This window comes from Coregonus clupeaformis, chromosome 31, assembly GCF_020615455.1.
Source record: "Coregonus clupeaformis isolate EN_2021a chromosome 31, ASM2061545v1, whole genome shotgun sequence".
NCBI lineage: Eukaryota > Metazoa > Chordata > Actinopteri > Salmoniformes > Salmonidae > Coregonus > Coregonus clupeaformis.
Genome location: NC_059222.1, coordinates 35,982,770 through 36,054,858, shown reverse-complemented (window position 1 = coordinate 36,054,858; position 72,089 = coordinate 35,982,770). Strand labels below are relative to the sequence as shown.

Genomic DNA, 72,089 nt, shown 5'->3' with positions numbered 1-72,089 from the left:
ACAGCTCTGTGAGAGAGCGGAGGGAGCAGAGAGAGGGACAGAGAGAGACTCCCTCATTACTCCCTAAACACCACCCTCTACCTTGTAATCAGGACCCCACTAACACTTTTTCTGGGCCAGATGGAGCTCTCTCTCTCTCTACAATGTGTAGTGTCTGGCTGGCTAGGCCTGGGAAGGATGGTTCCATCACAGCGCAGGCAGGAAGAGATGAAGTGGAGGGTTAGACACAGTGAGCTGTGCAGAGCCAGGCCAAGCTGAGCCAGGCCAAGCCAAGACAGTGGTGTATTTAAATCAGAAGTGTTTATTTCATTGAGTGGAGAGAGGTTGGAAACTAACCTCCTCCTTGCCACCGCTAAGGACTTCAACAGTCCACTAATGTCCAAGTCCTTGTTAGGTGATGTCATCAATGTAAATGCTGTTTGTATATGTATATATATTGTGATGTCACGAGAGGCTGTGTCCTGGAGGGACGTTACATCCCCCTGAGATGGCTGCAAACCCAGACAGCTATGGCTCCATCTGCTGGTATGGTCGGGAACTCCACCCCTCTATGGCCAATCTTCCCACGCAGCTGAAACAAATGAGGGGCTGATGAGCTGGAGGTTTGTTGAAGGGAAGAGACACAGTCTCCAACCTGGGCTCTCTGGAGGACAAGAGTGCTGCACGTCCACTTCCATGAGGAATATAAGGATTTGGAGATACTTACCTTTGGGAAATACTCACCTTTGGATATATGCTCCTGTGGAAATACGTGTGGGACATTTGGAAGGACGTTTTGCTGGGTTGGCCACTAGCTGCAACGTGGAAGACAGTAAGGCTGGGGAAAAGTTATCTGAGCGAGTGAGAATTATGACTTTGGATGTGGAAGAGACATCCCTGAACTGTTAACCCTTAAAGAGCCACAAGAGAACAGAATTTTGTTATATTTTCGTTAATTTCCCAAGACCTATAATAAAATCCTTGTTTTGTTTGAACCTTGTCTCCTTGCACTACTTGAGCAATCCCGCTGAAAGCTGTGTAGCCTCTCGTGACGTCACAGATGGTGGAGAATACAGGCACGCTCAAGCGTTAATAGTGCATGTCAGAGGAGGATACCGAAGGTTTGATCACCCAGTTTTCCAAGTTGGCCGTAGGCTCCCCGCCCGACTGAAATGGAGGACATATTGAAAGCCCTTGTTGCTGGCCAGCAAGCCCAGATGCAAGCAAACGTGGCTCTCTTGGAGGAGCAAAAGAAAGCCAACCTTCTGAAGGCAGAGGAATTGCAGTTGCAGAGACAGAGGGTGGTCCAAAATACCCGCCCAATAAAGGCAAGTGACTTTATATCTAAGATGGGAGCTACCGATGACATTGAGGCATACCTGCATGCATTTGAGGCCACGGCCACTAGGGAAGCCTGGCCCAAGCAACAGTGGGTTGGTCTGTTAGCCCCCTTTCTAACCGGGGAATCGCTGAATGCTGTCCGGGACCTGGGCCCTGACCAGGTTACTGACTATGATGCCCTGAAGTCTGAGATCCTCAGCAGATATGGACTCACAAAGTTTGGTATGGCCCAGCGCTTTCACAGCTGGACCTTCCAACCAGACCAACCTCCTCGGGCGCAGATGCATGAACTTGTCCGAATCGCAAGGAAATGGCTGGATCCGCAGAGGAATACAGCAGCGGCGGTGGTGGAGGCCGTTGTGGTGGATCGTTACCTACGCGCCCCTGCCTTATGAGGCAAAACGGTTCATCAGTCAACAGGCCTTGACCACGGCTGATCTGACCGTGGAAGCTGTGGAAAAGTACCAGGCCACAGCGGAGATGCTGAATGCTTCCCGAAAAGACCCCAGGAGTGCGGCCCCACCACAAATGGGAAGAACCCGTCCAAAGGACCCCAAGGTCTCGAACCCAGCCACGTCAGGACTTATCCCGGCTCCAGGGGGAGCCAGAAACCAGGCGGGTCCAAGAAGAGTACACCAGGAGGGGGGAAACTTGACAGTGTTACCGGTGTGGGGAGATGGGACATATCTCCTGGCAGTGTGGGAAACCAGCCGATGAACCTATGCCCACTGTGGAGTCCTCCAGCTCAGCACCCACACACCGTTTTGCCTCGCTCTTGGGAGTCGTAGATGGCGGCCCAGATCGACCCCCCACCTGCCCGGTAACTGTGAATCACCATGATGTGGAGGCCTTACTGGATTCTGGTAGCCGGGCCACCCTGGTGCGTAAGGATTTGGTGGGCCCAACGTGTCTGACCCCGGGGAAAGTCCTCCCAGTTTCCTGTGTCCATGGGGACACCAGAGAATACCCCATTACTGAACTTACAATGACCAGCACACGGGGAACCATACACACGACGGCGGGGGTGGTTGATTCCCTCCCCGTCCCTGTCCTAATTGGACGAGACTGCCCAGCCTTTTACCCACTCTGGAGAGAGTCTCAGGAGAGGATAACCCGAGTACCTCGGAAACGGAGAGGCAAGACTCATCCTGGGAAGGCTCCGGTGCAATCCTCCGAGTTACTCACTCCCGCCCGGGCTCTGATAGGGATGGCAAGTGCCCAGACCGACACAGAGACGGAGCTACAGAATCTGGACAAAGAACTGTCTGGTCTGAAAGGGGACCGCTGAGAGGTATCGTTTGTTAAAGCAACAGGTAGACATGAAGACAGAAGAGTTAGATATCCTCCAGGCTAAACTCCAACAGAGCTCCTTCCATAAGCAACAGGAGGAGCTGGAGAGGCTGCGCAGGACCATCGAGGAGTGTGAGGAGACCCTGCGCAGTAGTAAGGAGGTCCAGAAGAAGGCAGAGGAGAAGTACAAGGTGTTGGAGAACAAGATGAAGAATGCGGAGGCAGAGAGAGAGAAGGAACTGAAAGCTGCTCAACAGAAGCTAAACTCTGCTAAAACCAAGGCTGATGCGTTCAGTAAGAAACTCAAGGAGAGACAACAGGAGGCTGAGTCCCTGGTCCTAGAGGTGGAGGAGTTGAAGAGAGAGCAGGCTGGCAAGCACCACGGCAATGCGGACGCCCTCTCCCGGCGTGATGCCTTCTTCGCTGCCTTTACCCCGACGAGGACGTCGGTCCCGAGGAGGGGGATGTGTGATGTCACGAGAGGCTGTGTCCTGGAGGGACGTTACATCCCCCTGAGATGGCTGCAAACCCAGACAGCTATGGCTCCATCTGCTGGTATGGTCGGGAACTCCACCCCTCTATGGCCAATCTTCCCACGCAGCTGAAACAAATGAGGGGCTGATGAGCTGGAGGTTTGTTGAAGGGAAGAGACACAGTCTCCAACCTGGGCTCTCTGGAGGACAAGAGTGCTGCACGTCCACTTCCATGAGGAATATAAGGATTTGGAGATACTTACCTTTGGGAAATACTCACCTTTGGATATATGCACCTGTGGAAATACGTGTGGGACATTTGGAAGGACGTTTTGCTGGGTTGGCCACTAGCTGCAACGTGGAAGACAGTAAGGCTGGGGAAAAGTTATCTGAGCGAGTGAGAATTATGACTTTGGATGTGGAAGAGACATCCCTGAACTGTTAACCCTTAAAGAGCCACAAGAGAACAGAATTTTGTTATATTTTCGTTAATTTCCCAAGACCTATAATAAAATCCTTGTTTTGTTTGAACCTTGTCTCCTTGCACTACTTGAGCAATCCCGCTGAAAGCTGTGTAGCCTCTCGTGACGTCACAATATATATACACACACACACACACACAGTTCTTTGTGATGCTGGGGACACACTGGGGACAGAAATTGAACAGTGTCACACAGGTTACTGCTCTCTGCTCTATAGGGGCTGCCTGGAGGCAAGCCTGGGAGAGAGAGAATAGACAGGAGGGAGAGAATGAAACAGAATAAAGGATGGAGAGAGAGTTGTGAGAATAAGAGAGAAAATGAGGGACTAGAAGACAGAATGAGAGAGATTGAGAGATAGTGTGAGAGAGATTGAATGAGAGAGTTCAGGCAGGGTTCTGAAGGGAGGTGTTGTGTGAGGAGGGAGGGAGGAGAGGAGGGGGAGGGGTGGAGTCAGGGGTCTGCTATTAGTAGATCCTAGTGATGGATGACTGCTGTGTGTGTAGGAGAGAGAGAGAGAGAGAGAGAGAGAGAGAGACTTGTTTTCATTCTGCTATTTCCCCATTCCCCCTCATCAGACAAGCAGAGTAGAGCGGGACGGAGAGAGACGTGAGCCAACGAGTGCAGAACAGAACAACTCCACAAAGAGAAGAGAGAAGTGGATAGTTCACTTTGCAACGAAAGGAGGAGAGAAAAAGAGAAGAAAATCAAGCCTTTCAGAAAACACCAACAGGAGAAGAAGAATGAGACTGCAGCACATTTAAAACATCTCATCTGCTTTGTTACCAACTGAGGACTTATTTCTAGCCCAATGTTTTGTTGGAACAGATTTCTTTCTCATTCTACAAGAGCCTACACACTGACTGTAGAAAAGTTGCACTGTGTAGTAGGACTTTGGGGTTTTGAAGAGAGAAGGAGAAAGAGGGAGAAAGAAAGAAGGAGAAAACAAGGTTTTTTTGGAGCCAGGTTTAGAGAAGCAGGAGGCTGCTGTGGTGGAGATCATGCCCGGGAGAGGAGCTTGTTCTGGGGCAGGCGTGGGGAGGTTGCCTGGATACTGGGTGTGTGTGCTGGTTCTCTGTGCCCTGGTGACAGGCTATGCCAGCGCATGCCCTGCCCTGTGTACCTGCAGTGGCACCACGGTTGACTGCCATGGGCTGGGCATCAAAACCATGCCCCGGAATATACCCCGCAAAACAGAGAGAATGTGAGTATCTACTTCTGTGCTATACCATACCTCTCTCTCTCTGTGTGTGTGAGTGTGTGTGTGTGTGTGTGTGTGTTTGTGTGTGCGTGTGTGTGTGTGTGTGTGTGTGTGTGTGTGTGTGTGTGTGCGTGTGCGCAATGACATTCCAGTCATGTATAAATAGGCATGAGGGACTGGAAAGAGCAGGAGCAGATGCATGCCGTTCACATGTCCATCATTTCTACAGCTGGTATTGTGTGTGTGTGTGTGTGTGTGTGTTTGTGTGTGTGTGTCTATACATGCTCACAGTAAAATGTGGCTAGACAATGAATGAAATGTATGAAAGTGATTAAGTTTAGGTTAATACAGCTAACAGTTGACGTTATGACTGTATGTTCTGTCTAATATGACTAAATGTTACTGTGAGATGATTCAATCAGTAAATGTCTAATTGATGTGGTGGTATTGCCTTTGTATATTCAAGCTGAATTTAACTGCATACTTGCATCTTCTGGATCGCAAAATAATCTATTGTTAATTCAACTCCCTCTATACGAGATGTAAAGAAATGTTAGCCTACATTCTGTTGGTCTGGGTTTTCTGCAGACTGGATCATCTCTCTCTCTCTCTCTCTCTCTCTCTCTCTCTCTCTCTCTCTCTCTCTCTCTCTCTCTCTCTCTCTCTCTCTCTCTCTCTCGCTCTCTCTCTCTCTCTCTCTCTCTCTCTCTCTCTCTCTCTCTCTCTCTCTCTCTCTCTCTCTCTCTCTCTCTCTCTCTCTCTCTCTCTCTCTCTCTCTCTCTCTCTCTCTCTCTCTCTCTCTCTCTCTCTCTCTCTCTCTCTCTCTGTCCTGCACTGGCCCTCCCTCACTCCTGCAGAGCCTCAATCACCTAATTATTAAATCAAGTAGAAAATCAAGAAAATCTGCTCCTTAAGTGTGTCCTGCCTGCTAGAAGATCTGCTAGACATCTTGTAAGAGGAAGGAGAGCTTGGAGGGATTGAGAGAGAGAGAGAGAGAGAGAGAGAGAAATAGTTTTCTCCCTTTTTGAACGTCCTTTTAAAATATTAATCTGTATATCAGTGGTGAGGAGAGGAGTAGAGGAGTGGAAAATACGCAATAGGTTGTTCTATCAGCTTCTAGAATAGCTCAGATGAATAAAATATGTTGTGGGAATAGAGGAGAGAGAAGAGGAGAGAAACCCTTGTGTCAGAACTGACTGCATATTTCATGCATTCCGTATTTCATTTCTAAGAACTCCTTTTTGTACCAGAAGTGTATGTCAGGGCTGCTTGTATGTTCACACACGTGGTGATTGTATGGTTGTCTTTTACATGAGCGGCCGTTCACGCTGTGAGTAGAGTTAAACTGAAGTGGGTTTTATGTGTTTCACTTAGTTTATTCATGTGTAGGTCAGGTATACTAGCTGATCTACCTGGGATTTGTAATGTGATTTCATGCCCCAAACCTTCTTGCTAAATCAGAAAGGATTTCTGTGCATCTCTAAATGTGTGATGTACAGTACTTTGTAGACGTTCACTCTTTGGCGGTTAGACGTGTAAATTGTCTGTCTGTGCCTATGTCATGTAGATTATATTATTTGATAGTCAAGCGTTTAAAGTTGTGTGTGTGTGTGCTGCAGCCCGTCTGGTGTTCAACCTTCCCAAGTTCTCTCACGTCACCCCGCTCCTCCGCACACTCCACTGGCGTCCAGTTAAGGTTCGCATCTACTACAAGACAATGGTGCTTGCCTACGGAGCTGTGAGGGGAACGGCACCTCCTTACCTTCAGGCTCTGATCAGACCCTACACCCAAACGAGGGCACTACGTTCATCCACCTCTGGCCTGCTAGCTCCCCTACCTCTACGGAAGCACAGTTCCCGCTCAGCCCAGTCAAAGCTATTTAATGCTCTGGCACCCCAATGGTGGAACAAGCTCCCCCATGACGCCAGGACAGCGGCGTCACTGACCACCTTCCGGAGACACTTGAAACCCTACCACCTATAAAAGTAATCCTTCTTCCCCCACCCCCCATACAGTGGGGAAAAAAGTATTTAGTCAGCCACCAATTGTGCAAGTTCTCCCACTTAAAAAGATGAGAGAGGCCTGTAATTTTCATCATAGGTACACGTCAACTATGACAGACAAACTGAGGAAAAAAATTCCAGAAAATCACATAGTAGGATTTTTAATGAATGTATTTGCAAATTATGGTGGAAAATAAGTATTTGGTCACCTACAAACAAGCAAGATTTCTGGCTCTCACAGACCTGTAACTTATTCTTTAAGAGGCTCCTCTGTCCTCCACTCGTTACCTGTATTAATGGCACCTGTTTGAACTTGTTATCAGTATAAAAGACACCTGCCCACAAGCTCAAACAGTCACACTCCAAGCTCCACTATGGCCAAGACCAAAGAGCTGTCAAAGGACACCAGAAACAATATTGTAGACCTGCACCAGGCTGGGAAGACTGAATCTGCAATAGGTAAGCAGCTTGGTTTGAAGAAATCAACTGTGGGAGCCATTATTAGGAAATGGAAGGCATACAAGACCACTGATAATCTCCCTCGATCTGGGGCTCCACGAAAGATCTCACCCCGTGGGGTCAAAATGATCACAAGACCGGTGAGCAAAAATCCCAGAACCACACGGGGGGACCTAGTGAATGACCTGCAGAGAGCTGGGACCAAAGTAACAAAGCCTACCATCAGTAACACACTACGCCGCCAGGGACTTGCAGTGCCAGACGTGTCCCCCTGCTTAAGCCAGTACATGTCCAGGCCCGTGCTAGAGTGCATTTGGATGATCCAGAAGAGGATTGGGAGAATGTCATATGGTCAGATGAAACCAAAATAGAACTTTTTGGTAAAAACTCAACTCGTCGTGTTTGGAGGACAAAGAATGCTGAGTTGCATTCAAAGAACACCATACCTACTGTGAAGCATGGGGGTGGAAACATCATGCTTTGGGGCTGTTTTTCTGCAAAGGGACCAGGACGACTGATTCGTGTAAAGGAAAGAATGAATGGGGCCATGTATCGTGAGATTTTGAGTGAAAACCTCCTTCCATCAGCAAGGGCATTGAAGATGAAACGTGGCTGGGTCTTTCAGTATGACAATGATCCCAAACACACCGCCCGGGCAACGAAGGAGTGGCTTCGTAAGAAGCATTTCAAGGTCCTGGAATAGCCTAGCCAGTCTCCAGATCTCAACCCCATAGAAAATCTTTGGAGGGAGTTGAAAGTCCGTGTTGGCCAGCGACAGCCCCAAAACATCACTGCTCTAGAGGAGATCTGCATGGAGGAATGGGCCAAAATACCAGCAACAGTGTGTGAAAACCTTGTGAAGACTTACAGAAAACGTTTGACCTGTGTCATAGCCAACAAAGGGTATATAACAAAGTATTGAGAAACTTTTGTTATTGACCAAATACTTATTTTCCACCATAATTTGCAAATAAATTCATTAAAAATCCTACAATGTGATTTTCTGGATTTTTTTCCTCATTTTGTCTGTCATAGTTGACGTGTACCTATGATGAAAATTACAGGCCTCTCTCATCTTTTTAAGTGGGAGAACTTGCACAATTGGTGGCTGACTAAATACTTTTTTTCCCCACTGTACATATTTTTTTTTTAAGTGGTTGTCCCACTGGCTATCATAAGTTGAATGCACCAATTTGTAAGTCGCTCTAGATAAGAGCATCTGCTAAATGATGTAAATGTGTGTGTTTGTGTGTGCAGATCATGTAGAAGGTTATTGGTCTCTATGGAGAGGTTAGTTAACAATAAAAACTCTCCATACTCCAGGACCGTTATATAGTCATCAAGGTGATTGAACAAGTACCGTTAAGGCTGATGTTAGTGTAGTATTGGGGTAGACAGCTACTGGGGCAGAGTACAGGCCTTTACATTGACTTGAAGAGGAGGAGGAGGAGAGGGGGATAAGAGAAGCTGAAGAGAAGGGAGGAAAGGGGGGAAGGTGTAAAAGAGGACACAGCCTGTCTGGACAAGGTTTATTGGACATTCTTGGACTGCTGGAGCGATTTGGGGGAAGTGTGTGTGTGTGTCGGTGGATGGAAGGTGTGTGTGTGTGTGTGTGTGTGTGTGATTTGGGGGAGGTGTTGACACTGACTGCAGTGTCCAATTTGCACTTGTCACTGTGGCTTTGGATCCGCCCTGACCTCTGAACTCCTCAGACCGTATCTGTAATGAGCCTCAACTCAGCTCAGCTCCAAGTGTTAAAATCACACCGTGCTACACACACACCTTCTCCTGCCGTGGCTAGGAGGTCTTCAGCCTGCCGTCCATTCTTAGGCCCACTCACAGACACCACTCACACTTAAACTATACCATTGGTGTGTATAGGCCTGAGGCAAGTCAACAAGTTTTGACACTTTACATATTTTGTATTGTTATACACACACACACACTCACACTCACACACTACACACACACCACATGTTCAGAAATGTCCTTCCCTAGCTCTGCTTCTCTAATACCGTCTCTCTGTAATGTGTGTTATCTCTAATGAATCATTAGATCCAGCCCCGGCTGCTGGACATCTCTGATAACACTATAGACTATCTAGTGGCAAGGAGTGTCACGATCGTCTTGAAATGAAGCAGGCCAAGGCGCAGCGTTGAATGCGTACATATTATTTATTAAACAGATCACACGATCAAAACAACGAACGAAACGTGAAGTCCTTCGATACACACAAACCAAAAGGAACAAGAAACCACAACACAAAGTGAAAAGACCGATAGTTAAATATGGCTCCCAATCAGAGACAACCAGCTGTCACTCGTTGCCTCTGATTGGGAGTCACTCAGCCCAACATAGAAAATCAAACATAGAATACACACCCTGGCTCAACATAACATTGTCCCCAGAACCAGGGCGTGACAGTACCCCCCCCTAAAGGCGCGGACTCCGACCGCGCCAACTAAATCCCACAGGGGAGGGACCGGGTGGGCACTCCGCCTTGGTGGCGGATCCGGCTCCGGGCCTGATCCCCACTCCCTCTCCAACCCCCCAAAGTACCCCTGGTCCGGTCTGGCCCCGCTGGCCGGAGCCGGACTGACGATACGCACCCCTGGCTTGGTGCGTGGAGCAGGAATGGACCGGACTGGGCTGGCGACGCGCACCACAGACTTGGTGCGGAGAGCAGGAACGGGCCGGACAGGGCTGACGAAACGCACCACAGACTTGGTGCGGAGAGCAGGCACGGGCCGTGCCGGACTGATGACGCACACCACTGGCTTGGTGCGGGGAGCTTTGATGGGCCGGACTGGGCTGGCGACGCACCCCGTAGGCTTGGTGCGTGGAGCAGGGACTGGCCGGGCTGGGCTGGCGACGCACACCGTAGGCTTGGTGCGGAGAGCAGGAACGGGCCGGACAGGGCTGACGAAACGCACCACAGACTTGGTGCGGAGAGCAGGCACGGGCCGTGCCGGACTGATGACGCACACCACTGGCTTGGTGCGGGGAGCTTGGATGGGCCGGACTGGGCTGGCGACGCACCCCGTAGGCTTGGTGCGTGGAGCAGGGACTGGCCGGGCTGGGCTGGCGACGCACACCGTAGGCTTGGTGCGTGGAGCAGGGACAGGCCGGGCTGGGCTGGCGACGCGCACCGTACACTTGGTGCGAGGGGCTGGAACAGGCCGGACCGTACTGGGGACACACACCACTGGCTCTACCTCGGGATCTGGAACGGGCCGGACCGGACTGGTAACACACCCCAGTACCTCTCGCCGTGCCTCTACATCCTCCATCCCCTCTTCGACCAGTGGCCCCCGTAACCTGGCGGCCTCCTCTGGCAACCCGCTGGGCCGCTCTATCGCGGCCTCCTGCTGGTCCGACGTCGTGAGCCCCCCCCTAAAAAAATTTCTGGGGGTCTCTCCTCCCCGTGGGCCAGGCCTCCATCGTTCTCGCCAGACTCTCACCCCACTGCTCCAAAGTCCAACCTCTCTCCTCTTCTCTTGGCTTGGCCCAGTCGAGACTCCTACTCAACTGCTCCCAAGTCCATCCTCTCTCTTCTTCATGCTGCTTGGTCCTGTTATGGTGGTTTCTTCTGTCACGATCATCTTGAAATTAAGCGGGCCAAGGCGCAGCGTTGAATGCGTACATATTATTTATTAAACAGATCACACGATCAAAACAACGAACGAAACGTGAAGTCCTTCGATACACACAAACCAAAAGGAACAAGAAACCACAACACAAAGTGAAAAGACCGATAGTTAAATATGGCTCCCAATCAGAGACAACCAGCTGTCACTCGTTGCCTCTGATTGGGAGTCACTCAGCCCAACATAGAAAATCAAACATAGAATACACACCCTGGCTCAACATAACATTGTCCCCAGAACCAGGGCGTGACAAGGAGCTGATGTTGGGATAGTAATGACTGGGCTGGCCTCTTTCAGCCTCTATACAGCACAATACAACTCTCCAGACAACACACACGTCAGGTCTGACTCATCACTAAACTAAGTGGGGTTTTGGCTGGTGTGTGTGTATGTGTGTGTGTGTCTGTGTGTGTGTGTGTGTGTGTGTGTGTGTGTGTGTGTGTGTGTGTGTATCAGAAGGGTAGTGTTAGTAGAGAATTATCAGTAGAGGAGTATCTTTATACCAGAAAATGTCCTGCTCTGAGAAACGAGGACGATACAGGAATCACTCCAGACAATCCTGGGCTCCCATATGTATGGGTAGTCTGTCTGTATTTGATGGTGTGTGTATATGTGAATTTGTGTACACGTATGTCTGTATATGGGTATGTGTGTTCTTGTGTGAGTTAATAAATAATGGATAGATAGAGGGGGGTTGGCTTTGATGGCCAGGTTTTTGCCAGGCCTGTGGAAGGGTGTGCATGCACATTCATGCATGTTTGTGTGTGAGCCAAGGGATGCCTGCACTGTTTTTGGTACCACACCAAATCAAATCAAATCAAATTGTATTGGTCACATGCGCCGAATACAACAGGTGCAGACATTACAGTGAAATGCTTACTTACAGCCCTTAACCAACAGTGCATTTATTTTTAACAAAAAAATAAAAGTAAAAATAAAACAACAACAAAAAAAGTGTTGAGAAAAAAAAGAGCAGAAGTCAAATTAAATAACAGTAGGGAGGCTATATATACAGTAGGGAGGCTATACAGCCACCAATTGTGCAAGTTCTCCCACTTAAAAAGATGAGAGAGGCCTGTAATTTTCATCATAGGTACACGTCAACTATGACAGACAAATTGAGAAAAACAATTCCAGAAAATCACATTGTAGGATTTTTTATGAATTTTTTTTCAAATTATGGTGGAAAATAAGTATTTGGTCACCTACAAACAAGCAAGATTTCTGGCTCTCACAGACCTGTAACGTCTTCTTTAAGAGGCTCCTCTGTCCTCCACTCGTTACCTGTATTAATGGCACCTGTTTGAACTTGTTATCAGTATAAAAGACACCTGTCCACAACCTCAAACAGTCACACTCCAAACTCAACTATGGCCAAGACCAAAGAGCTGTCAAAGGACACCAGAAACAAAATTGTAGACCTTCACCAGGCTGGGAAGACTGAATCTGCAATAGGTAAGCAGCTTGGTTTGAAGAAATCAACTGTGGGAGCAATTATTAAGAAATGAAAGACATACAAGACCACTGATAATCTCCCTCGATCTGGGGCTCCACGCAAGATCTCACCCTGTGGGGTCAAAATGATCACAAGAACGGTGAGCAAAAATCCCAGGACCACACGGGGGGACCTAGTGAATGACCTGCAGAGAGCTGGAACCAAAGTAACGAAGCCTACCATCAGTAACACACTACGCCGCCAGGGACTCAAATCCTGCAGTGCCAGACGTGTCCCCCTGCTTAAGCCAGTACATGTCCAGGCCCGTCTGAAGTTTGCTAGAGTGCATTTGGATGATCCAGAAGAGGATTGGGAGAATGTCATATGGTCAGATGAAACCAAAATATAACTTTTTGGTAAAAACTCAACTCGTCGTGTTTGGAGGACAAAGAATGCTGAGCTGCATCCAAAGAACACCATACCTACTGTGAAGCATAGGGGTGGAAACATCATGCTTTGGGGCTGTTTTTCTGCAAAGGGACCAGGACGACTGATCCGTGTAAAGGAAAGAATGAATGGGGCCATGTATCGTGAGATTTTGAGTGAAAACCTCCTTCCATCAGCAAGGGCATTGAAGATGAAACGTGGCTGGGTCTTTCAGCATGACAATGATCCCAAACACACCGCCCGGGCAACGAAGGAGTGGCTTCGTAAGAAGCATTTCAAGGTCCTGGAGTGGCCTAGCCAGTCTCCAGATCTCAACCCCATAGAAAATCTTTGCAGGGAGTTGAAAGTCCGTGTTGCCCAGCGACAGCCCCAAAACATCACTGCTCTAGAGGAGATCTGCATGGAGGAATGGGCCAAAATACCAGCAACAGTGTGTGTAAACCTTGTGAAGACTTACAGAAAACGTTTGACCTGTGTCATTGCCAACAAAGGGTATATTACAAAGTATTGAGAAACTTTTGTTATTGACCAAATACTTATTTTCCACCATAATTTGCTAATAAATTCATTAAAAATCCTACAATGTGATTTTCTGGATTTTTTTTCTCATTTTGTCTGTCATAGTTGACGTGTACCTATGATGAAAATTACAGGCCTCTCTCATCTTTTTAAGTGGGAGAACTTGCACAATTGGTGGCTGACTAAATACTTTTTTTCCCCACTGTATATACATGTTGAAACAGCCGGTATAAGTGACAGTCCTCTGCTCATCAGATCCATAATTCTCACACACACACACACACACACACACACACACACACACACACACACACACACACAGATCAGTCAGTGCTCATCAAAGCCCAACGCATTGGTTGACATCTGTAACACAGAACCAGATCTGTGTGTTCAAAAGCTCTTCATAGGTTAAGTCAATGTCGATAGTGTTAACCCCTCTGTTTGGATAAGGAAATAACACAGTACCACATTTCCAGTATTTTCGTTACATGTGGAAACCAAAATCACAACTCTGGTGTTGATAGCACCCTGCTCCATATGAACTGTGTGTAAAACCTTAACTCCTGTCACCATGCGTGTGCCTGCGTGTATCTCCTGTCACGCAGCAGTAAACCATGAAAGACCCTCTAACCGTGAACCAGTAGCGGTGCATGGGTAAAATCACTGCGGAAGCCAAGCCCCCCCCATTCCAGCACCATTTCAACTTCAACATTTCAACATCATCAAATCACCTCTGCTTAGTCTAATACAGTGACAACTAAAACCTAGGACTTGACATAGATTAAATAGATTAATCAAATCTCACATTGTTGTCCATTTTTGCTCAATCTTCCATGCTTTCTCAAACAGCTGTAACTGTATATGCATTCGTAAATCAGGTCCTTTCTTGAGTTGGGCTCTGGGATGTAACAACCATTGAGCATCTAATCTTATGGTTGATTGTGGAGGAAAGGGGTTGAGTGTGTTAGAGTATGTGAGTATGTGCGTGTATGTTTATCCCACATCTGTTGCAAGGGGGTAAGGATGTTAGGGAGAATATAGGATGAACCACAATAATTGTTTGCTAAAATATTAATTGCTTGTCAAAAATGTAATGTAATACAATGGCAATCTGGGTTATAGGTAACAATCCTACGCATGAACTGCCGACATTATTACGCATATTAATCGATAATGATGGAAAATAAGATATGCAAGATATTTGAATGGATATATATTTTTAAATAGCTATATATATATATTGAGGTGAGAGCATTGGAAATGCTTTTGGCGGTTGACCTGCTTCTGTTTTGTGGGTGGCACTGTGTGCTGTTTTCGATGGATGGGTCCTGGCCTCCCGGGGGCCTAGGGATTCGGGGGGGTGGGGGCGATATGCCGAGCACTGGGATGACGGCCCAACTTGGGATGGGGAAGGGCTTTAGCGGGGGAATTAGTGGAGAACAATTGGAGGGTTACTTAGTAGCAATGCAAATATCATGTTACATCTACAGTGGGGAAAAACAAGTATTTAGTCAGCCACCAATTGTGCAAGTTCTCCCAAAGATGAGAGAGGCCTGTAATTTTCATCATAGGTACACGTCAACTATTGTCGGAATCTCGAGAGGGGGAGAAAAATAATCAGCGGGCGTGGGAGAAAAAATGATTTATTTATTAAAAAAAAAACAAAAAGAAAAAAAAAGAAAAAGGAATTGTACTAAAACAAGAAACAACAAAAAAAAAAAAAAACAAAACCCAACATAGAAATACACCCAAACAATGAAACTAAACAACCCTGGCTCAAATATCAAGGTCCGTGGAGCCAGAGTGTCCACATTACCCCCTAAAGGTGCGACCTCCGGGCGCACCAGCATACAGTCTCGGGAGGGTCTGGGTGGGCGTCTGTCCCTGGTGGCGGCTCTGGCCCAGGTCGTGGTCCCCACCCCACCTTAGTCACTATCCGCTTCCGTATTCCCTTCCTCATGACCACCCCCCAACTAAACCCCACTGGATTAAGGGGCGGCACCGGACTACGGGGCAGTACCGGACTAAGGGGCAGTACCTGACTAGATGGCGGATCCTGGCTGGCTGGCTCTGGCGGATCCTGGCGGGACGGCTCTGGCGGATCCTGGCGGGACGGCTCTGGCGGATCCTGGCGGGACGGCTCTGGCGGATCCTGGCGGGACGGCTCTGGCGGATCCTGGCTGGACGGCTCTGGCGGATCCTGGCTGGACGGCTCTGGCGGATCCTGGCTGGACGGCTCTGGCGGATCCTGGCTGGACGGCTCTGGCGGATCCTGGCTGGGACGGCTCTGGCGGATCCTGGCTGGACGGCTCTGGCGGATCCTGGCTAGACGGTTCTGGCGGATCCTGGCTGGACAGCTCTGGCGGATCCTGGCTGGACGGCTCTGGCGGATCCTGGCAGGACGGCTCTGGCGGATCCTGGCGGGCTGACGGATCTGGCGGATCCTGGCGGGCTGACGGATCTGGCGGATCCTGGCTGGCTGACGGATCTGGCTGCTCATGGCTGGCTGACGGATCTGGCTGCTCATGGCTGGCTGACGGATCTGGCTGCTCGCGGCTGGCTGACGGATCTGGCTGCTCATCGCTGGCTGACGGGTCTGGCTGCTCATGGCTGGCTGACGGGTCTGGCTGCTCATGGCTGGCTGACGGATCTGGTTGCTCATGGCTGGCTGACGGATCTGGCTGCTCATGGCTGGCTGACGGAGCTGGCTGCTCATGGCTGGCTGACGGATCTGGCTGCTCATGGCTGGCTGACGGATCTGGCTGCTCATAGCTGGCTGACGGATCTGGCTGCTCATGGCTGGCTGACGGGTCTGGCTGCTCATGGCTGGCGGAAGGCTCTGGCTGATCCTGTCTGGCGGAAGGCTCTGGCTGATCCGGTCTGACGGAAGGCTCTGGCTGCTCCTGTCTGGCGGAAGGCTCTGGCTGCTCCTGTCTGGCGGAAGGCTCTGGCTGCTCCTGTCTGGCGGAAGGCTCTGGCTGATCCTGTCTGGCGGAAGGCTCTGGCTGATCCTGTCTGGCGGAAGGCTCTGGCTGATCCTGTCTGGCGGAGAGCTCTAGCGGCCCGGTCTGGCGGACGGCTCTGAAGGCTCATGGCAGACGGGCGGCTTTGCAGGCTCAGTACAGACGGGCAGTTCAGACGGCGTTGGGCAGACGGACAGTTCAGGACGGCGTTGGGCAGACGGGCAGTTCAGACGGCGTTGGGCAGACGGGCAGTTCAGGACGGCGTTGGGCAGCCGGGCAGTTCAGGCGTCGTTGGGCAGACGGGCAGTTCAGACGGCGTTGGGCAGACGGGCAGTTCAGACGGCGTTGGGCAGACGGGCAGTTCAGGCGCCGTTGGGCAGACGGCCAGTTCAGGCCGGCTGGCGACGCACATCGTGGACCTGGTGCGTGGAGTAGAACAGGCCGGACCGCACCGGGAACACCCACCACTGGCCTTAACTGGGGATCAAGAACGGACCGGACCAGACTGGGAACACACTTTAGTCTCTCATGCCGTGCCACAACAACTTCCCTCCCTCTACTCGCCAATGGCTCCCGTAATCCGATAGCCTTCTCTCCTTTTCTCCCTGTGGCAGCCTCCTGCTGCCCAGGCGCCCAAGCCATGTGCCCCCCCCAAAATTTTTTTGGGAGTAACCACGGGCTTCCAGCCTCGACTCCGCGCTTCCTCTTCATACCACCTCCTCTCGGCTGCAGCTGCCTCCAGCTCTTCACGAGGGCGGTGATATTCCTCCTCAGACCACCTCCTCTCGGCTGCAGCTGCCTCCAGCTCTTCACGAGGGCGATGATGTTCCTCCGGTTGTGCCCAAGGGGTATTGAAAAGAACAACCCCAACTATGACAGACAAATTGAGAAGAAAAAAAAATCCAGAAAATCATATTGTAGGATTTTTAATGAATTTATTTGCAAATTATGGTGGAAAATAAGTATTTGGTCACCTACAAACAAGCAAGATTTCTGGCTATCACAGACCTGTAACTTCTTCTTTAAGAGGCTCCTCTGTCCTCCACTCGTTACCTGTATTAATGGCACGTGTTTGAACTTGTTATCAGTATAAAAGACACCTGTCCACAACCTCAAACAGTCACACTCCAAACTCCACTATGGCCAAGACCAAAGAGCTGTCAAAGGACACCAGAAACAAAATTGTAGACCTGCACCAGGCTGGGAAGACTGAATCTGCAATAGGTAAGCAGCTTGGTTTGAAGAAATCAACTGTGGGAGCAATTATTAGGAAATGGCAGACATACAAGACCACTGATAATCTCCCTCGATCTGGGGCTCCACACAAGATCTCACCCCGTGGGGTCAAAATGATCACAAGAACGGTGAGCAAAAATCCCAGAACCACACGGGTGAACCTAGTGAATGACCTGCAGAGAGCTGGGACCAAAGTAACAAAGCCTACCATCAGTAACACACTACGCCGCCAGGTACTCAAATCCTGCAGTGCCAGACGTGTCCCCCTGCTTAAGCCAGTACATGTCCAGGCCCGTCTGAAGTTTGCTAGAGTGCATTTGGATGATCCAGAAGAGGATTGGGAGAATGTCATATGGTCAGATGAAACCAAAATATTAGTTTTTGGTAAAAACTCAACTCGTCGTGTTTGGAGGACAAAGAATGCTGAGTTGCATCCAAAGAACACCATACCTACTGTGAAGCATGGGGGTGGAAACATCATGCTTTGGGGCTGTTTTTCTGCAAAGGGACCAGGACGACTGATCCGTGTAAAGGAAAGAATGAATGGGGCCATGTATCGTGAGATTTTGAGTGAAAACCTCCTTCCATCAGCAAGGGCATTGAAGATTAAACGTGGCTGGGTCTTTCAGCATGACAATGATCCCAAACACACCGCCCGGGCAACGAAGGAGTGGCTTCGTAAGAAGCATTTCAAGGTTCTGGAGTGGCCTAGCCAGTCTCCAGATCTCAACCCCATAGAAAATCTTTGGAGGGAGTTGAAAGTCCATGTTGCCCAGCGACAGCCCCAAAACATCACTGCTCTAGAGGAGATCTGCATGGAGGAATGGGCCAAAATACCAGCAACAGTGTGTGAAAACCTTGTGAAGACTTACAGTGTCACTAGAACCGATGTGGATGTGGTGGAGGAGTCAGGCGCAGGACACAGAGGTTAAGTCCAACAGACTTTAATAGTCTAATGTTTACGAGAAAAACCCCGACCTCAAAATACACCAAGAGGCGAGGGAAAATTACGCACACGCGTAAACACTAAACACAAAACAAACAGGGTGCAAACACGTAGCTCCGACACAGTGGCAGTCATAACAACACACAATCATTCTAGTGCAAAACAAGGAATTTATAAGACACGTAATCAACACACAAATGGACACAGGTGTAACAGACAGATAAAAGCAATCAAATGACGAAACATAGAGCGGTGGCAGCTAGTACTCCGGGGACGGCGAACGCCGAAGCCTGCCCGAACCAGGAGGAGGAGCAGTCTCGGCCGAAACCGTGACATACAGAAAACGTTTGACCTGTGTCATTGCCAACAAAGGGTATATAACAAAGTATTGAGAAACTTTTGTTATTGACCAAATACTTATTTTCCACCATAATTTGCAAATAAATTCATTAAAAATCATACAATGTGATTTTCTTGAAAAAAAAATCTCATTTTGTCTGTCATAGTTGACGTGTACCTATGATGAAAATTACAGGCCTCTCTCATCTTTTTAAGTGGGAGAACTTGCACAATTGGTGGCTGACTAAATACTTTTTTTCCCCACTGTATATGGACACTCAATCACTATGGTATTTTTTATTGGTAAATTTACAAACATATATAATGATAAATAGATTTGAAACGTGTATCCCATTATGGTATGTGGTGAAATAAGCATAGCCAGTTATAATTGTAATGGCTTAGCAGATAATAACAAAAGAAGAACAATATTTACATGTCTCAAAGAGAAGGAATATAATATATATTGTTTACAGGAATGTCATTCAACAATTCTAGATGAAGTTGCGTGGAAAAAGGAATTGGGGGGGGGGGGAATATACTTCTCCCATGGGCAAAGAAACACAAAAGGGGTGATGATATTAATTAACAGTAATTTCGATCCGAATGTGCAAATTGTCCAAACAGATATGCAAGGTAGATGGATTATTTTAAATATGTTATTGGACCATGAACAGAAATGGCTCATTAACCTTTATGGACCAAATAATGATGATCCACACTTCTTTGAAAATATATACACTGCTCAAAAAAATAAAGGGAACACTAAAATAACACATCATAGATCTGAATGAATGAAATAATCTTATTAAATACTTTTTTCTTTACATAGTTGTATGTGCTGACAACAAAATCACACAAAAATGATCAATGGACATCAAATGTATCAACCCATGGAGGTCTGGATTTGGAGTTACCCTCAAAATTAAAGTGGAAAACCACACTACAGGCTGATCCAACTTTGATGTAATGTCCTTAAAACAAGTCAAAACGAGGCTCAGTAGTGTATGTGGCCTCCACGTGCCTGTATGACCTCCCTACAACGCCTGGGCACGCTCCTGATGAGGTGGCGGATGGTCTCCTGAGGGATCTCCTCCCAGACCTGGACTAAAGCATCCGCCAACTCCTGGACAGTCTGTGGTGCAACGTGGCGTTGGTGGATGGAGCGAGACATGATGTCCCAGATGTGCTCAATTGGATTCAGGTCTGGGGAACGGGCGGGCCAGTCCATAGCATCAATGCCTTCCTCTTGCAGGAACTGCTGACACACTCCAGCCACATGAGGTCTAGCATTGTCTTGCATTAGGAGGATCCCAGGTCCAACCGCACCAGCATATGGTCTCACAAGGGGTCTGAGGATCTCATCTCGGTACCTAATGGCAGTCAGGCTACCTCTGGCGAGCACATGGAGGCCCCCCAAAGAAATGCCACCCCACACCATGACTGACCCACCGCCAAACCGGTCATGCTGGAGGATGTTGCCGGCAGCAGAACGTTCTCCATGGCATCTCCAGACTCTGTCACGTCTGTCACATGTGCTCAGTGTGAACCTGCTTTCATCTGTGAAGAGCACAGGACGCCAGTGGCGAATTTGCCAATCTTGGTGTTCTCTGACAAATGCCAAACGTCCTGCACGGTATTGGGCTGTAAGCACAACCCCCACCTGTGGACATCGGGCCCTCATACCACCCTCATGGAGTCTGTTTCTGACCGTTTGAGCAGACACATGCACATTTGTGGCCTGCTGGAGGTCATTTTGCAGGGCTCTGGCAGTGCTCCTCCTGCTCCTCCTTGCACAAAGGCGGTGGTAGCAGTCCTGCTGATGGGTTGTTGCCCTCCTACGGTCTCCTCCACGTCTCCTGATGTACTGGCCTGTCTCCTGGTAGCGCCTCCATGCTCTGGACACTACGCTGACAGACACAGCAAACCTTCTTGCCACAGCTCGCATTGATGTGCCATCCTGGATGAGCTGCACTACCTGAGCCACTTGTGTGGGTTGTAGACTCCGTCTCATGCTACCACTAGAGTGAAAGCACCGCCAGCATTCAAAAGTGACCAAAACATCAGCCAGGAAGCATAGGAACTGAGAAGTGGTCTGTGGTCACCACCTGCAAAACCAGTCCTTTATTGGGGGTGTCTTGCTAATTGCCTATAATTTCCACCTGTTGTCTATTCCATTTGCACAACAGCATGTGAAATGTATTGTCAATCAGTGTTGCTTCCTAAGTGGACAGTTTGATTTCACAGAAGTGTGATTGACTTGGAGTTACATTGTGTTGTTTAAGTGTTCCCTTTATTTTTTTTGAGCAGTGTATAATAAATTATCAACTCTGCAAGCAATTCAAGACTCTATTATTATGGTGGGAGATTATATAATACAGTTTTAAATAGCTCAATGGACCGTAAAGGAAATAACACTACAAACAGTCACCCTCATGCTCTTAAGGAAATTGTGAATGTCATGGATACATTAGATATATGGAGGCTTAAATATCCTGATCTAGTGAGATATACAGTACATGGCGGAGACTCAATCAAGCTAGTCGTCTTGACTTCTTTCTTATGTAATTCTCGTTGGCACCAAAAGTTTAAAAAGTGTGGATAGGGGACAGAATGCGGTCAGACCATCATATAATTGGCATATACATTACTGTTACTGAATTTCCACGTGGGCGAGGATATTGGAAATGTAATCAATGCCTATTGGATGATACCTAGATTCACTATCAGGGCCCAGGTCTGACAGAATATGTGCAGATGATCTAGGTGCTGCTGTAGGCCCTCCTTGGTTGGTGACAGAAGCACCAGATCATCAGCAAACAGTAGACATTTGACGTCAGATTTTAGTAGGGTGTGGCCGGGTGCTGCAGACTGTTCTAGTGCCCCCTCCAATTTGTTGATATACAGTGGGGAAAAAAAGTATTTAGTCAGCCACCAATTGTGCAAGTTCTCCCACTTAAAAAGATGAGAGATGCCTGTAATTTTCATCATAGGTACATGTCAACTATGACAGACAAATTGAGGAAAAAAAATCCAGAAAATCACATTGTAGGATTTTTAATGAATTTATTTGCAAATTATGGTGGAAAATAAGTATTTGGTCACCTACAAACAAGCAAGATTTCTGGCTCTCACAGACCTGTAACTTCTTCTTTAAGAGGCTCCTCTGTCCTCCACTCGTTACCTGTATTAATGGCACCTGTTTGAACTTGTTATCAGTATAAAATACACCTGTCCACAACCTCAAACAGTCACACTCCAAACTCCACTATGGCCAAGACCAAAGAGCTGTCAAAGGACACCAGAAACAAAATTGTAGACCTGCACCAGGCTGGGAAGACTGAATCTGCAATAGGTAAGCAGCTTGGTTTGAAGAAATCAACTGTGGGAGCAATTATTAGGAAATGGAAGACATACAACACCACTGATAATCTCCCTCGATCTGGGGCTCCACGCAAGATCTCACCCCGTGGGGTCAAAATGATCACAAGAACGGTGAGCAAAAATCCCAGAACCACACGGGGGGACCTAGTGAATGACCTGCAGAGAGCTGGGACCAAAGTAACAAAGCCTACCATCAGTAACACACTGCGCCGCCAGGGACTCAAATCCTGCTGTGTCCCCCTGCTTAAGCCAGTACATGTCCAGGCCCATCTGAAGTTTGCTAGAGTGCATTTGGTTGATCCAGAAGAGGATTGGGAGAATGTCATATGGTCAGATGAAACCAAAATAGAACTTTTTGGTAAAAACTCAACTCGTCGTGTTTGGAGTACAAAGAATGCTGAGTTGCATCCAAAGAACACCATACCTACTATGAAGCATGGGTGTGGAAACATCATGCTTTGGGGCTGTTTTTCTGCAAAGGGACCAGGACGACTGATCCGTGTAAAGGAAAGAATGAATGGGGCCATGTATCGTGAGATTTTGAGTGAAAACCTCCTTCCATCAGCAAGGGCATTGAAGATGAAACGTGGCTGGGTCTTTCAGCATGACAATGATCCCAAACACACCGCCCGGGCAACGAAGGAGTGGCTTCGTAAGAAGCATTTCAAGGTCCTGGAGTGGCCTAGCCAGTCTCCAGATCTCAACCCCATAGAAAATCTTTGGAGGGAGTTGAAAATCCGTGTTGCCCAGCGACAGCCCCAAAACATCACTGCTCTAGAGGAGATCTGCATGGAGGAATGGGCCAAAATACCTGCAACAGTGTGTGAAAACCTTGTGAAGACTTACAGAAAACGTTTGACCTGTGTCATTGCCAACAAAGGGTATATAACAAAGTATTGAGAAACTTTTGTTATTGACCAAATACTTATTTTCCACCATAATTTGCAAATAAATTCATAAAAAATCCTACAATGTGATTTTCTGGAATTTCTTTTGTCATTTTGTCTGTCATAGTTGACGTGTACATATGATGAAAATTACAGGCCTCTCTCATCTTTTTAAGTGGGAGAACTTGCACAATTGGTGGCTGACTAAATACTTTTTTTCCCCACTGTATATGTTGAAGAAGGTGGGGCTTAAGCTGCATCCCTGTCTCACCCACAGCCCTGTGGAAAGAAATGTGTGTGTTTTTTGTCAATTTTAACCACACACTTGTTGTTTGTGTACATGGATTTTATAATGTCGTATGTTTTTCCCCCAACACCACTTTCCATCAATTTGTATAGCAGACAAATTGAATCAAAAGCTTTTTTGAAATCAACAAAGCATGGGAAGACTTTGCCTTTGTTTTGGTTTGTTTGTTTGTCAATTAGGGTGATTGCTCTGTTCAAGTAGACTGTGATTTTGCTGTGATCTGATAGGGGTGTCAGTGGGCTGACTGTGAACGCTCTGAGAGACTCTGGGTTGAGGTCAGTGATAAAATAGTCTACAGTACTACTGCCAAGAGATGAGCTATAGGTGTACCTACTGTAGGAGTCCCCTTGAAGCCTACCATTGACTATGTACATACCCAGCGTGTGACAGAGCTGCAGGAGTTGTGAACCGTTTTTGTTGGTTATGTTGTCATAGTTGTGCCTAGGGGGAGCATATGGGGGAGGGAATGCTGTCACCTCCAGGTAGGTGTTTGTCCCCCTGTGTGCTGAGGGTGTCAGGTTCTTGTTCAATTGTGGCATTTTAGGTCGCCACAGACTAGTAAATGTCCCTGGGCCTGGAAATGATTGATTTCCCCCTCCAGGATGGAGATGCTTCCTTCATTAAAGTATGGTGATTCTAGTGGGGGGTTATATGTAGCACACAGGAGGACATTTTCCTTTGTTGAGATAATTTCCTTTTGAATTTCTAGTCAAATGTTCCTGTTTTGGTTAATTTAATAGAGTGAGTTAGGTCTGCTCTATACCAAATTAGCATACCCCCTGAGTCCCTTCCCTGTTTCACTCCTGGTAGTTTAGTGGATGGGACTACCAGCTCACTGTAACCTAGAGAGCAACCAGTGGGTCCATCTCCTCTATACCATGTTTCTTGTCAGATGACAATGTCTGTATTTTTATTTAATTGGGTGAAGTCCAGGTTCCTGCTCTTTAGGCCAAAGGCAGATGACATCAGGCCTTGAATATTCCAGGATGAGATAGTGCCTGGGCTTTGTGTTCCATAAAGTGTCCACATCTGCCAGGCTGATCCTCAACACGGGGGCCCCTCAGCTCAGTCCCCTCCTGTACTCCCTGTTCACCCATGACCGCATGGCCAGGCACGACTCCAACACCATCATTAAGTTTGCCGACGATACAACAGTGGTAGGCCTGATCACCGACAATGATGAGACAGCATATAGGGAGGAGGTCAGAGACCTGGCCGTGTGGTGCCAGGACAACAACCTCTCCCTCAACGTGATAAAGACAAAGGAGATGATTGTGGACTACAGGGAAAAAAAAGAAGACTGAGCACGTCCCTATTCTCATCGACGGGCTGTAGTGGAGCAGGTTGAGAGCTTCAAGTTCCTTGGTGTCCACATCACCAACAAACTAACATGGTCCAAACACACCAAGACAGTCGTGAAGAGGGCACGACAAAGCCTTTTCCTCTTCAGGAGACTGAAAAGATTTGGCATGTGTCCTCAGAAAGTTCTACAGCTGCCCCAATGAGAGCATCCTGAATGGTTGCATCACTGCCTGGTATGGCAACTGCTCGGCCTCCGACCGCAAGCCACTACAGAGGGTAGTGTGTACGGCCCAGTACATCACTGGGGCCAAGCTTCCTGCCATCCAGGACCTCTATACCAGGCGGTGTCAGAGGAAGGCCCTAAAAATTGTCAAACACTCCGGCCACCCTAGTCATAGACTGTTCTCTCTGCTACCGCACGGCAAGCGGTACCGGAGCGCCAAGTCTAGGTCCAAAAGGCTTCTTAATAGCTTCTACCCCCAAGTCATAAGACTCCTGAACAGCTAATCAAATGGCTACCGCAGGTCTGAGAGAGTGTCTCGCTGGTCTGGGCGGGGTGTCTGTTGATCTATTGCTCCTGTGTTAGGTGTTGGGGCTGCTTTTGAGGGTGATGTCCTTTAGGGTCCTGGCGAAGGTGGGCACTGCTGCCTTGTATAGGTGGACCTGGTCGTAAAGGCTGTTCAAGTCCAGGGTGGAGTGGTGGGACAGGTAAACATTTGGTTTTGAGGCACAGTCACAGGAAATACTTGTGTTTACCCGCTGTATGGTGGCAGGTTAGAATTATTTTGGTGGTAGCAGGGTGGAGATAACCACTAGTGGGTTGGGGAAAGTAGAAGAAGCTTTTTCAATCACTATCTCGCTCTCTCTTTCTCTCTCTCTCTCTCTGCATATTGCTGCTCTCTCTATGGGACAGCTTTCTCTCTTTATATCTCCTCTGTATCACTCTATCTCTGTATCCCTACGTCTCTCTGTGTCAACTACACCCCTGTCTCTCTCTCCTGGCCTGTGACTCTCATGGCTGTCACTTCCATATGCTGTGGAATCTGTTCATTATGGTACACAGAGCTAGACCTCTAGCTACCTGCCTGTTATACTGTACCTGGTAAGACCTGGTGGAATTTACAGGGACATTTAACCAACAGAGTTAACAGCATCATCAACCCATTAAACGGTATTTCTTTGTGTTTTGTGGCAGACAGACAGACTGACAGGCAGATGGACAGATGAGGCATAATACTGGTTTAAGGGTTGAAGGTTGGGGGTCTGTGCTCAATTAGTGGTTAATTTGTTTCTAATGAGGATCAGTGTTCACTGAGAAAAACGTGTCTTGTTACTGAAATGAACAGCTTGTCTCCACAGTGAGGAGCTCTGAGCTCTACCTCCATCACTGTGTCCTCTCCTCTGTCCTGCAGCCCAAAGAGGTCCACAACAAATGGCTCTGCAGCTACAATCCCTGCTTCTCTGGCTCTCTACCTAACACAACAAATAGGAGTGTGTGTGTATTTCTTTATATGCACTATGTGGATTTATGTCCAGTCTCAAATCTCTGGAAGACTGAAATAGGTTTCCCTCAAGAATGTCCCTGTATTTAGCGCCATCCATCATTCCTTCAATTCTGACCAGTTTCCAAGTCTTTGCCTATGAAAAACATCCCCACAGCATGATGCTGCCACCACCATGCTTCACTGTGGGGATGGTGTTCTCGGGTTGATGAGAGGTGTTGGGTTTGCACCAGACATAGCGTTTTCCTTATAATAATAATATGCCATTTAGCAGACGCTTTTATCCAAAGCGACTTACAGTCATGCGTGCATACATATAATTTTTTGTCATTTTTGTGTGTGTATGGGTGGTCCCGGGGATCGAACCCACTACCTTGGCGTTACAAGCGCCGTGCTCTACCAGCTGAGCTACAGAGGACCACAGCCAAAAAGCTCAATTTTAGTCTCATCTGACCAGAGTACCTTCTTCCATATGTTTGGGGAGTCTCCCACATGGCTTTTGGCTAACACAACGTGTTGCTTATTTTGTTCTTTAAGCAATGGCTTTTTTCTGGCCACTCTTTCATAAAGCCCAGCTCTGTGGAATGTATGGCTTAAAGTGGTCCTATGGACAGATACTCCAATCTCCTCTGTTGTGCTTTGCAGCTCGTTCAGGGTTATCTTTGGTCTCTTTGTTGCCTCTGATTAATGCCCTCCTTGCCTGGTCCGTGAGTTTTGGTGGGCGGCCCTCTCTTGGCAGGTTTGTTGTGGTGCCATACTCTTTCCTTTTATTAATAATGGATTTAATGGTGCTCCGTGGGATGTTCAAAGTTTCAGATATTTTTTTATAACCCAACCCTGATCTGTACTTCTCCACAACTTTGTCCCTGACCTGTTTGGAGATCTCCTTGGTTTTCATGGTGCCTCTTGCTTGGCCTTGCTTAGTGGTGTTGCAGACTCTGGGGCCTTTCAGAACAGGTGTATATATACTGAGATCATGTGACAGATCATGTGACACTTAGATTGCACACAGGTGGACTTTATTTAACTAATTATATGACTTCTGAAGGTAATTGGTTGCACCGGATCTTATTTAGGGGCTTCATAGCAAAGGGTGGAATACATATGCACACACCACTTTTCCATTATTTATTAATTCGAATTTTTTTTAACAAGTTATTTTTTACATTTCACTTCACCAATTTGGACTATTTTGTGTATGTCCATTACATGAAATCCAAATAAAAATCCATTTAAATTACATGTTGTAATGCAACAAAATAGGAAAAACGCCAAGGGGGATGAATACTTTTGCAAGGCACTGTATCCGAAATATTCCGTCTCTCTTTAAGAAGCACAAGCCAGAGAAAAGAGACATTGTGGAGCCCAGTGAGAGTGGAGCACTAGCAGCTCTCTTCTCCCCAACACGGGACGACATCTAGGAGAACCTAGCAGCACAGAGAGGCCCTCAGACTGGACTAACACACACACACACACACACACACACATTTACACACACACACACACACACACACACACATACATACACACACACACATACATACAAACACACACACACACACACACACACACACACACACACACACACACTCCAATCAGCTGTTACAGGACTTCGACTGGACTAGTACACAGATACACTTTTTACCCTCCCCAGTGGAAATTTGCTTCCGAATGATTGGCTCACCAAGGGTAGGACGTTCCTATCTTATTGATCAACAGTATGATGAATGGACTCTACAAACTGTGGACAAAGGGAATCAGAATATTCTGTCATGGACTGAGCCCTGCTAACTGGTAATAAATATTTATCCAAATAATGTGTGTCTGTCTGCCTTGATCAGAAATATGGAACAATATGTCTGAAGACGATGATGGTGGTGAAGATGATGGTTATTGTCCTTAAAGAGGACATGGCTGTTGCCATAAACCCTGCAGGTTGTAAATTGTAAGAATACATTGCATTTATACAGCTCAAATCCTCACTAGCACAACACATTTAGCTTACATTGTGTTTTGGTGTCTCCGCTAACATGGACCATCCACGTAGGTGATAAACATAGATAGATAGATAGATAGATTGAGGACCAATTTTTATGTGTGAGCCAATACAGTGTCTGTGACATCATGGGCAGCGCCACTGAGGCTACAACTTAGTTGACTACGTGACTACTTTAAAATGATGGATGATGTCAATGTCCAGTAGCAATGGCAAGGGTAAATCCATGATGAGTCCTTTATCTATCTCTATGGCGCTAAATGATGGCAGCCATTTTGTGCCACAAAAACCTGAATGGGATCCAGTGAGCACGTCTGAGGTGGGAGAATTCAGAGTAGTCTGCTGTATAAGGAGAGCTATCATCAAGCCAATGTTTTGTACAGGATCATTACCCTGTTGATGGATGAAGTAGAACTGTCATTATTGTGACTTTTTGTTTGTTTGTACTGGTTCTCCCAGCTATGAACGAATGAGAAACCAGCACTACATTCCTCTTATGTTAAAGGGATAGTTTGCTGCAACAAGTTTTGTCAGGCGTTATTGTTTGTAAAAACTGACTGACTAGTGGAGAGCTCATATTTTATGCCATCTGTTTTGTAGATAACATTGTTTACATTTGAAAAAGATCTACAGGCCTCAATCAGGGGACAAAGTATTTAAAACCGAAGTGCTGTTTAAATTTGTCTGTTTTTAAATAAAAGTAGACTTGAAAGTCATTTTAAATGGTTCATGTTACATTTTACATTTTAGTCATTTAGCAGACGCTCTTATCCAGAGTGACTTACAGTAGTGAGTGCATACTTTTTCATACCTTTTTTGTACTTTGTCATACCTTTTTCACATTTAAAAAAAATATAAACAGTATGCCATTTAGCAGACGCTTTTATCCAAAGCAACTTCCAGTAATGCGTGCATACATTTTTGTGTATGGGTGGTCCCGGGGATCGAACCCACTACCCTGGCGTTACAAGCGCCGTGCGCTACCAGCTGAGCTACAGAGGACCTGCTATGTTATGCCATGGTCTACAAATATAAAGACAGTTTTTGTAATTTTGTGATGGGTAAAGTTGTGCTGTGCAGGTCAATAATAATGTTTTACAGAGAGAATAAAACATACAGGGAAGAAGTGCACAGTGTGCAAATCCACTGTCATTGGCCCTGTTTGTAAATGGGTGCATGTATTGACAAGGGTGGGGTGCATGTTAAGTATTCAAACAGGGCCAGAGACTATTGAAATCAAGCCCAGGTTTCCAGTAAACTCCACCCCCGAGTCACCTGATGACTAAAGTGCATCTCAGTGCTGTAACTTTAACAACTCTCCAGGACTCATGTCTGTCTGACACAACGGAACACTGGGATTTTATTTAGATTGTTCTGAAATATCAGGGTGTTAAACCAACCAATACAAGGTAATATCATTAAAACCGTGACCTTTACATGCAGCTTGACTTGTTTTGAATGAAGTTTCCTCTTTAAGACTGAACTTGTTAGGAGTGAAAGTAACTTTCAGATATTCCAGGACAGGGAGTGACACTGTCATCTCTAGATGGGATACAGCTTTTGTCAAATTAAATTCAAAAGTAATAATTGTTTTGCATTTTATCTAACACTAACCCTTTTCCTAACTTTAAGCTAATTATCCTAACCTGCTACGTTAATTTTCCTAACCTGCTGCGTAGGTTATCCTAAACCTGCTACGAAAAGTCAATTTTGATAAAGCTGTATCCCTTCTAGACAAAATCTAGTGACACAGCGTGAGAAAATGGCTTCCAGTTCGTCTCTCCCAGAGGAGGATTTCTCCTGCACGGTGTGCCTTGACATCTTTAAGGATCCTGTCATGTTGTCATGCAGCCACAGTTTCTGCCAAGCCTGTCTAAAGGAATGCTGGAAAGACAAGGAATCTCGGGAATGTCCAATTTGCAGGAAAATATCGTCTAATGATAATCCTCCTCCAAACCTCTCTCTAAAGAACCTGTGTGAGGCCTTACGGGAAAGGAGACAGACGGATCTGATAAGTCCAACTAAAGGGTCCAAGGTGCTCTGCAGTCTACACAGTGAGAAATTCAGGCTGTTCTGTCTGGAGGATAAAGAGCCCATCTGTTTGGTGTGTCAGGTCTCAAAGAAACATAAAGCTCATGACTGCATCCCTGTAGATGAGGCTGTACAGGATCACAAGGTAGGAGAAAGGTTTTGATAGAAAATAGGTGATAGATCAATACTAAAAAACTATGGAACGTGAAGTTATCAATGTTTTCTTTATGAGTCTGCCTCATTTAGATAATAGATAGATTTTCTGCACATTGTGTGACTGATTGTGAATTTCATTTTCTGATACAATCTAAATAGTCTTAGAGATCCTGAGTGAAAAATAGGTATCTCTGACATTGAATCTTAAAACAAGGATAATAAGTATCTGCAGTGATAGAGATGTGTTGTACAGACATGCTCTCTCCTATAAAGTGAGTCCAGAGGTTGTCTCCTCAGTGAGGTTCTGTCTCATTCCAGGAGGAACTCCAGACTGACCTGAAGCCCTTACAGGAGAAGCTGAAGGTCTTTAATGAAGTTAAACAAACCTGTGATCAAACAGCAGGGCACATTAAGGTTAGTATAAACCATGCTAAATTGCAATAGTACAGCATGTATTGTTTCAATTGCTGCCTACATGAAGGCTTTTATTCTGATATTAATTATAGAATGAGATATTCTTCTCAATGTCTCCAGAGCCAGGCCCAGCACACGGAGAAGCAGATTAAGAAGGAGTTTGAGAAACTTCACCAGTTTCTACGAGAGGAAGAGGAGGCCAGGATAGCTGCTCTGAAAGAGGAAGAGAAGCAGAAGAGTCAGAAGATGAAGGTGAAGATTGAGCAGATGAACAGAGAGATTTCATCACTTTCAGATACAATCAGAGCCATAGAGGAGGAGCTGAAAGATGAAGATATCTCATTCCTGCAGGTAAGGACTACTCTCTCTCAAACATAGATTATACATTAACTCAAAGATGTATCTATTAATCAATGATATTGATGACTATATACTCTACTTTCCAGAACTTCAAGACCATGAAGGAAAGGTAAGTGATCTGCTTCTCGTCTCTCGCTTCTCTGTGGTTGTGAACCCAACCCCACAGAAGTGCTGACTCCTGAATGTTATTCCAGAGCACAGTGCACAATTCCGCATCCACAACTGGTGTCAGGAGCGCTGATAGACGTGGCCAAACACCTGGGGAACCTGACGTTCAGAGTCTGGGAGAAGATGCAGGGGATCGTCAAACACAGTGAGTACTGGATAGGAGAGGACATGATTGAGAATAATGTAATATAGATTTTAATTAAGTAGACAATTTTAAGTAGTATTCTTAGTGTATATGAAAAAAAATACATGGTATAATGTGTGGAATATCTCTGCCTTTGTTCTGAAGCTCCTGTGATTCTGGACCCCAACACTGCATCCCCCTGGCTCTCTCTGTCTGATGATCTGACCAGTGTGAGTCAGACTGGCCCAGAGCAGCAGCTCCCTGACAACCCAGAGAGATTCACAATGTACTCATCTATTCTGGGCTCTAAGGGGTTCAGCTCAGGTAAACACAGCTGGGAGGTGGAGGTGGGGGACCATCCTGACTGGGTTATGGGCGTGTCTAAAGAGTCAGTTGACAAGAAAGGGGAGCTGACTGTATCACCAAAGTATGGAATCTGGGGTATAGCGCAGAGCAGTGGTGAGTATAGTAATGGAATAGGAGAGACCCTCCTCCTGAAGAGGATACCCCAGAGGATCAGAGTGCAGCTGGACTACGACCAGGGGGAGGTGTCCTTCTACGACTCCAAAGACATGACACTCATCTACACTTATAAAGACACATTCACTGAGACGCTCTACCCATACTTCTCTATTGCATCATCTGGTGATGCCAAAAGCACTGGTGTACAGATCTGCCAATCAGAGGTGTTTCTGACAGTGAAGTCATCCCAATGAGGTTGTGTGTGTCTGTGTCTCTCTCTCTCTCTCTCTCTCTGTGTGTGTGTGTGTGTGTGTGTGTGTGTGTGTGAGACCGAGAGAGAGAAACATGAGTCAACTATACTCATACTTTTTCTTCTAAATGTGCCTCATCAGCAACTTGCAGCCTTTTTCCACAAATTCTCTGTCAGTGATAAACTAATATGGACAGGGCCATAACTACCATATGAGGACACCTAGGTCCGGACCTCTGTCATTTTTTCTAATGAAAAACTTTTGGGATCTCAACTTACTGTTGAGAGTTAGAATAGTAGAATACACAAGGTGACATTTAGAAACTTACTATAGTTGTGCATCAGCAGTTTTCATCCTGTTATATGTCACTCGCTGACAGTCACTCAATTAGCCCGTGTCAGTTAAAAATGTGTTGATTGGTAAATGAGTCTAGTTAGTCTAGTCAGCTATCTATACTTGTTGACATCATGGCCGACTTGCTGACCGGTTACACAGGGCACGTTCCAAGGGGCCCTGACCTCCAGGGGGCCCCAATTGAATTTGTAGTCACTTTCACTCAGATATCATATTAACATTGCATAATTCATGGCAAAATGTGTAGAATTGTAGGAAATTAGCTGTAAAACTACAAAATAATTGTTTTGTAAAGCAAACTGTTTTCTTTTTGTTAATAAAAACCTTTTTCTGTTAACAGATCCCTCTGTACGTATTAATTTATAGTTTTTAATCCCAGTGCTGAATTACTGTGAGTTAATGTGTAGCAGCTAATTGTACAGCTAATAGGCTATGTGTTTGTAGATGGACTGAGGTGAATGAAGTCACAGCAACCAATGTGATAATAGGCCCCGTGTAGCTCAGTTGGTAGAGCATGGCGTTTGCAACGCCAGGGTTGTGGGTTCGTTTCACACGGGGGGCCAGTATAAAAAATATATGCACTCACTAACTGTAAGTCGCTCTGGATAAGAGACTAAATGACTAAAATGTAAAAAATAATGGCTGGGGTCATTTTTAGCTGTTTTTGCTGTTGTCCAAATAGCATTTTAGAGTTTTTAAATTGTATAAAGATGCAGTAAATGACCTTAAACAAATCAATGAACCCCCTGCCTGCCCTGACCTCCATGAGGCCCCCATTGATTTTGTTAGTCACTATCACTCAGATATCATTATTAATGTGACATATGTCATGGCAAAATGTGTAAAATTACAGGAAATTATCTGTAGAACTGCACAAACAACATGTGTAGGTCAACTGATAGGGCAGCAGCAGCAGTAGTCTGGTGACTCCAGGACCCAGAAACAGATTGGACAGGCAGGAGAAAGAGAACATCAGCTTTAGTGGGGTCAGTACTATACACCACTACACTTCTCTATAGATAACCCTGTGTGTGTGTGTGTGTGTGTGTGTGTGTGTGTGTGTGTGTGTGTGTGTGTGTGTTAGTAATAGGGGTGGTATAGTGAAGTGTTACTTTGTCTCAGCTTCAAACCAAACAAATGAAACTGTCCTTTAGAATGGTGGGCCTCATGATTCACAAATATAAACCAATGGGTGACGGCGTCGTCCTCCCCATTACTAATATGATAATAATTATAGTATATGTTCATAATATGGTCATTTAGCAGACACTTTTATCCATCCAGAGTGACATATGAAGGGCTCCAACCCACAGCCATGGTGACCTATTTAATCCATGACTACTGAAGTGGGGTATGGATGGAGTGCCAGAACTCCCTGCCTCAGCTCTCCCCAATGGGGTTTATTTGAGTGATGCCGTCGGATGGGTTTAGCTCAAAGGTTAAGTAGAACAGACATAACTCTAAAATACACAGGGTTGTTCTCACCGTCTTTCTTTCGTTCTCTTTCTCTCTCTCTCTCTCTCTCTCTCTCTCTCAGGATTCGTCATCTGGCAGTCAGCTCACCCACAGAACATTCCCCTCTCACTTAATTAAAACAGACAACTAATTCAGATTGACTCTAGACTTTGTAATTTAAGCAAAGTGTTTTGAGGGCCTTAAAATTCTGTTAGTAAAGTAGTAAAGTTGAGGTGTGATTCAATATCTTTTATTTAATCTTTATTTAAGCCTGTAGGTCTCATTGAGATAGTCTAATGTATTCCAGTTGGTGTAGCTGTGGAGGCAGTAGCATCATCAATGTTGCTGTTCTAATGTGTTGAGACTGAGGAGAGAGACTGGGATGAGTGTGAAGGAAAGATGGAGGGAGAGATGAGGGAAGTCTTGGAACATGGAATGTTGGGCAATGACTAGGGTTGTTCCTGGTCAGGAAATCCTCTGGGCCCTAGATGGTCGGGTCACTTGTTAAGGAAAACCTCTTGGCCCTAGATGTGAGAGGTCAAAGGTCTAGGACTAGCTAATGGTGTAGTGTTATTACAACTGATGTGAATTCACCGTTTATTTTTTGGGAGTTTTTTAGCCAAAGTCTTTATCTCCAACACTGTGATTTTCTCTCTATTTAAACTACCTTTTTCATTTTAAGACTTTTCTTTGTTTTTTTTACTGTCTCAGAGAGTACAACCACTATGTGTCTTAATGATCAGGTGTTTTTATTCTGTTAATTTTATCCAGTTATGTTTTACGCAATATTTTATGGAATATACATGTTCTATGTTCTTTGTTTTGATACTGTTACAAACAAATGTTTTGGTATGCAGTCTGTGCTACAATATTAATGTAATTTCTTCTAGTTTTGTTACATGTATAGGCCTATCTGCATTGGTATTCTGTTTCTACCTATTTTCAAATTCAAAGATATTGACCTCTGATTCCTGACTAGATTCAACCATATCTTCACACAAATCTTCTACTAACATTAATTTTGGACTGTTGTGGAAATATGAATAACTTGAATCCGTGTCAGGATTTCCTTTTCTAGTTTCAACATTTGCCTGTATATGTTCCTTACAGTGTCAGCAGCATTACAACGTGAAACGATGCCATGATACTGCTCTGGCTATTGAGCTTCAGAGCTCTGTGTCAAACTGTTATATGTGAATGTGTTACATGCTACTGGGTCTGGGAGGGCACCATGTACAACAGAATGTCTGTCATTATTGGTGCTAATGTGAAGCTATGCAACAAACTGACGTTACAAGATAATCAAAGAAACATCTTTATTTCCTGTTGTTGTTATTGGTTGTGTGAAATATTGATCATCAACAGAGGCCATCTTTTAAACTGAGACAATGTCATGCTGAAGGTTGACCGTGATTGAAGATATTACAACATGGCCAGGTAATTTTTAATAATAATAATAATAATAATAATAATAATAATAATATAATATAATAATATGCCATTTAGCAGACGCTTTTATCCAAAGCGACTTACATTCATGCGTGCATACATTTTTGTGTGTAATTTTTTATGTACATGTTTAAGTATTTCATTTATTTATAGGTATTTAGTGAATTTAGTTTTGTATGATAAACTTCTAGAACTAGTGACTGGTCTGTAGTGACTGAGTGCAGTTTAATTTTTTACCACAAGATGGAGGACTTTAGATGCAAACGCTCAGCCTTTTGTAAAGATGCCCTGAAAACCACTGGATGTTTAGCGTTAAATCTTTTCTTAAATAGATTTCTCAGCTTGGAAACATGTATATAATATTTAGAACACTGTCTGTACTTTAATATAACAGTGAGATGTTGAGAAAAAGTGAATATACATCTCAATAAGTGTGTTAATCTTGTCCCTGGCAGTTTATGAAAGTGTGAACATGAAGTGACTCAAATCATTCCCTTTCAGTTTAATTTAGACTTTTGTTCCTGGAATGTGACTATTTGTGTCTCCAGTTGACTTTTCTCCTGGTAGCCCTGTGAGTAAGGAGAGGGGGATGAAAGAAAGATGAGAAGTCATCCACAATGCAGAGGAGAGGAATGTGTGAGTCATTATGGTGTCTGTGTTGTTACATATTTGGTATGATAAGTAAGTATAAAATCTAATCAAAAATCAGGGTCCTTAGATTAGTGATGAGCTTTGAGGGCTCTATGGTGTTGAATGCTGAGCTGTAGTCAATGAATAGCATTCTCACATAGCTGTTCCTTTTGTCCAGGTGTGAAAGGGCAGTGTGGAGCGCAATAGAGATTGCATCATCTGTGGATCTGTTGGGGAGGTATGCAAATTGGAATGGGTCTTGGGTTTCTGGGATAATGGTGTTGATGTGAGCCATGACCAGCCTTTCAAAGCACTTCATGGCTACAGACGTGAGTAATACGGGTCGGTAGTCATTTAGGCAGGTTACCTTAGCGTTCTTGGGCACAGGGACTATGGTGGTCTGCTTGAAACATGTTGGTATTACAGACTCAGACAGGGAGAGGTTGAAAATGTCAGTGAAGACACTTGCCTGTTGGTCAGTGCATGCTCAGAGTACACGTCCTGGTAATATGTCTGGCCCTGCGGCATTGTCAATGTTGACCTGTTTAAAGGTCAAACTCACATCGGCTACGGAGAGTGTAATCACACAGTCGTCCGGAACAGGTGATGCTCTCATGCATGTTTCAGTGTTACTTGCCTCGAAGCGAGCAAAGAAGTAATTTATCTCGTCTGGTAGGCTTGTGTCACTGGGCAGCTCGCTGCTGTGCTTCCCTTTGTAGTCTGTAATAGTTTGCAAGCCCTGCCACATCTGATAAGTGTCGGAGCCGGTGTAGTATGATTCGGTCTTAGTCCTGTATTGCCGCTTTGCCTGTTTGACGGTTCATCAGAGGTTATAGCGGGATTTCTTATAAGCTTCCGGGTTAGAGTCCCGCTCCTTGAAAGCGGCATCTCTACCCTTTAGCTCAGTGTGGATGTTGCTTGTAATCCATGGCTTCTGGTTGGAGTATGTACGAACAGTCACTGTGGTGATGATGTCATCGATGCACTTACTGATGAAACCAGTGACTGATGTGGTATACTCCTCAATGCCATCGGAAGAATCCCGGAAAGTATTCCAGTCTGTGCTAGCAAAACAGACCTGTAGCTTAGCATCTGCTTCATCTGACCACGGGTGGTTCCTACTTTAGGACATCTGTGTTGTATTGTGTATTGTAAGTATAGCAGGTTCCTGCTTTCTCTCTCTCAGGTCCTGTAAATGCACAACAGGACAGCAGCGACCGTGATGGACATACCAATGTTCACTACTGTACATAGTTACCACGTCAAACTCATGGGTTTTATTTAGAATGGGTTCTCCAGACACAGTTTGTTCTTAACTGTAGACATTCTAGGTTAGACCCATTCAACCATGCATTATCCATACACAACCCCCCAGGTATACATACTGTTATTTTAGAATGATTCAAAATAAAACTTCACACCACTCTTCTATGTTCTCTCTTGGTGAGCTGTAGTTACTACTAAATTACTACACAATTACAACAGAAAATAAAGTTAGACAAATGTTCCTGAGACTTCCATTTTGCTTCTTTTATTTCCTATATGAGTTGTGGTTCTGTCTGCTGTTTGACAATTCTCCTCTTAAGTGCAAATTGGTGTCATCCCTTCTGACGTCTGAGACAAACAGAGGTGTGTGTTGTGTATCTGTGTGCATTCCATTCACAGCTCTGTGAGAGAGCGGAGGGAGCAGAGAGAAGGACAGAGAGAGACTCCCTCATTACTCCCTAAACACCACCCTCTACCTTGTAATCAGGACACCACTGACACTTTTGCTGGGCCAGATGGAGCTCTCTCTCTTTCTACGATGTGTGGTTTCTGGCTGGCTAGGCCTGGGAAGGATGGTTCCACCACAGCTCAGGCAGGAAGAGATGAAATGGAGGGTTAGACACAGTGAGCTGTGCAGAGCCAGGCCAAATTGAGCCAAGCCGGTGGTGTATTTAAACCAGAAGTGTTTGTTTCATTGTGTGGAGAGAGGTTGGAAACTAACCTCCTCTTAGCCACCGCTAAGGACTTCAACAGTCCACTAATGTCCAAGTCCTTGTTAAGTGATGTCATAAATGTAAATGCTGTTTGTATTTACACACACACACACACACACGTAAACACACACACACACACACACACACACACACACACACACACACACACAGTTCTTTGTGATGCTGGGGACACACTGGGGACAGAAGTTGAACAGTGTCACCCAGGTTACTGCTCTCTGCTCTATAGGGGCTGCCTGGAGGCAAGCCTGGGAGAGAGAGAATAGACAGGATGGAGAGAATGAAACAGAATAAAGGATGAGAGAGAGTTGTGAGAATAAGAGAGAAAATGAGGGACTAGAAGACAGAATGAGAGAGATTGAGAGATAGTGTGAGAGAGAGAGAATGAGAGAGTTCAGGCATGGTTCTGAAGGGAGGTGTTGTGTGAGGAGGGAGGGAGGAGAGGAGGGGGAGGGGTGGAGTCAGGGGTCTGCTATTAGTAGATCCTAGTGATGGATGACTGCTGTGTGTGTAGGAGAGAGAAAGAGAGAGAGAGACTTGTTTTCATTCTGCTATTTCCCCATCCCCCCTCATCAGACAAGCAGAGTAGAGCGGGACGGAGAGAGACGTGAGCCAACGAGTGCAGAACAGAACAACTCAACAAAGATAAGAGAGAAGTGGATAGTTCACTTTGCAAGGAAAGGAAGAGAGAAAAAGAGAAGAAAATCAAGCCTTTCAGAAAACACCAACAGGAGAAGAAGAATGAGACTGCAGCACATTTAAAACATCTCATCTGCTTTGTTACCAACTGAGGACTTATTTCTAGCCCAATTTTATGTTGGAACAGTCAGATTTCTTTCTCATTCTACAAGAGCCTACACACTGACTGTAGAAAAGTTGCACTGTGTAGTAGGACTTTGGGGTTTTGAAGAGAGAAGGAGAAAGAGGGAGAAAGAAAGAAGGAGAAAAAAAGTTTTTTTTGGAGCCAGGTTTAGAGAAGCAGGAGGCTGCAGTGGTGGAGATCATGCCCAGGAGAGGAGCTTGTTCTGGGGCAGGCGTGGGGAGGTTGCCTGGATACTGGGTGTGTGTGCTGGTTCTCTGTGCCCTGGTGACAGGCTATACCAGCGCATGCCCTGCCCTGTGTAGCTGTAGTGGCACCACGGTTGACTGCCATGGGCTGGGCATCAAAACCATGCCCCGGAATATACCCCGCAACACAGAGAGAATGTGAGTATCTACTTCTGTGCTATACCATACCTCTCTCTCTCTGTGTGTGTGAGTGTGTGTGTGTGTGTGTGTGTGTGTGTGTGTGTGTGTGTGTGTGTGTGTGTGTGTGTGTGTGTGTGTGTGTGTGTGCGTGAGTGAGCGCAATGACATTCCAGTCATGTATAAATAGGCATGAGGGACTGGAAAGAGCAGGAGCAGATGCATGCCGTTCACATGTCCATTATTTCTACAGCTGGTATTGTGTGTGTGTGTGTGTTTGTGTGTGTGTTTATACATGCTCACAGTAAAATGTGGCTAGACAATGAATGAAATGTATGAAATGCTCAAGTGATTAAGTTTAGGTTAATACAGCTAACATTTGACCTTATGACTGTATGTCCTGACTAATATGACTAAATGTTTCTTTGAGATGATTCAATCAGTAAATGTGTAATTGATGAGGTGTTATTGCATTTGTGTATTCAAGCTGAATTTAACTGCATACTTGCATCTTCTGGATCGCAAAATAATCAATTGTTAATTCAACTCCCTCTGGACGAGATGTTAGCCTACATTCTGGAGGTTTGGGTACACTGGGTATTCTTCATACTGGATCCCCTCTCTCTCTCTCTCTCTCTCTCTCTCTCTCTCTCTCTCTCTCTCTCTCTCTCTCTCTCTCTCTCTCTCTCTCGCTCTCTCGCTCTCTCTCTTTCTCTCTCTCTCCCTCTCTCCCTCTCTCCCTCTCTCCCTCTCTCGCTCTCTCTCTCTTTCTCTCTCTTTCTCTCTCTCTCTCTCTCTCTCTCTCTCTCTCTCTCTCTCTCTCTCTCTCTCTCTCTCTCTCTCTCTCTCTCTCTCTCTCTCTCTCTCTCTCTCTCTCAAATCAAAATCAAATCAAATCAAATTTTATTGGTCACATGCGCCGAATACAACAGGTGCAGACATTACAGTGAAATGCTTACTTACAGCCCTTAACCAACAGTGCATTTATTTTAAACAAAAAAAGTAAGAATAAAACAACAACAAAAAAGTGTTGAGAAAAAAAGAGCAGAAGTAAAATAAAGTGACATAAAGTGACAGTAGGGAGGCTATATATACAGTAAAATAAAGTGACAGTAGGGAGGCTATATATACAGGGGGTACCGTTGCATATTCAATGTGCGGGGGCACCGGCTAGTTGAGGTAGTTGAGGTAATATGTACATTGGGTAGAGTTAAAGTGACTATGCATAAATACTTAACAGAGTAGCAGCAGCGTAAAAAGGATGGGGTGGGGGGGGCAGTGCAAATAGTCCGGGTAGCCATGATTAGCTGTTCAGGAGTCTTATGGCTTGGGGGTAGAAGCTGTTGAGAAGTCTTTTGGACCTAGACTTGGCACTCCGGTACCGCTTGCCGTGCGGTAGCAGAGAGAACAGTCTATGACTAGGGTGGCTGGAGTCTTTGACAATTTTGAGGGCCTTCCTCTGACACCGCCTGGTATAGAGGTCCTGGATGGCAGGGAGCTTTGCCCCAGTGATGTACTGGGCCGTACGCACTACCCTCTGTAGTGCCTTGCGGTCAGAGAACAAGTAGTTGCCATACCAGGCGGTGATGCAACCAGTCAGGATGCTCTCGATGGTGCAGCTGTAGAATTTTTTGAGGATCTGAGGACCCATGCCAAATCTTTTTAGTCTCCTGAGGGGGAATAGGCTTTGTCGTGCCCTCTTCACGACTGTCTTGGTGTGTTTGGACCATGATAGTTCGTTGGTGATGTGGACACCAAGGAACTTGAAGCTCTCAACCTGTTCCACTACAGCCCCGTCGATGAGAATGGGGGGCGTGCTCAGTCCTCTTTTTTTTTCCTGTAGTCCACAATCATCTCCTTTGTCTTGGTCACGTTGAGGGAGAGGTTGTTGTCCTGGCACCACACGGCCAGATCTCTGACCTCCTCCCTATAGGCTGTCTCATCGTTGTCGGGTGATCAGGCCTACCACTGTTGTGTCGTCGGCAAACTTAATGATGGTGTTGGAGTCGTGCCTGGCCATGCAGTCATGGGTGAACAGAGAGTACAGGAGGGGACTGAGCACGCACCCCTGAGGGGCCCCCGTGTTGAGGATCAGTGTGGCAGATGTGTTGTTACCTACCCTTACCACCTGGGGCGGCCCGTCAGGAAGTCCAGGATCCAGTTGCAGAGGGAGGTGTTTAGTCCCAGGATCCTTAGCTTAGTGATGAGCTTAGAGGGCACTATGGTGTTGAATGCTGAGCTGTAGTCAATGAATAGCATTCTCACGTAGGTGTTCCTCTTGTCCAGGTGGGAAAGGGCAGTGTGGAGTGCGATAGAGATTGCATCATCTGTGGATCTGTTGGGGCGGTATGCAAATTGGAGTGGGTCTAGGGTTTCTGGGATTATGCTGTTGATGTGAGCCATGACCAGTCTTTCAAAGCACTTCATGGCTACAGACGTCAGTGCTACGGGTCGGTAGTCATTTAGGCAGGTTATCTTAGAGTTCTTGGGCACGGGGACTATGGTGGTCTGCTTGAAACATGTTGGTATTACAGACTCAGTCAGGGACATGTTGAAAATGTCAGTGAAGACACTTGCCAGTTGGTCAGCACATGCTCGGAGTACACGTCCTGGTAATCCGTCTGGCCCTGCGGCCTTGTGAATGTTGACCTGCTTAAAAGTCTTACTCACATCGGCTACGGAGAGCGTGATCACATAGTCGTCCGGAACAGCTGGTGCTCTCGTGCATGCTTCAGTGTTGCTTGCCTCGAAGCGAGCATAGAAGTGGTTTAGCTCGTCTGGTAGGCTTGTGTCACTGGGCAGCTTGCGGCTGTTCTTCCCTTTGTAGTCTGTAATAGTTTTCAAGCCCTGCCACATCCGACGAGCGTCAGAGCCAGTGTAGTATGATTCAATCTTAGACCTGTATTGACTCTTTGCCTGTTTGATGGTTCGTCGGAGGTCATAGCGGGATTTCTTATAAGCGTCCGGGTTAGAGTCCCGTTCCTTGAAAGCGGCAGCTCTACCCTTTAGCTCAGTGCGGATGTTTCCTGTAATCCATGGCTTCTGGTTGGGGTATGTACGTACGGTCACTGTGGGGACGACATCATCGATGCACTTATTGATGAAGCCAGTGACTGATGTGGTGTACTCCTCAATGCTGTCTGAAGAATCCCGGAACATGTTCCAGTCTGTGCTAGCAAAACAGTCCTGTAGCTTAGCATCTGCGTCATCTGACCACTTTTTTTATTAACCGAATCACTGGTGCTTCCTGCTTCAGTTTTTGCTTATAAGCAGGAATCAGGAGGATAGAGTTATGGTCAGATTTGCCAAATGGAGGGCGAGGGAGAGCTTTGTATGCGTCTCTGTGTGTGGAGTAAAGGTGGTCTAGAGTTTTTTCCCCTCTGGTTGCACATTTAACATGCTGGTAGAAATTAGGTAGAACGGATTTAAGTTTCCCTGCATTAAAGTCCCCGGCTACTAGGAGCGCTGCATCTGGATGAGCGTTTTCCTGTTGATTAATGGCCTTGTACAACTCATTCAGTGCAATCTTAATGCCAGCATTGGTTTGTGGTGGTAAATAGACAGCTATGAAAAATATAGATGAAAACTCTTTTGGTAAATAGTGTGGTCTACAGCTTATCATAAGATACTCTACCTCAGGCGAGCAAAACCTCGAGACTTCCTTAGTATTTGATTTTGTGCACCAGCTGTTGTTTACAAATATACACAGACCGCCGCCCCTTGTCTTACCAGAGTCAGACGTTCTGTCCTGCCGATGTAGCGTATAGCCTGCTAGCTGAATGTTGTCATTGTTGTCGTTCAGCCACGACTCCGTGAAACATAAGATATTACAGTTTTTAATGTCCCGTTGGTAGGATAACCGTAATCTTAAATCGTCAATTTTATTCTCAAAAGATTGAACGTTGGCTAATAGGATTGATGGGAGAGGCAGTTTACTCGCTCGCCGTCGGATCCTTACAAGGCACCCGGATCTGCGTCCACGATATCTCCGTCTCTTCCTCACGCGAATGACGGGGATCTGGGCCTTGTTGGGTGTCTGTAGAATATCCTTCGCGAACGCCTCGTTGAAGAAAAAGTATTCGTCCAATGCGAGGTGAGTAATCGCTGTCCTGATATCCAGAAGCTCTCTTTGGTTATAAGAGACGATGGCAGAAACATTATGTACAAAATAAATTACAAATAACGCGGAAAAACACACATAATAGTACAATTGGTTAGAGGGCTGTAAAACGGCAGCCATCTTCTTCCGGCGCTGTTCTTTCTTTCTCTCTCTCTCTCTCTCTCTCTCTCTCTCTCTCTCTCTCTCTCTCTCTCTCTCTCTCTCTCTCTCTCTCTCTCTCTCTCTCTCTCTCTCTCTCTCTCTCTCTCTCTCTCTCTCTCTCTCTCTCTCTCTCTCTCCCCTAATTATTAAATCAAATTAATCAAATCTGCTCCTTAAGTGTGTCCTGCCTGCTAGAAGATATGCTAGACATCTTGTAAGAAGAAGGAGAGCTTGGAAGGATGAAGAGAGAGAGTTTTCTCCCTTTTTGGATGTGCTTTTAAGATTTTGATCTGTAAATCAGTGGAGAGGAGCAGAGGAGAGGAGAGGAGTGGAGGAGAGGAGAGGAGAGGAGGTGAAGGGGAGAGGAACAGAGCAGGAGCAGAGGAGTGGAGGAGAGGAGCGGAGGAGAAGGGGAGGGGAAATAGATTGTTCTATCTCAGCTTCTAGAATAGCTGTGTGTGTGTGTGTGTGTGTGTGTGTGTGTGTGTGTGTGTGTGTGTGTGTGTGTGTGTGTGTGTGTGTGTGTGAAAGCACTGAAAAGGCTGATTTTAGTGTAGTATTGGGATAGACAGCTACTGGGGCGGGGCACAGGCCTTTACATTGTTCGTCTCCAAATATCCGTACTAGCGTGCTACATACTTTATCTGCATACTATTTACATTTACATTCTAATCCAGAGCGACTTACAAATTGGTGCATTCACCTTATGATAGCCAGTGGGACAACCACTTTACAATATATATATATATTTTTTAATGTTTTATTATTATTATATATTTTTTTCTTTGGGGTGGGGTAAGGGGGGGTAGAAGGATTACTTTATCCTATCCCAGGTATTCCTTAAAGAGGTGGGGTTTCAAGTGTCTCCGGAAGGTGGTGAGTGACTCCACTGTTCTGGCGTCATGAGGGAGCTTGTTCCACCATTGGGGTGCCAGAGCAGCGAACAGTTTTGACTGGGCTGAGCGGGAACTGTGCTTCTGCAGAGGTAGGCGGGCCAGCAGGCCAGAGGTGGATGAACGCAATGCCCTCGTTTGGGTGTAGGGACTGATCAGAGCCTGAACGTACGGAGGTGTCGTTCCCCTCACAGCTCCGTAGGCAAGCACCATGGTCTTGTAGCAGATGCGAGCTTCAACTGGAAGCCAGTGGAGTGTGCGGAGGAGTGAGAGAAATTGGGAAGGTTGAACACCAGGCGGGCTGCGGCATTCTGGATGAGTTGTAGGGGTTTAATGGCACAGGCAGGGAGCCCAGCCAACAGCGAGTTGCAGTAATCCAGACGGGAGATGACAAGTGCCTGGATTAGGACCTGTGCCGCTTCCTGTGTAAGGCAGGGTCATTCTCTGCGAATGTTGTAGAGCATGAACCTACAGGATCGGGTCACCGCCTTGATGTAAGCGGAGAACGACAGGGTGTTGTCCAGGGTTACGCCAAGGCTCTTTGCTCTCTGGGAGGAGGACACAATGGAGTTGTCAACTGTGATGGCAAGATCATGGAACGGGCAGTCCTTCCCCGGGAGGAAGAGTAGCTCCGTCTTGCCGAGGTTCAGCTTGAGGTGGTGATCCGTCATCCACACTGATATGTCTGCCAGACATGCAGAGATGCGATTCGCCACCTGGTTATCAGAAGGGGGAAAGGAGAAGATTAATTGTGTGTCGTCTGCGTAGCAATGATAGGAGAGGCCATGTGAGGATATGACAGAGCCAAGTGACTTGGTGTATAGCGAGAATAGGAGAGGGCCTAGAACTGAGCCCTGAGGGACACCAGTGGTGAGAGCACGTGGTGTGGAGACAGATTCTCGCCACGCCACCTGGTAGGAGCGACCTGTCAGGTAGGACGCAATCCAAGAGTGAGCCGCGCCGGAGATGCCCAACTTGGAGAGGGTGGAGAGGAGGATCTGATGGTTCACAGTATCAAAGGCAGCAGATAGGTCTAAACAAGGTTTTGTACAGGATCATTATTCTGTTGATGGATGAAGTAGAACTGTCATTCTTGTGACTTTGTGTTTTTTTGTACTGGTTCTCCCAGATATGAACGAATGAGAAACCAACACTACATTCCTCGTATATTAAAGGGATAGTTTGCTGCAACAAGTTTTGTCAGGCGTTATTGTTTGTAAAAACTGACTGACTTGTAGAGAGCTCATATTTTATGCCATCAAGGGACAAAGTATTTCAAATTGTAGTGCTGTTTAAATGTGTCTATTTTTAAATAAAAGTAGACTTGAAAGTCATTTTAAATGGTTCATGTTAAATTTTACATTTTAGTAATTTAGCAGACGCTCTTATCCAGAGTGACTTACAGTAGTGAGTGCATACCTTTTCATACCTTTTTTGTACTTTGTCATACCTTTTTCATATTATAATAAATAAATAATATGCCATTTAGCAGACGCTTTTATCCAAAGCAACTTACAGTCATGCGTGCATACATTTTTGTGTATGGGTGGTCCCGGGGATCGAACCCACTACCCTGGCGTTACAAGCGCTGTGCGCTACCAGCTGAGCTACAGAGGACCTGCTATGTTATGCCATGGTCTACAAATGTAAAGTCAGTTTTTGTAATTTTGTGATGGGTAAAGCTGTGCTGTGCAGGTCAATAATAATGTTTTACAGAGAGAATAAAACATACAGGGAAGAAGTGCACAGTGTGCAAATCCACTGTCATTGGCCCTGTTTGTAAATGGGTGCATGTATTCACAAAGGTGGGGTATATGTTACGTTTTCAAACAGGACCAGAGACTATTGAAATCTGGCCCAGGTTTCCAGTAAACTCCACCCCCGAGTCACCTGATGACTAAAGTGCATCTCAGTGCTATAACTTTAACAACTCTCCAGGACTCATGTCTGTCTGACACAACGGAACTCTGGGATTTTATTTAGATTGTTCTGAAATATCAGGGTGTTAAACCAACCAATACAAGGTAATATCATCAAAACTGTGACCTTTACATGCAGCTTGACTTGTTTTGAATGAAGTTTCCTCTTTAAGACTGAACTTGTTAGGAGTGAAAGTAACTTTCAGATATTCCAGGACAGGGAGTGACACTGTCATCTCTAGATGGGATACAGCTTTTGTCAAATTAAAATCAAAAGTAATAATTGTTTTGCATTTTAGCTAACACTAACCCTTTTCCTAACCTTAACCTAATTAACCTAACCTGCTATGTTAATTTTCCTAACCTGCTGCGTAAGTTATCCTAAACCTGCTTTGAAAAGTCAATTTTGACAAAGCTGTATCCCTTCTAGACAAAACCGAGTGACACAGCGTGAGAAAATGGCTTCTAGTTCGTCTCTCCCAGAGGAGAATTTCTCCTGTACGGTGTGCCTTGACATCTTTAAGGATCCTGTCATGTTGTCATGCAGCCACTGCTTCTGCCAAGCCTGTCTAAAGGAATACTGGAAAGACAAGGAATCTCAGGAATGTCCAGTTTGCAGGAGAAGATCCTCTAATGATCATCCCCATTCAAACCTCTCTTTTCCTTACGGGAAAGGAGACAGACAGATCCGATATGTCCAACCAAAGGGTCCAAGGTGCTCTGCAGTCTACACAGTGATAAACTCAGGCTGTTCTGTCTGGAGGATAAAGAGCCCATCTGTTTGGTGTGTCAGGTCTCAAAGAAACATAAAGCTCATGACTGCATCCCTGTAGATGAGGCTGTACAGGATCACAAGGTAGGAGAAAGATTCTGAGAGAAAATATGTGATAGATCAATACTCAATAAAACTATGAAACATGGATTTATCAATGTTTTCTTTATGAGTCTGCCTAATTCAGATAATAGATAGATTTTTTGCACATTGTGTGACTGATTGTGAATTTCATTTTCTGATAAATTCTAAATAGTCTTAGAGATCCTGAGTGAAAACATAGGTATCTCTGACATTGAATCTTAAAACAAAGATAAAAGGTATCTGCAGTGATAGAGATGTGTTGTACAGACATGCTCTCTCCTATAAAGTGAGTCCAGAGGTTGTCTCCTCAGTGAGGTTCTGTCTCATTCCAGGAGGAACTCCAGACTGACCTGAAGCCCTTACAGGAGAAGCTGAAGGTCTTTAATGAAGTTAAACAAACCTGTGATCAAACAGCAGGGCACATTAAGGTTAGTATAAACCATGCTAAGTTGCAATAGTACAGCATATATTGTTTCAATTGTATCATACATGTAGGATTTAATTCTGATAATAATTATAAAATGAGATATTCTTCTCACTTTCTCCAGAGCCAGGCCCAGCACACTGATAAGCAGATTAAGAAGGAGTTTGAGAAACTTCACCAGTTTCTACGAGAGGAAGAGGAGGCCAGGATAGCTGCTCTGAAAGAGGAAGAGAAGCAGAAGAGTCAGAAGATGAAGGAGAAGATTGAGCAGATGAACAGAGAGATATCATCCCTTTCAGACACAATCAGAGCCATAGAGGGGGAGCTGAAAGATGAAGATATCTCATTCCTGCAGGTAAGGACTGCTCTCTCTCAGACATAGATTATAAATGAACTCAAAGACCTATAGATTAATCAATGATATTGATGACTATATACTCTAATTTCCAGAACTTCAAGACCATGAAGGAAAGGTAAGTGATCTGCTTCTCATCTCTCACTTCTCTGTGGTTGTGAACCCAACCCCACAGAAGTGCTGACTCCTGAATGTTATTCCAGAGCCCAGTGCACAATGACGGATCCACAGCTGGTGTCAGGTTCACTGAAAGACGTGGCCAAACACCTGGGCAACCTGAATTTCAGAGTCTGGGAGAATATTCAGGGGATCGTCAAACACAGTGAGTACTGGATAGGAGAGGACATGATTGAGAATAATGTAAGATAGATTTGAATTAAGTAGGCTATTTTAAGTAGTATTCCTAGTGTATATGAAAAAAGAATACATTGTATAATGTGTGGAATATCTCTGCCTTTGTTCTGAAGCTCCTGTGATTCTGGACCCCAACACTGCAGCCCCCTGGCTCTCTCTGTCTGATGATCTGACCAGTGTGAGTCAGACTGGCCCAAAGCAGCAGCTCCCTGACAACCCAGAGAGATTCACAATGTACTCATCTATTCTGGGCTCTAAGGGGTTCAGCTCAGGTAAACACAGCTGGGAGGTGGAGGTGGGGGACCATCCTATCTGGAACCTGGGCGTGGCTAAAGAGTCAGTTGACAAGAAAGGGGAGCAGAATGCATCACCAGAGTATGGAATCTGGGGTATAGTGCAGAGGAGTGGTGAGTATAGTAATGTAATGGGAGAGACCCTCCTCCTGAAGAGGATACCCCAGAGGATCAGAGTGCAGCTGGACTACGACCGGGGGGAGGTGTCCTTCTACGACTCCAAAGACATGACACTCATCTACACTTATAAAGACACATTCACTGAGACGCTCTACCCATACTTCTCTATTGGATCAGCTGGTGATGCCAAAAGCACTGGTGTACAGATCTGCCAATCAGAGGTGTTTCTGACAGTGAAGTCATCCCAATGAGGTTGTGTGTGTGTCTGAGACACACAGAGAGAAACATGAGTCAACTATACTCATACTTCTGTCATTTTTCCTAATAAAAAAACTCAGTGGGGTCTCAACTTACTGTTGAGAGAATAGCAGTAAACATAAGGTGACATTTAGAAACTTAGTTGTTCATCAGCAGTTCTCCTCTTAAGTCACTCACTGACAGTCACTCAATTAGCATGTCAGTAAAAAAATGTTTTGATTGGGAAATTAGTTTAGTTAGTCTAATCTAAACTTGTTAACATCATGGCCGACTTGCTGACCGGGCACGCAGGGCACGTGCCAAGGGGCCCTGACCACTAGGGGGCCCATTTGATTTTGTAGTCACTTTCACTCAGATATCATATTAACATTGCATAATTCATGGCAGCATGTGTAGAATTTCAGGAAATGTGCTTTAAACTACACAAATGTCTCCCCATCCCATGGCAAAATGTGTAGAATTGCAGGAAATTAGCTGTAAAACTACAAAATAATTGTTTTGTAAAGAATACTGTTTTCTTTTTGTTAATATAAAATGTTTTCTGCCAACAGATCCCTCTGTATTAATTCATAGTTTTTAATCCCGGTGCTGAGTTAACGTGAGTTAATGTGTAGAGGCTAATTGTACAGCTAATAGGCTATGTGTTTGTAGATGGACTGAGGTGAATGAAGCCACAGCAACCAATGTGATAATGGCTGGGGTCATTTTTAGTTGTTTCTGCTGTTGTCCAAATAGCATTTTAGAGTTTTTTTTAAAGGGGTCAGTACTATACACCACTACACCTCTCTGTAGATAACCCTGTGTGTAGTGGGGTCAGTACTATACACCACTACACCTCTCTGTAGATAACCCTGTGTGTAGTGGGGTCAGTGCAATTTACTGGATTATCTTGTGACCGGAACAAAACTACTTATTTTACTCAACGAGATAAATAAATGGTGTTTCATTAAAAAGATGGGCCTGGCTGACATGGACTCTTTCCTCACCTTATACTCCTTGTGGTTATCCATGGTTGTTGGTTATTTACCAGGTAACAAGAAGTTATTTACCAGGTAACAACAAAAAAATGATGCCCCCCTCTGGTATGTTCTATTGCTAACTGTCTGGGTCCCAGGGGGGTTGGGTTAAATGCAGCAGACACATTTAGGTTGAATGTATTCAGTTGTTCAACTCCCGAGGTATCCCCTTTACCTTCATTGTTGTTTCCCTGTTAACAACTCAAATATATTTTACTTATTAAGTCAAAGACGACATTTACTGCAATACATTGGTCTCACATTATGTTAGCATAACTAGGCTACACGGAACCAAGGCTGACCCATTGTATAATGAGAGGCTTTTGTTTTGTATTAAAACACGTTCCAGTCCAAAATGCCTAGCTCTGCCCACTGGGGCGTGGCTTACGGAGCCATAAAACCCGAAAATGGTTCAAATCGTTTTTTTCAGGATTCATTTTTCCATCTTGGATTTTAGAACTACACTGAACAAAAATATAAACACATGTAAAGTATTGGTCCCATGTTTCATGAGTTGAAAAAAAAGATCCCAGGAATTTTCAATACACACAAATATCTGATTTCTCTCAAATTTTGGGCACAAATTTGTTTCCATCCCTGTTAGTGAGCATTTCTCCTTTGCCAAGATAATCCATCCACCTGACAAGTGTGGCATATCAAGAAGCTGATTAAACAGCATGATCATTACACAGGTGCACCTTGTGCTGGGGACAATAAAAGGCCACTCTAAGATGTGCAGTTTTGTCACACAACACAATGCCACAGATGTCTCAAGTTTTGAGGGAGTGTGCAATTGTCATGCTGACTGCAGGAATGTCCACCAGAGCTGTTGCCAGATAATTTAATGTTAATTTCTCTACCATAAGCTGCCTCCAACTTCATTTTAGAGAATTTGGCAGTATGTCCAACTGGCCTCACATCCGCAGACCACGTGTATGGCGTTTATGGCATTGTGTGGGCGAGCGGTTTGCTGATGTCAACGTGAACAGAGTGCCCCATGGTGGCTGTGGGGTTATGTTCCTACGGACAACAAACACAATGCTTTTATCGATGGCAATTTGAATGCACAAAAATAGTGATGAGATCCTGAGGCCCATTGTGAGGCCCGTTTTTGGGGGGGGGGGGTAGTTTTGATGATAACCATGCAAATATCTCTCGGACAAGATAACTTTTATCAATAATTATGTCTAATTTTTCAGAGTAAATTGAGGTGAAAATAATGATAAAACTCACCTTGTCCAAGAGAGAATTACATGGCTATCAAAACGTCATGCCAAGGTATACCTACACCAAACACACAATTAATATGAATTGTTTTTTTTATTTACCATGTAGAGAAATGGTTGGCGGAAAAACCATTGGAACCATTTCCTTGTTTTTATGAGTATTATGACGCGTCCGCTGTGGCAGACGCTCGTCTTGCCTTATTATTTATTTAAATGCTGAGGAAATAAATACTCTGAAGCAGCAGCACGTAACATTGAAAACTCAGGTTGCAAAGCAGGAGAAGAAACTCTCTGAAATGGAGTCAAAGGTAAACGAGACTAACTGGTACAGTCGGAGATGGAATCTTCAAATTTACGGAATCGCAGAAAGATCTGACGAGAACATCAAATCAAAAGTGAAGGACATTTGCAGGGCGGAGAGATGTCCGGAGTGTCGGTAGTCCTGTGGAGGAAAAACGATGTCTAACAGACAGCTGTGGGATAAGGAGACGGATACTTGGATGACGGAGGAGGAATGGAAGGAAAAAGAGAGGCAGAGGAGGTCTAAGAGAGAGAGGGAGGAAGATTGTGAGCTTGAGTCGGGAAAAAGGGAGAAGGTTTGGTAAAGAAGAATGGTAGGAAATGTAAGCAAAGTGAGCTGAAGACAGGAGGAGAAATGGATGTGAATGAGGGTGAAATATCGGAGGTGGAAGGTGTGGTGAAGTACTCAGAGCCAGAGGCTTGCACAGAGGGTCAGGATAAAGATGAGTCTGTGACAGTAGGAGTGAAGTTCTTGGAAAAAGTGGACCCTTGCCTTTTGGCTGATCCATTTGTGGTTTCAAGATGGGTGAAAAAAGCGTTGGGTATAGTGGAATCGGTGAGGGTAACCAGAAGTGGTCTAGTGATAATTGTTTGTGTTTCTGTTGGGCAGAGGGAGAAGGCGCTCAGAGTTAAACAAATGGGGTAAAGAATTGTGAATTGTTTCGCTCTCAAGAAAAGGGCGCAATTGAAAGGAGTGGTTACTTGGGTAGCAGTAAATGTAAAAGTGGACCAACTGAAGGGGAAGATTTCCTGTGTTTGTGATGCTCGTCGTTTGGTGCGAAGCAAACAGGGTGGCGAGAGTGGGGAAACAGAAGAGTCATTGTCTGTTCTTTTGAGTTTTGAGGTTGAGTCTTTGCCTGACAGTGAAGTGAAGTTAGGATATATAAGTTATCCTGTACGAGCTTATGTGCGAATATATTACGATATTACAGGTGTCTAACTTATGGGCATGTGGCAGCAGTATGTAGAAGGGAGGTTCCAAGGTGTGAGAAGTGTTGTTTTGGCGGACGGTTGTTGGGGTTGGACCTGTGTTCTCCCTGGCGTCCTTTCCCCCTTGTGGCAGGGTGGGAAGTGGGTGCGTTTGCATGCTCGGCCCATTTCCTCTGCTGTCAACCATGTGGTGTGCATTTTTGTGTTTGGAAAGGTGCAGTGTTAATTGAGTGAGAGGGGAAATGGTTGCATATCCTAGAGCTTTCGGATGTCTATGAGCAGGGGTAGTGAGAGAGAGCTTTCGATTTTGTGTAGATGAGGGATATACATTTTGTAAATATAGAATACATCTAATTTAATGTTTTATTGTCCAATCATGATGGAAAGATCCCCAACCCTATATCCTGGACACCCACCTGAGTGACCCATACACCAAAGAGAAGTTCCCATCTCTTTTATGGACCTGCTGTGAGTATGCAGCCTAAACATAGAAATAAATGCGATCAGAGACCTACTTGAGCAGCACTGCCCCCTCAAGATTCTGAGCCTGCCTGGCAGGGTTGGTCCTACAAAGCCAGAGCCCCCTGATGGGAGAGCATAATATACAAGAAAATTCTCAAAGCTGCTAATGAGAACCTTGACGACCTTTTACCTAGCCGGTGGGGATTCCGGTGGGGTACCCCCACCCAGGTAGTGGCAGTGCTAGCAACACTGGCTGCAGTAACCCATGGGGAGGGGGTCACACTCGGACAATCAGAGAGGGGGTTTTATCATTGTGGCCCAGGTGGCACAAAATAATCAAAGGTCTGACTGCACGGAGATGCTTGGGGAAAATGGTTACAACGGGGGACCAGAGTGTTTGTGTCTCAGGTGAAGAGGGTGGATCTGATCTCCATCACCTAGGACATGACATAGATTAAGTAGATTAATCAAATCTGACATTGTCCATTTCTGCTCAATCTTGCATGCTTTCTCAATCAGCTGTAACTGCATGTGCACTCGTAAATCAGGTCCTTTCTTGAGTTGGGCTCTGGGATATAACAACCGTTGAGTATCTGATTTGATGGTGGATTGTGTAGGAGATTTGATGAGTGTGTTGGAGTATGTGAGTATGTGCGTGTGTGTTTGTCCGGCATCCGTTGTGTGGGGGGTATGGGATGGACCACGGTAATTATTTGCTAGGATAATAATCGATTGTCAATAAATTAAATATAATACAATGGCAATCCGGGTTATATGTTAAAATCCTACGTATGAACTGCTGACATTATTACGCATATTAATTGATAATGATGGAAAATAAGATATGCAAGATATTTTAATAGATATATCTTTTTTAATAGTTATATATAGAGGTGACAGCATTGGAAATGCTTTTGGTGGTTAATCTGCTTCTGTTTTGTGCGTGGCACTGTGTGCTGTTTTCGATGGATGGGTCCTGGCCTCTTGGGGCCCTAGGGATCCGGAGGAATGTGGGTGGGAATGCCGATCACTGGGATGACGGCTCAACTTGGGATGGGGAGGGGCCTTAGCGAGGGAATTAGTGGAGAACAATTGAAGGGATACTTAGTAGCAATGCAAATATCATGGTACAGCTATATGGACACTCAATCATTAAGTTTTTTTTTTTAAAGGAATGGGGGAGCGAAATATACTTCTCCCATGGGTAAAGAAATTCAAAAGGGGTGATGATATTAATTAATAGTAATTTCGATCCGAATGTGCAAATTGTCCAAATAGATACGCAAGGTAGATGGATTATTTTAAATATGTTATTGGACAAAAAACAGATATGGCTCATTAACATTTACGGACCAAATAATGATGATCCACACTTCTTTGAATATATATTTAATAAATTATCAACCCTGCAAGCAATTCAAGACAATATTATTATGCTGGGGGATTATAATACTGTTTTAAATAGCTCAATGGACCGTAAAGGAAATCACACCACAAACAATCACCCACATGCTCTTAAGGAAATTGTGAATGTCATAGATACATTAGAACTAGTAGATATATGGAGGCTTAAATATACTGATCTAGTGAGATATACATGGCGGAGACTGAATCAAGCTAGTCGTCTTGACTTCTTTTTTATCTCATTCTCGTTGGCACCAAAAGTTTAAAAAGTGTTGATAGGGGACAGAATGCGGTCGGACCATCATATAATTGGCATATACATTACTCTTACTGAATTTCCACGTGAGCGAGGATATTGGAAATGTAATCAAAGCCTATTGGATGATAATTTATTTTTAACTAGGACAAAGGAATTTATAACTGACTTTTTCCGACATAACATAGGTACAGCAAATCCCCTTATTGTATGGGACACCTTTAAATGTGCCTTTAGAGGCCATGCAATTCAGTACTCATCTCGAAAACAAAAGCAATTTAGGTCAAAAGAGTTTATACTAACAAAGGAAATAGAAAGTCTAACAGAACAGATAGATGGCAATAAAAACTGTAACATAGAGGCTCAGAATAAATTAGAGGAAAAACAAAAAGAAATGGAGAAACTTATTCAAGAAAGATCAAGTGTAATATATTATAAAAAATAAAGCAAACTGGAAGCAAAAATTATTAAATATTAAAGCATTAGACCTATCACTAAAAGCTTCAGTCATACAAAAGTTATACTTAAATCCGAACTGGTTCTCTAGCAAATTAGTAAGATTGTCTCACCCAATGTTCAAGAATGGCCTTTTTCCCTTTATTCAGATTATAACCACTCACTTTCAGTTATTTGAAAAGGAAATCATCTCCCAGATATCAATATTTCTAAAACAAGCCATAGAAAGTTGGTTGCAATTTCAATTTAATCCTCCAGAAACGACAGAACAAATAATGCAACAAATATTGTGGTTAAACTCAAATATACTAATTGACAAAAAAAACGTTTTTTTTGGACAAAATGTTTAAAAAAGTTATAATCTTTGTAAATGATATCATCGGTAGGACTGGTGGAGTTATGTCGCACATGCAGCTAACAAAAACACATGGAAATGTCTGCTCTACCCAAAATTACAACCAAATAATTGCAGCCTTACCGCAAAAATGGAAGAGGAAAGTGGAAGGAGGACAAAGTAAGGAACTTGTCTGTCGGCCTTGCATTAAAGAACATAATTGGTTAAGGAAAACTGTGATAAATAAAAAGGTATATCAGTTTCATTTAAGGACCAAAGGATTGACAGCCGTCCTATATAGATTGCAAAATAGTTGGGAAGAGATTTTTGACGTACCGATCCCATGGCACATTGTTTATGAACTGATACGCAAAACGACACCGGATTCAAAACTTAGAATCTTTCAATTTAAATTATTATATAAAATTCTTGCTACCAATAGAATGTTATTTATATGGGGGATACAATCTTCCCAGCTCTGCAGATTTTGCTGCGAAGAGACAGAATCATTAGATCATTTGTTTTGGTACTGTCCATTTGTAGCCTGTTTTTGGACACAGGTCCAGGAATGGCTAAAGGATTGCAATATTTACCTGGAGCTAACCCTGCAGATAGCGCTACTGGGTGATCTGAAAAGTCATAGTCAATCGATCAATAACATAATAATACTATTAGCAAAAATGTTTATTTTCAATTCACAATCTGTAGAAACAATGAGAATAGAAATGTTCAGAACTTTTGTAAGACATCACAGTACAGTTGAAATATATATGGCAAATATAAATCCTATATGGATGGTGTTAAATGATAGATGGGAGGTGTTGAATGAAATTGAAGGATGGGACTAATAACAACTAACAACAAACAATAACAAGATAACTAATAATGTAGGCACGCTGTGTCCATAATAAGTGTATGGGTTGTAGGTTGGGAGCTTTTGTGAAGGAGCACAGTTAGAAAGATATGGCATATAGAAGCAAACCGGATGGACATCATGAAAATGATCGTAGCGGTTGAGAGTAGAAGAAGTTCAGGAGAAAAAACAAACAAAATGTAATTACTGTAAAATTGACTGTGTCCATAAAATGTAGATAGTGGGTATGGGCTGGAAGTAGAGGCCTAAGCATTGTTGTTCACTAGTTTACTCCAAGTGGGGAAAGGGTTGGAAAGTAATGAAGGGGAATATATATATATTTTTAAAGGATATGTATGTGTATGTATGTGTGTGTGTATGTGTATGTGTATGTATGTGTATGTGTATGTATATATATGTACAGTGGGGAAAAAAGTATTTAGTCAGCCACCAATTGTGCAAGTTCTCCCACTTAAAAAGATGAGAGAGGCCTGTAATTTTCATCATAGGTACACGTCAACTATGACAGACAAAATGAGAAAAAAAATTCCAGAAAATCACATTGTAGGATTTTTTATGAATTTATTTGCAAATTATGGTGGAAAATAAGTATTTGGTCAATAACAAAAGTTTCTCAATACTTTGTTATATACCCTTTGTTGGCAATGACACAGGTCAAACGTTTTCTGTAAGTCTTCACAAGGTTTTCACACACTGTTGCTGGTATTTTGGCCCATTCCTCCATGCAGATCTCCTCTAGAGCAGTGATGTTTTGGGGCTGTCGCTGGGCAACACGGACTTTCAACTCCTCCAAAGATTTTCTATGGGGTTGAGATCTGGAGACTGGCTAGGCCACTCCAGGACCTTGAAATGCTTCTTACGAAGCCACTCCTTCGTTGCCCGGGCGGTGTGTTTGGGATCATTGTCATGCTGAAAGACCCAGACACGTTTCATCTTCAATGCCCTTGCTGATGGAAGGAGGTTTTCACTCAAAATCTCACGATACATGGCCCCATTCATTCTTTCCTTTACACGGATTAGTCGTCCTGGTCCCTTTGCAGAAAAACAGCCCCAAAGCATGATGTTTCCACCCCCATGCTTCACAGTAGGTATGGTGTTCTTTGGATGCAACTCAGCATTCTTTGTCCTCCAAACACGACGAGTTGAGTTTTTACCAAGAAGTTATATTTTGGTTTCATCTGACCATATGACATTCTCCCAATCCTCTTCTGGATCATCCAAATGCACTCTAGCAAACTTCAGACGGGCCTGGACATGTACTGGCTTAAGCAGGGGGACACGTCTGGCACTGCAGGATTTGAGTCCCTGGCGGCGTAGTGTGTTACTGATGGTAGGCTTTGTTACTTTGGTCCCAGCTCTCTGCAGGTCATTCACTAGGTCCCCCCATGTGGTTCTGGGTTTTTTGCTCACCGTTCTTGTGATCTTGCGTGAAGCCCCAGATCGAGGGAGATTATCAGTGGTCTTGTATGTCTTCCATTTCCTAATAATTGCTCCCACAGTTGATTTCTTCAAACCAAGCTGCTTACCTATTGCAGATTCAGTCTTCCCAGCCTGGTGCAGGTCTACAATTTTGTTTCTGGTGTCCTTTGACAGCTCTTTGGTCTTGGCCATAGTGGAGTTTGGAGTGTGACTGTTTGAGGTTGTGGACAGGTATCTTTTATACTGATAACAAGTTCAAACAGGTGCCATTAATACAGGTAACGAGTGGAGGACAGAGGAGCCTCTTAAAGAAGAAGTTACAGGTCTGTGAGAGCCAGAAATCTTGCTTGTTTGTAGGTGACCAAATACTTATTTTCCACCATAATTTGCAAATAAATTCATTAAAAATCCTACAATGTGATTTTCTGGATTTGTTTTTCTCAATTTGTCTGTCATAGTTGACGTGTACCTATGATGAAAATTACAGGCCTCTCTCATCTTTTTAAGTGGGAGAACTTGCACAATTGGTGGCTGACTAAATACTTTTTTCCCCCACTGTATATGTGTGTATATATATGTATATGTGTGTGTATATCTGTATATATATGTGTATATATATATATATATATATATATATATATATATATATATATATATATATATATAAAACATGGGGGATTGGAAGTGATGCAGACAATTACATTGATGGAAGTTACAATCTATCTGCAATATTAAGCTGATCTACCCCCCAAAAAAAAAGTAAAAAAGAAAGAAAAAGGAATAGTCAATATCACCATGAGGTGCCTTTGGTGTCCTCATCAGACTCACTCAGTCATCATGAAAATGTAGCAGAATAATGAAAGTCTGAGGTCTTATTATAAGTGTCCAAACATTTGCACACATATCAGTAGAATGATAAGTCTCTAAAAAAGTGTTTCCTTCATTTTATAAAAAAAATTTCATTGGATGTACGTGATTTTGGCATGTCCCACACACTGCTCTGCTAACTACAGTGTGTGTAATAAGTGGTTAAATTATACTAAATCCAAAAATGTTTTACATGGTTTTACTGTCCACTAAGTTATTTGATAAAACAAGTAATTTTATTCATGTATATTGTATTTTCATAATCATATTGAACATTTTGCATGTGTCCCTGAAATTGCTGTCCACCCTGTCATTATGGGGTAACTGCCCCTTTAAGAAACCCACTGATGTTTTCAGTGACATCACTACGAGCATTTTGTCTTTCTTCAATGAAGGCTGAAGCAGTGTCTAGTTGCAGAGTAAGTATTTACACTTATGTTTCATAATTTTCATAATATTATGTGTGTAGTTGGATGTTGTCAAGCTTAACATGTCCACTCTGTCATAGTGAAATATCAATTGATAGAAAAACCTATCAGAACTTTGAAATATATTTGTAAAACAGTACACAGTCAGCTTGCTAACTGTAGTATGTTGCTAAGTGAAGGTCCACCATGTGCTCATTAAATGCTAACATTAGCCAAAAAATGTCCACCCTGTCATTGTCCACCCTGTCAGCAAGCCTTCCATGACAGGGTGGACATGGTTCATGACAGGAAGGACATGTGCATAGTTTAGGCCACATACTGATAATGTTACACATATTACAACAGCTATTACACACATTTTATAACAGTACATGCTATACATAGTAAGAATGGACAATATGGACATTTTTTTTGGCGATATCGGTATCAGCAAACCTAGTTTGATAATGCAAGCCTAGTTTACCGGGACTGCCAATTAAAGTGTGTAAGGGAACATTTTGAATCGTCTTTTTCAAGGAATGAGATCAAAAGGAGCTGAGATAGCAAGGAGATATCGGGAACGTCGTGATGCTGACCCAGACAGAAGAAGAAAGTACCTTGAGAAAGAAAGGGTCAAATGGAAAAAAGACAGAGAGACTGGAAAGAAGAAGGGTGTCAATGAGCTCAGTGAGAGAGAGAAGAGGGCAAAAAGAAAGAAATGGAGAGAGGCAAAAAGTCAAGCCAGAGCCAGAAACAGGGCCAGTGCTTTGCTACAGTCAGAGACACCACCCAACTCCCCTGCTGAAACTCCTGAAAATCAGCATGAGCCAGGGCCCTCCAGGTTAGATCATTGGAAGTTTAGCTGATGAGACTTATTAGAAAGTTTAGATTTATTTGAAGGACAATTATCAACTGTTTATGTCCCCATAAAATGACATATTGATAACTAACTTGCAAAAAAAAATCCGTACAAATATTTTGTGTTTCAGGCAACGGCGTCAAGGGGAAAGCAGTCGAAGGAGTTCGAAGAGAAAACTGAAAAAACAGATCGAAATATTAGAGGCACAGCTCACAAAAGAGAAAAGTAAAACTGAGAAATATAAGAAGAGGTACTATCGGGCCAAGAAAGAAAGTGCGTCCAAATCACCACGTACAAAAGTCAATGCTTTGTTGGCACATCAAAAAGTGAATTCACCCATCAAAAGAGCTCTTCTTTTCCATACATCCCTGATTGAAGATATTAGAAGAAAATATGAACATGCAAAAACAAACCGAGAGAAGCAGCTGATAGCAAAAGTGGTCAGTGGAAACATTCTTAAGAAGTATAAGCTCCAAAAGCATGCCCAGACTGCTTTTGGCTACTCTAAGAAGAGAGCAAAGTATCCTGTGGATCTGACCTACCGTGGGAGGAGGTGCTTCAGTCGAAATGAGATTAGGAAGAACGTTACATCCTTTTTTCTTCGAGATGATGTTAGTCGAATGACAACTGGCCGCAAACAAACAGTCACACGGCTGAAGAAAAAAATGCAAAAGAGGTTGCTTACTGATACAATGAAGAACTTGCATAGGAGGTTTCTCTCTGAGCACATTTGCCAAATGTCATACACCTCCTTTTGCCGTCTCAGACCCTTTTGGGTGGTAACCCCTTCTTCCTCTGACCGTGACACATGTCTCTGCAAAAAACATGAGAACTTGCAATTCATTGCCAATGCCTTGCAGAGCCAAGGGTTACTGTCCTCAAGAAATATTGAGGAAATGTCTGAAGCAACCATGTGTGACCCGAAAGCAAAGGTCTGTGCTTATGGTGAGTGCAGTGAATGCCTCCTAACTTGTCACCCGATGCTGAAAACCCCTGGGGAAGAGAACATTCGTTTATCTCAGTGGATGACAGAGAAGATCAAGAAGGATGAGAAGGTGTCAACAATAACAGTGAAAAGGGAGATAACGACAACAGAGTATGAGCTTAACACAGATTTCCAGGAGAGGCTTCTCCATTTTAGGAGCCATGTCTTCAACATTAAATGGCAGTTTGATGCCTACAGGGAGCTCAGGAGGAGTCTGAAGCACAATGAGTCCCTCTTGCATATAGATTTTAGCGAAAATTACTCATGTAAGTACAGCGAAGAAATACAATCTGTGCATTTTGGAGGCTCACACAAGCAGCCCAGTCTGCACACTGGAGTGCTCTACACCACTGGTGAACAAGCGCCACACACCTTCTGCTCCATATCACCCTCCAGAAGACACGACCCTGTGGCCATCTGGGCCCACCTTGATCCAGTTCTGAAGGTAGTGAGAGAACGACACCCTCAAGTCAGCACACTTCATTTTTTCAGCGATGGGCCTGCAACGCAGTATCGACAAAAGGGAAATTTCTTCTACCTCTCAACGGAACCCTACAAGTATGGCTTCAAAGAAATAACGTGGAATTTCTTTGAGGCTAATCATGGGAAGGGGGCACCAGACGGTGTGGGTGGGGCCCTCAAGAGGTCAGCAGACCAGATTGTAGCCCATGGAGGAGACATTCCTGATGCCCAGAGCTTGTATAACAAGCTGAAAAGCCTGGACACATCTGTCGAGCTGTTCTTCATCCCAGAGAGGGATATTGAATCAAAGCCTGAGGTACCTGCAATAGCTGCCATAAAAGGCACTATGAGAATCCACCAAGCTATCAGTCTGACACCCGGCCAAATGAAATACAGAGACATTTCATGTCTGTGTAAAAGGGAGGAAGGTGTTTTTGACTGCCCCTGCTTTAACCTTCAAGAGGTCACTCTAGCTAATGTTCCTGTTTCATCTGACAAGTCCCCAGCATGTGGAAAGACACCAGATAATCATAGGAGACCAGAAATGATTAAGGTAAAGCACATTGGAGAGTGGTGCGTCGTTAATTATGACATTGAAGCATACCCAGGTATCATCATGGATGCAGAAGGGCACAGTGTGAAAGTTAAGTGTATGCAATGCCATGGCATAAACAAGTTCAAATGGCCAAGTCTTCGGGACGACATCTGTTGGTACCATGACTGGCAGATACTTTGCCTAATACCAGAACCACAGGCTCTGAACAAGCGCTCTGTACAGATTGAAGTGTCTGCATGGAAGTATGTGGAACAGCAACTGCAGAACTGAGCCATGTCTCTGCAGAAAGGGAGAGACTGTTTGGAGATGCGTCCAAGTGATCTTTCTGTAATATTCTGTTTTTTCAAATCAACTGTTCTCCACTTAAAAAACGTTTTTCTTCTTGTTCTACAGTTGAATGTTTGACTTTCACTGTGCAGAATGATGTACAGAGTTTAACGCTAGGCCACATTAATGTCTCATTTTGGGCATCTTTATTCAGTGGCTGCATGCAGGTAGAGTGGATCAAAAACAGTCTGTTCAACTTGTAATTTCCCCCTACATGGGAAAAGGCATTTTTTACATCATTTTCTTGCATTGTTCCTTGCATTTATGAGGCCATTCAATGACATTTCACAACGTGTCCACCCTGTCATGCCCAGGGTCCACCCTGTCATGTCACTGTCCACCCTGTTATTTTCATGTTCTATGAAAATAAACAAATTATTTTCACAAGTTAGCAAAATATTTTGTGTGATTCCTTTATAAACAAATGAGGGCCAAATAGTATTGTTTGAAAGTTTGACCAGATATCTTTTTTGTTAGATTTTATTTAGAAAAGAAAGTGCAACTCTCGCAGATTTTATAGAGAAACAAATAGTTTGCCATAATTTCATTATTATCCAAATACTTTTCCCATAAACTAAAATATATTGTTGAGAAAGTGACTATATAGTTTTCTGAAAATGTACGTTTTATAATCACCATGTAATTACAATGTATTTATTCTGCTTTGAAATTGTCCATGACAGGGTGGACATATTTAGCTGTTTGCATGTAAATTGTCTGCTTGCAGTTAATTTATAAAAAGTGTGGGAGCTTGACCAATATGCATTTCTAACAGCATAACATATACTTAATACAATGAATATGAAGTTCAATGGAAAATCTCAGCTTTTTGGGGGGGAAATGGGGAAGTCTCAAAGGCACCTTATGGTGATATTGACCCTATAATGCAGGGAAATTCGCACTGACATAATGTTAGCTTGATCGCTATTCGTTTTATCAAAGCATGGCGCAGATGTTATTTGCGATTGTAACAAATAAAACTTTAGGTCTACCACCTTCATGGTGCAAAGGACTGTTTTTATTTGCAACTAGTAACAACATTTCATTTTGTGAGATCCCGGTTCATGTGAACGTATACAAGTTTAATATTCTTCATATATTGTGATAGACTGTGATGGTAAATGTTTATTTCTGTTTAACTATTAATGCCAGGGAATCTGTAATATTTTGAAAAGGAAATCTTTATTTTTGTATTGTAAGGGTAAGAGTGCCGACTTTTATTTCATTCAAGAAACTCATGCCTGTTCCACAGATATTGCGTTTTGAAAGTGTCAAGGGGGGAATGATCAATCGGTCAGCAGGTGTCGCTATTTTAAAAGGCTACTTTAAGGGTCATATACTGTCGTGAAGCAGACAATGCAGGGAAATGGATTATGCTTTTGGTAGATGTCGTTTGAAAAAGAAAAGGAGAGCCACACACAGTGTCGCCAGACCTCAGTCTTAGGGCACAAGCATTTTTGGGGGCGGGCCCATAGCGACGGGTGTGCACACACTCTAGGAGCTCAGATGCAATAATGTAATAACCTAATAACCAACGTTTCAACAGACAAGCTGTCTTCATCAGGGTATAATGCCCAACACTGCGGGTCACTAGTTTATATACATGTTTTGTATGTTTTTTGTTTATCTGTGAATTAACCAATGATATCAGGCCACACCTGGCCATAATCACAGACACTTAGTGGTCCTCTGTAGCTCAGCTGGTAGAGCACGGCGCTTGTAACGCCAAGGTAGTGGGTTCGATCCCTGGGACCACCCATACACAAAAAATGTATGCACGCATGACTGTAAGTCGCTTTGGATAAAAGCGTCTGCTAAATGGCATAATATTTATTATTACCTGTGTGTGTCCTTTGACACTATATGAACCAGTGACCTGCAGTGTTTGACATTATACCCTGATGAAGACATCTTGTCTGTCGAAATGTTGGTTATTAAATTATTGCATCTGAGCTCCTAGAATGTGAGACTCTCCTTTTCTTTTTCAAGTTTTCTACTCCGCTAGCCAGCACCTCGTGTTGTTGCACAGGTGTGCATTTCTTTCGCCTCCAAATTGGTAGATGTCTACCATATTCAATGAATTGTTGTGGATACTTATGCTACCAATAACAAGTAAAGTAACTGTATTTTATTTAGAGACATTAGAGGAAAATAAGTTAAATGGTGTCTACATTTCTGTTGGCCAAAGTAATATGCGGTGGAGATTTTAATACAGTATTACATGATAATCTACATAGATGGCCTCCTAAGAATAGCAACTCTGATTGTGAGATAAGGAATATATGTCTAAGGTTAGGTGTACTAGATATTTGGAGACATAAGAACCCAGATAAGATTATGTTTATATGGAGTACCAAAGCTGTATCTATAGAATCCCGTATTGATTTCTGGCTGATATCTGAAGCTGACAAGGTTGATACAGTCTCAATTGAAACATCAATTTTAACAGACCACAAAGGGATTTCAATGAAGATAAATATGCATGGTTTGTCAACAAAACAAGTTTGTAAAAGTCACTGGAAATTGAATAAGACTTTACTAGAGAATGCAGTATTTATGAAGGAAGTAGCAGGAATTGTTGACAAATATTGGAACTGTGCGTGTGTTAAGAATATGTTTGGAAGTTACTGGGAACTAATGCAATTTGATATAAGGCTTTTGGCTATTTCAATGGGGAAAGAAATTGCTCAATGTTATGTATGGTACGACGTGCTGTACGTCGTACTGTACGTTGTTATGGTTTACGACAGTGTGCTGCGTTACGGATGAATGGGTTGTCAGAATGCGTGGCACATGTCATTAAACGACAGAGTGATGTTCAATGTGAAACTGTGCAGATGTCCGTTCTTTTACAACTAGGCTAGATATAACATTGGCGACGAAGATGGCTGAATTCAGTTTACCACCGCCAGCACCATTCCTCGCCGTGCCTGGCGAACCTCCAGTCCCGTGGAATAACTGGCTTGATAGTTTTAACACTTATTTAGAAGCTATGGACTTTTCTACAATCTCCGACAAGCGGAGGACAGCACTGCTCCGTCACTGCCTTGGTACAGAGGGACAGAGGATTTTCAGAGCGCTTGGATCGGCTCCTACATTCACTGCTGCAGTCAGCCTCTTACGGAACCACTTCGCCGGGAAAGAGCGAGTGCTCCTCCGACGCTACCGGCTACGGAAGAGACACCAACGGCCGGGTGAGTCCATTCAAAGCTACGTGGCTAATCTGAGGGATTTGGCTAGCTCTTGTAACTACGGGACACTTCAGGACGAGATCATCAGGGATCAGTTGATAGAGGGGACGTTATGTGAAAAGACAAGGGAGAAACTGCTTTTGGAATCGGATAATTTACAACTAGATGGAGCTATTAAAATAGCACTCCAGGTTGAAGCGGCGTTGGAATGCTCTTCTATGCTAACAGACAGCTCTGCAGCATACACTCGGCCCCCAGCCATTCTCACACAGCAGCTTCAGCCCGAGCAGGCGCACTACAACGATCACGCCGCTGCGCACGCCCTCCCGCGTCGATAGCTGCATGGACACAGACACCGACATGCCCGTGCAGCAGGCACACAGACAAACAAACAGAACTAGCTGTGGCAACTGTGGGGCTAGCTCTCACAATTCAAGGGCTTCAAACTGCCCAGCCCGTGGGAAAATATGCAAGAACTGTTCAAAATACAATCACTTTGCGAAAGTGTGTCGTTCTGCCCCTGCTACTAGCTCCACCCAGAACAGGCCCTTCGTTTCATCTCACTCTCAACATGAACACACGGAAATCCGAACCGTCTCCACCAACCATGTGTCATTCAGGACATGCACTGTGCAGCTGGGTGAGGTGGGTTTGCCTTTGCTGCTGGATACTGGCGCTGCGGTGTCGTTGCTCAACCTTGCCACTTACTACAAGTTTTTCAGTCACCTACCACTCCAACAGCCCTCCACTGCCCTGTGTGGGTACGGTAGATCTAAGATAGACATTGTATGCACCCTCCAGGTCCCAGTACACTACGGCACCAAACATCTGCCATCATTCACATTTCATGTTGCAAAGCGGGGTGCCAACCTCCTGGGCCTCGACCTCTTCACAGGCTTGGGATTCACACTGAGAGATGACAGTGGGTCAGCTATCTACCAGGTTACCTGCACATGGCAACAGAACTGGCCGACTCTGTTTGATGGACTGGGCTGCCTCACAGCCTTTACTCACAGGCCCCTAGTGAATCCGGAAGTGACCCCAGTCATGCAGCCCCTGCGGCGCATTCCCTTTGCACTGCGTGATGATGTCACAAAAGATCTCCAGTCACAGTTGGATGCAGGCATCATTGAGCCAGTCAACGCTGCCCCCTGGATTTCAAACTTGGTCATTGCAACCAAAAAGTCCGGTGGAATCCGGACCTGTGTGGATCTCCGTGCTGTGAACAAGGCCGTTGTCCCGGATAAGTACCCCTTGCCTACAGCTGAGGAGCTGACCGCACAATTCCATGGCTCCACGATCTTCACGAAGCTTGACCTTCGTCAGGGTTATCTTCAGGTACCCCTCCATGCAGCTAGCAGAGACCTCACGGCCTTTGTCACACACGCTGGCGTGTTCAGATATACACGCATGCCTTTTGGACTTAGCTCCGCCCCCAGCTGCTTCCAGAAGGTGATGAGCACCATCCTCGCTGGAATACCTGGGGTGGCGGTCTATCTGGATGACATCGTGGTCCACGGCCCTGACCTCCACATCCATGATTATCGACTCCACAGAGTATTCAGTGCTCTACTGCGGAACAACCTGACCCTGAACGGTGGAAAGTGCACCTTTGCAGCTCCAGCCGTCGAGTTTGTGGGCTTCCGCCTGTCGGCCAAAGGCATTGCCCCACTCATGTCGAACATTGAAGCCGTCCACCGGATCCCGGAACCGACCTCAGCCTCTCAGGTGGCCTCATTCTTGGGCATGACAGCTTACTACCTCCGGTTTCTGCCCCACTACTCTCAGACCACAGCGCCCCTTCGCCAGCTCCTCAAGAAGGATGAGCCATGGGCCTGGACGGCAGCCTGCTCAGACGCGGTCCGCTCACTGAAGAGCCAGCTCACCACAGCCCCAGTCTTGGCTCACTTTGACCCCGTCTGCCACACCATTGTCACATGTGACGCCTCAGCTGGAGCACTAGGAGCTGTCCTCTCACAGCTGCAGAATGGCATTGAGAGGCCCGTCGCCTTCGCCTCAAGGGGCCCTGAGCCCCACAGAACAACGGTACTCTGTGGGGCGAACGAGAAGCACTGGCCTGTGTCTGGGCGTGCGAAAGGTGGCACCTCTACCTATATGGCCGTCTGTTCACACTCCGAACCGACCACCAGTCCCTCACAACGCTACTGTCAGCATCAGGAACTGGCCACAAGCCACTTCGGCTGCACAGATGGGCCGACCGCCTCAGACAGTATGACTATCAGCTGAAGTTCACTCCGGGGAGGGATAACGTGGTGGCAGACCTCCTCTCACACTCCTTTGACGCTCCTACTCCAACCGTCTTGCCAGACGACAACGAAACAGAGCTTGTACAAATGCTCTACGCTCCTATTCAGTCAGTCGTCTCACTGGAGGAGCTGAAGCAAGCATCGGAACAGGATCCCACACTGTCTACCCTGCGCACCTACATACGCACTGGATGGCCAGCACATGTGCCGGAAGAGCTGGCGACTTTCGCCAGAGTGAAGCACGAACTTTCTTGCTGGGAAGAAGTCTGTGTCTCTCGAGGGTTTTGCACTGTGGTCCCGAGTGGCCTGCGTGCGCGTGTTCTATCCATGGCGCACGAGGGTCACTTGGGCATAGTCAAGGTCAAACAGCGATGTCGAGACCTTGTGTGGTGGCCAGGCATCGACCACGACATTGAAGCCCTGGTCAGGGATTGTGCTGCATGCCTCCTCAGTGGGAAAACAGGACAGTCCGCCCCACCCCCCCTGCAGCCTCTCGCATGGCCGTCCCACCCCTGGGAGCACATCCAACTGGACATCTGTGGCGAGATCCATGGACACGCAGTCCCTCACCATCAGCGCTTCCTGGTGGTGGTGTATGACCTCCACTCTAAGTGGCCAGAAGTGGTTCCTGTCGGAACTGTCACAGCACAGGCCATCGTGGACATCCTAGACAGCCTGTTCACAAGGTGGGGCCTACCCCTCACCCTTACCACGGACAATGGGCCCCAGCTAACCTCTGCCGAGTTCTCCTCATATCTCAGCAACAAGGGAATCAAACACATCCGCACGGCCTACTACAACCCACAAGCTAACGGAGGGGTGGAACGCTTCAACCAAACGCTGAAGAACGGCATCAGAGCGCACCTGGTCCAGGGGTGCACGTTCCAAACTGCTTTGAATCAAACGCTAATGCACTACAGAGCAAGCAAACACACAACAACACAGGTCTCCCCGGCATCCCTCATGCTAGGTCGTGAGATGGAACTGCCACTGGACAGACTCAGAACACAGAGAGTAGCAGAACCGGCGACTAGGCGCACCCAAGAACAGCAGGCAGTGACCGGGCACCAAAGAGCAATGAAACAGCGTTTTGACAAGGCACACAGGGTGAAGAAGTCGATCATTCAAGTGTCAGACTGGGTCCGAGCCCGACGGCCTCAGCGGTGCAACAAAATGGCCTCATTCTGGTCGGACCCCTTGCAGGTCAGTCGACAACTGGGGCCCGCCACATTCATGATGAGCAATGGATCACGCTGGCACGCCAGCCGCCTCAGAAAAGTCCCTGCCCCTCAAGGAACACGAAGGCACACAAAACAGACATGCAGGCCAGAGACGCCACCGGATGGACCTCCTCCACCACTACCACCTGAGCCCCAGCCTCTGTGGGTTCCCCAAGGGCCAGAGCCACAAGCGGTGACGGTGGAAGAAAGGCCTATGCGGGCACGAACTCGCCCTGCTTATCTGGGGGACTACTTAACCTCTTTTCATTCTTAGGCTCTGTTAGGTGTCTTAGTCAACCTCCAGGTTAATGGACTGAACTGGCTAGTTTGGAGAGTCCATCCGTTTAAGGGTTAATGTTTATTTCTTACAGGTATCACTCTAGGTTCTTGCCCTATGGACATTTTATATATGGTACCAGTCCCTGGTTTTGGAAAGGGGGGGGAAATGTTATGTATGGTACGACGTGCTGTACGTCGTACTGTACGTTGTTATGGTTTACGACAGTGTGCTGCGTTACGGATGAATGGGTTGTCAGAATGCGTGGCACATGTCATTAAACGACAGAGTGATGTTCAATGTGAAACTGTGCAGATGTCCGTTCTTTTACAACTAGGCTAGATATAACACTCATGCCAAGAGAGAGAAAGAATATAGCATCATAAAGGGAATAATGGATTATACAAAAAAAAACAGATCTAATTAATCAGGAATTACTGGAGCTATCATCACTGTAAATGCAGTTAGACTGTATCTACGAGGAAAAGGCCCGGGGAGTGTTTGTAAGATCAAGATGAAAATAGATGGAGATATATTTTGTATTTTTCTTTAATTAAGAAAAAAGGGCAGGCGAAATGACTTCTATATGTAAATTATTGATCAATAATACTCCCAATGAAAATCCAAAATAAATCTCCCAGCATGTTGCCCAGTTTTATCAGAATCTGTATACATCAGCCCAGACAACTTCCAATATGGATATACAATAGCGGAAAGCATGGAAAATTCCTAACAAATATTGTATCAGGAACAAGGTAAAGGAAGTTTCATTTAACATTTTACGTAGAATTTATCCTGTGAAATGTGTTTTGGAACGATTCAAACTGAATATTGACTATAACTGTGATTTCTGTGGAATGGAGAAGGAGACCCTTTTTCATTAGTTTTTTACCTGTATATATAGTATACTTTTTTGGGATTGACATACAGAACTCTGTTACAAAGAAAACAGGACAGGTTGTACAATTTAATGGTTTTGATATAATGATTTATTTCAGAAATTCTGACATTGATAAAGATGTAGTATATTTAATTAAACTGCTAATAATATTAAGGAAATGTCATATTCACAAATGCAAATGGTCTAATTCAATACCTAACTTTTTTCACTTTATAAATGCATTTTAACAATATGGCACTACTTTAACTCAAATGAAAAATAAAAAGGCAATTAAAACGTATATTATTAATAAATATGATTCGTTTGTTTAGCAAGTTTGTTTGGCAATCTAAATTGTTTGTATGTATGCTTGTTTGCTTGTGATTATTCCTCTTTTGTTTGTTGATATTTGTTTGTTTAAGAAAATAAAAAAGCCTTATTCCAATGGATAGAATTGACACCACAGTCACCGTGGGGGTAATACCGCCGCCCGCAAATAGATGGCGGTGTTTTACTACTTATGTTTTGCTTTAAAAAAGACCTGCAGAAAATACCTTTAATTCTTTAATTAAAAAATAATGTCCGAAATGTGTCCATTGTGACTGTTGAAATGGATATTACTTATAGGATATACGTTATACTTTATTGGTGAATGCTGGCAGTATTTTTCATATAAGTTTAATTAAATGGGTCCTGCACACTCAAATATAATATGACAACCATTCAATCCAAACAGATTCCAAACTGTATTTGATCTCTCCTCCCCACAGAAAGCTCTGGGCCAGCAGTTTAAAAATGAGGTACATATCAAAAATCTTCCGTCTCTCTTTAAGAAGCCCAAGCCGGAGAAAAGGGACATTGTGGAGCCCAGTGAGAGTGGAGCACTAGCAGCTCTCTTCTCCCCAACACGGGACAACATCTAGGAGAACCTAGCAGCACAGAGAGGTCCTCAGACTGGACTAACACACACACACACATACACATACACACATTTACACACACATACATGCACACACACACACACTACAATCAGCTGTTACAGGACTTTGGCTGGACTAGCACAAACAAACACACTTTCTACGCTCCCCAGTGGAATTTTACTCCTGAAGGATTGGTTCACCAAGGGTATGACATCTCTATCCTATTGATCAACAGTAGGATGAATGGACTCTACAAACTGTGGACCAATGGAATCAGAATATTTTGTCATGGACTGAACCCTGGTAACTGGTCATAAATATTTCTCCAAATAATGTGTGTCTGTTTGCCTTGATCAGAAATATGGAAAAATATGTCTGAAGACCATGATGGTGATGAAGATGATGGTTATTGTCCTTCAAGAGGACATGTCTGTTGCCATAAACCCTGCAGGTTGTAAATGGTAACAAAACATTGCATTTATACAGCTCATATCCTCACTAGCACAACACATTTAGTTTTTATTGTGTTTTGGTAGCTCAGCTAACATGGACCATCCTCCAAGGTACTAAATATAGATATAGATAAAGGCCGCATCTTTATACCTGTCCCATTATAGCGTCTGACAGCATGGGCAGCTCCATTGAGGCTACAACCCATAGGAATCCCCACCCAGTTGACTACTTAACTACCTTAAAATGGTGGAATATGGCAATGTCTAATAACAATGTTCATGCTAAAATGGTTATACCCATGATGAGTCCTCTATCTAGCTCTATGGTGCTAAACGACAGCAGCCATTTTGTGCGACAAGAACCTGAATGGGATCCAGTGAGCATGTCTGAGGTGCAAGTCTTCAGAGTAGTCTGCTGTATAAGGAGAGCTGTCATCAAACCAATGTTTTGCACAGGATCATTACCCTGTTGATGGATGAGGTTGTCAATTAGAACTGTCATTGGTGTGACTTTTTGTTTTGCACTAGTGGTTCTCCCAGCTATGAACGAATGAGAAACCAGCACTAAATTCCTCTTATTTTAAAGGGATAGTTTGCTGCAACAAGTTTTGTCAGGCGTTATTGTTTGTTAAACCTGACTGACTAGTGGAGAGCTCATATTTTATGCCATCTGTTTTGTAGGTAACATTGTATACATTTGGAAAAGATCTACAGGATAGGGAAAGGGAAAGAGTATACCTAGTCAGTTGCACATCTGAATGCATTCAACTGAAATTTGTCGTCCACATTTAACCCAACCCATCTGAATCAGGCCTCAATCCCAAATGAATGGAATAG

At 44.7% G+C, this 72,089-nt stretch overlaps 1 protein-coding gene and 1 pseudogene across 2 annotated transcripts; both read left to right on the top strand.

The window, feature by feature from the left end:
* Positions 1-29,336: 29,336 nt before the first annotated feature.
* Positions 29,337-49,883, top strand: LOC121547093 (E3 ubiquitin-protein ligase TRIM35-like). Of its 2 annotated transcripts, XM_045209882.1 has the most exons (8): positions 29,337-29,545; positions 29,871-30,312; positions 30,642-30,737; positions 30,858-31,088; positions 31,184-31,206; positions 31,292-31,410; positions 31,555-32,106; positions 48,900-49,883. In XM_045209882.1, exons 2-7 carry the CDS (start codon positions 29,899-29,901, stop codon positions 32,103-32,105), a joined length of 1,434 nt encoding a protein of 477 aa, XP_045065817.1. In that variant the 5' UTR covers positions 29,337-29,545; positions 29,871-29,898; the 3' UTR covers position 32,106; positions 48,900-49,883. The 2 variants fall into 2 exon arrangements, with proteins under 2 accessions (XP_045065817.1, XP_041714136.1); XM_041858202.2 differs by lacking the exon at positions 48,900-49,883 and having other exon boundaries at positions 29,338-29,545; positions 31,555-32,797.
* LOC121547094 lies at positions 38,560-48,906 on the top strand (annotated as a pseudogene).
* Positions 49,884-72,089: the final 22,206 nt, after the last annotated feature.

Coding starts and splice junctions, on each gene's coding strand:
- LOC121547093 (XM_045209882.1), top strand. CDS start 29,899: ATGGCTTCCAGTTCGTCTCTCCCAGAGGAGGATTTCTCCTGCACGGTG. Junction 31,089..31,183: donor AAGATATCTCATTCCTGCAG/GTAAGGACTACT, acceptor TCTACTTTCCAG/AACTTCAAGACCATGAAGGA. Junction 31,411..31,554: donor GCAGGGGATCGTCAAACACA/GTGAGTACTGGA, acceptor TTTGTTCTGAAG/CTCCTGTGATTCTGGACCCC.